The sequence below is a fragment of the Neomonachus schauinslandi genome, chromosome 4 (assembly GCF_002201575.2).
Source record: "Neomonachus schauinslandi chromosome 4, ASM220157v2, whole genome shotgun sequence".
NCBI lineage: Eukaryota > Metazoa > Chordata > Mammalia > Carnivora > Phocidae > Neomonachus > Neomonachus schauinslandi.
This window is the reverse complement of record NC_058406.1, coordinates 159,090,458-159,162,546: the sequence shown is the minus strand read 5'-3', so window position 1 is coordinate 159,162,546 and position 72,089 is coordinate 159,090,458. Positions and strand designations below refer to the sequence as shown.

Here is a 72,089-nt window from a genome sequence, read left to right as displayed (position 1 = left end):
TTAGCCAGTAGAATTGGGATTCAAATTATAATAACATCTCAACTGTAGAAAATAAAATGTCATTCTAAATTGTTTCATGAGCCATCCTGGAACAAGGCTACAGTGCATCTGCTGTGGGTTGAGTGTGCTACTTAGCCTTTTCTAAATGTTCTCTTCCAGGTAAATCACTGGTGAATGACTAAGCATGCGGAAAACCCTGCCTTACCACCTTGCGTGGGTTTTCTTACCTTTGTTCTCTAGGATGTGTTTACTTCTCCTGATCATTTTTCTCTTTGGAACCAGACTTTGGAAATTCTGAATGAGGCATCTTGGCTGGCTGTGAGCTGGGCATCCAGCTGCTGGGTCTAACACTTCTCTGAAGATACTGATCCTTTCTGAGGGAGATATTTCCAGATCTCATCTCTCCCTTGTGCTTCTCCGGCCCTACAGCCTGGTGAGGGTAACACTGTAGACAGTGATCCAGACACACAATCCCTCAGCTCACCCAGCCGGGGATGGGAAATCAATGAGAATATTTTAAAATGTAAAATGTGAATGATGGAGGGGAAGATAGGTAATCTCTAAATAGAAGTAAAGCTCTCAGGGCTGCCAAAGTTTTAGTGAGTATTTAGTGGTCTTGCTCCTAAAGATCTTGGACAAAGTACCTTATCATGGGGGCTAAGAGCACCTGGAAGGCAGCTAGCTCCTTCTCTCTCTGGGCCTATCCCAGGAAAGACTACCTGTACCATGCTTGGGCCTATCTGGACTTACAGAGAGAATTTTCTAGCTGTCCCAAAAGAACTCACAACAACAGCCAAATGGGGAAAGTATGTTTCTTTCCTTCAGCAAGTTATAAACTTAACACTTTTCACTGATTTTTAGCTCTCTGATGGCTAGCCGTGGGACTCAGAATCAGAAGACTTGGTTTGAAATGTCAGCTTTGTCAATCATTACCCCTCAAAGCTTTCTGAGCCTTGATGTCCCAGTTAATATGTGAATATAATATATTTGAGGATTAATTCCAAGGAGGATGTGAAAACACACTGAAGCATATACTATAGCTTTCTAATATGAGGTGCTGTTATATTCCTTATCCTGTCTTGAAATCTGCGTCCTTGGCAAGGGGTGCTAACTTTATCAACCCTTGTTTGCCTAACAGATTGAATGGAGCTACTTTGCATTTATCTGCTTTTAGTGGTTTGACTAAAAAACCTACATGAGTCTATAAGGTGTCTGATGCAAACCACAGCATGCTGGTCATGTGCTGTGCAGTCCAAGCTTTTACCACAGATTATTAAGTCATTAGAGTTTCTTTTCAATGGTATTGTCCAGGTGGTATTAATATAGTGGTTGAGGGAACAGGCTGGATTCTAATGCTAGTTCTGCCTCTCTCTAGCCGTATAAAACTGGGCAAGATATCTCATGCCTGTAAGCCTCAGTATACTCATCTGTGAAATAGGAGTAAGTGTAAAGAATACATGATGTAATTTATGTAAAGCATCTGCATAGAGTATGGGCTTCCATATACAACACACCATTTAAACCATCTCTGGGAAAATGTGGAGGATTTAACTAAATAGCCGAGAAGTGACAACCACCACCACCACAACAATAATAATTCCTTACTATACTCAATATATCTTAAACATAACACCAGGGATTTTATTGAATTATTTAATCGTTGCAGTATTTATGAAGTAGGTATTCGTTTCATTTTATAGATGAAGAGAAAGAGATCCAGAGAAGAGAATATTAACTTTCTAGAGACAGTGGCAGGTACTAGCCTTTTCCTAGGTTACTTTCTCTCTTATCTCCCTGCTTATTTCTTTTTTTAAAAAAAAAGACTTTATTTATTTGACAGAGAGAGACACAGTGAGAGAGGGAACACAAGCAGGGGAAGTGGAAGAGGGAGAAGCAGGCTTCCCGCTGAGCAGGGAGCCCGATGCAGGGCTCGATCCCAGGACCCTGGATCATGACCTGAGCTGAAGGCAGATGCTTAACTGACTGAGCCACCCAGGCGCCCCTCTCCCTGCTTATTTCTGTGTACTAACAATTCCATTCTGAGAGGATCCTGTTGCTTTATTTGTTTATTTGTTTCTTGTCTCTTTTTCATCTCTAGCATGATGGCTTCTACCTACCCTACACGCAAGGAGCAGCATGAAGGTCTGGCACCTAGTAGGTGCCAAAAATATTCAAGAAATGAATGAATGAACAATTCACTAATGCCACTCTAAGTATTGCCTTTTCCATGGAGTTCCATGTGGTTGTTTGGTACTTCCAGTCCTAATCACAAATGTCATTATTATTTGGGGACTGATTTCTTTTCTAATATGTAAGATCTTGATGGCAAGAATACGGTGTACTGCATATTTTTATCTCTTGCCCTTGAATCAAGGTTTGGTATTAAAAAATGCTTAGAGTCTGGGCACCTGGGTGGCTCAGTTGGTTAAGCGACTGCCTTCAGCTCAGGTCATGATCCTGGAGTCCCAGGATTGAGTCCCGCATCGGGCTCCCTGCTCAGAGGGGAGTCTGCTTCTCCCTCTGGCCCTCCCCCTCTCATGTGCTCTCTCTCTCTCTCTCTCTCAAATAAATAAATAAAATCTTTAAAAAATAAAAATAAAAAAAATGCTTAGAGTCAACAATTAAAATCAATGTGTAAAGATTCAGTCTCAAAAAGGGGGCATGATAGATCAGACTGGAATTATGGTGAAGAAAATTTTCAGGGAACAACATATTATTCTGTAGAAATAAACAGTTGTTGGATAAAATGTTACAAAGAACTCAGGAAATGTGAACAACGAAAGAGATGCTAAGTCAATATGATTTATGCTGAGGTCATTTCCCATTATCGATGTTGACTGATACTGTATTAATATATACCAGAGTGGGGTTTGCCTACAAAAGATACAAACCCACTTTGACAGTCATTCTTCTACTGTCTTCTCTGTCTGCTGTCACATCTAATCATCTGTGGTTTCTCTGTCCCTCATGAAGCCGTAGAAAACTATTTCTCTGGATGTCACTTTGCATCTTAAATTTGTACTTTAGAGCCCATTGAAATCAAGGATTCTCCCATATAATGGGCAAAGTATTTTCTTTAGGGGATATAGAGTCAAGATGACGGTAGGGGATACACTAGCTGCTAACTTAGCTGCCTGCGATAAGCTTGAACTTTCTTGTTTGGGGTAATTTTGTGGTAATTCTTGTTTGGATAATATTTGTTTAATATGTATTTATAATTTATTTCTTGAGCACCCTTCACGTACCTGTACCAAGTATATAACATTTTCACAAATAAACTTTTAAATAGGAATTGTTCAAGGGTCAGCAAAACTTTATTATAAGGAGCCAGACAGTAAGTATTTTAGCCTTTTTGGGCCCTACAGTCCCTGCCATAACTATTCAGCTCTGCCCCTGTGAGAGAAGCCATGAACGACACATGGGTGAATGGGCGTGGCTGTGAACATTATTTAGAAAAACAAGCCATAGAGCTGGATTTGGCCCATGACCGTAGTTTGCCAACCAGTGGAATAGTCCAATTCTTCTGGTAAAGCAAGGTAAATGGCACATGACTTATTTCAAACCACTCTTGTGATTTACGGCAAATTTTTTCAAATTATTCATCTAATTATCAACAGCTCCTATGAGAAATACAGACCGAATAATGCTGACTTTCAGCGTGGGGACCAAAATTTTGATTGAAAATTTGACTTCTCTTATGACAGAATCATCATGAGCATTACTACTCTAAACAAATATCACCTAAAAAAATTTCCTGCTGATACAGTACTTTTAATAATCCTGGGAGCTACTTTCCCAGAAGATGTGCACTCCTACGGATGCTGGATTCAGGAGTTCGTGTAGAAACCAGTACCAGAATCGGCCGGAGAGGATGCACTTCCAGACTGATGGCCAGTCCCTTGGTTCTGCTATCAGACTCTCCTCATCTGTGCTGGAATCCTGGCTCCAGCACTTACCAGTTGTTGGACTCGGGGCCCATCTCTAACTTCTGAGTCTCCATTTTCTCTTCAGTAAAAGTGGTGAGAGAAATTTTACCTATCTCCCAGGTTGTGGGGATAAATGAGATGATGTTGATCAAGGGCTTATGTAGTGTTTGGAACATAGCAAATGCTAGAAAAGCAAAGCTAATTTTAAAACTAACAATAGGAATCACTCATTACTTATTGTGCATCAGACGCTGTTCTGAGTGTTTCATTTACATATACAGCTCATCGAATCTCCACAAATAGCATCGTGAGGAAGGTGCTACCATGACCTCCATGTTACCAGCGAGGGAACCCATCTACACTTACAAGTGGCAAAGCTGGGATTTGATCCAAACAGTTTGCCCCCGTCATGCTGGAACCACTCTGGCTGCCACCAAAAAGGCCTCTTGAACTATCTGTCCCTACAAAGGCAACTGTTTCTTATTGCTCAGGTGGAACTAGGTAGACATCGTTTTTCCTGTTACGAGAATGAAGAGAACTAGTGCTGTGTGTGGGTAAAGGAACACTGATCACAAACCTCTGTCAATCTCTGACCTACCTAGAGGTCTCCACCCCCACCAGTGGAAAATGTTTCCGTCTGAATTAGAATGGAGAATGCCTTTTCTTCTAGAATAAGTGTTTTAAAAGCTTATGAAAGACAACTGAAGAGTATCACCGCTATACTTCCTGTGCATAAAAGCTAAATGACTTACGTAGGCCGGTCTGGTGTTTTAGCATTTCATTAATGGGAAAAATCCTGTCATTTCAGGCATTGATTTGTGAGCGACATTTGCTCGTGTCTGCATATAGAGTCAAAATAACACTACACTCTGAAAATGGGCTATTTACTTTATATCTCTGACTACCCTATAGAAAATCATCTCCCTCCTACTTCATCATTTCATATCCTCCTCATCTGCTTCATTTTCTCCAATATCTGATACACTATGTGTATATATTTATATACTGTATATGTGTTCATATACTGTTTCCCCCATCCTCCTTAGAATGTAAGTTCCACAGGACAAGGGTTTTTGTCTTACTTGTTCACTGCTGTGTTCCTAAGGTCTCACACAGGGCCAGGAACACAAGGAGGTGTTCAGCACATTTTGTGGAACACGTGAATCAATGCAATTGTCACCTATATAAGAAGTGCCCTTTTTCTTAGGCAGATAAGGCCTAAGCTACGTACCTCATCTCTGAGATCCTAGTACTGTGGGCAAGTGTGTGAGGAAGGAGAGTATAATGTTACTATCAGAGGCTTTGGATTAGATGCCAGCATTCAATCCCCGGTTCTTCCATCTCTTGATGGGATGATCTTGAGGTTAATGTTGCTGAATCTCAGACTCCTCATCTTTAAAACTGACATGATAAATTATACCTCTGTCCTAGGTGCAAATGTGATGCTGTGCAGACATCCCGGAGCACCATACCTAGCGCACGGTCTGAGCTCAGGAACACTGGCCACCTGAAAGGCGAGCAAACGACTGACCGCCATGTAGGTGGGCCACACTCTTTTCCAGGTTACATTGGTGGGAGGGGGAGCAGACAAGGAACCTGGTGCATGACATTAACGGAAGAATCTAAGCTAGAATGTTTAGGCAGTGACTCAAACCGGGATGCAGAGGTCTTGAGGATCGCTTGGGGGAAATTTTCAAAACTCTCCATGCTCCTGGGGCGTTGGCAACACTGCTTCCCTTTACAATTTGTGTGTGGATGTGTTTCTGGACTGACGGGAACATGTCCTATTCCTCAGGGGTTTGGGAGTAAAATAAAAGTGGATAACAAATTTACAGTACATTACTAAGGTATAATATGTTCAAATCTTTCTGATGACTGCAAAGATAGCATATGTATGAAATATTAGCTAGTTGATACCCAAGGGAATGAATCACTGCTCACCACAGAGGCTTTCGTGCACAGCATTTCCCTAGCATGACTGTGTAACAGCTTCCCGAGATGTTTTCCTTCTGAATGAAGACGTTTCTATTGCTCTTTAGGGGAAAATGGTTTCGCGAATTTTACCACTGCAAATCATCGTGATTCAAGTCATCTTTATGATACATTATTGTTTTTGAAAGAATTCTTTATATTCCTCAAGGTTTCTAAAGAACTTGACTCTATCCTTAAAACTGAGATCGTATTGGGTCAGTTGAGCTGAGGCAGAAAGATAACCTTGAATAAACAGAACTCTAATTACAATAGCTTTACTTTCACTCTTTATAAAAGACAGCAGGATTGTCTGAAAGTGCACTTACGTTTAGGTATCCGTTTGCAAAAATTAGAGTACCTTTCTTCAATGCTACCAAGAACTCCTTAATGACCATTAAAAATTATTTGAGAAGATAATTCACACTGTCACAGCCCAGAATTTTCTGTCTTTTGACTCACTGGGCATCATGGGAACATGAGTTTTCTTTCAGTACCTCAATGTTTGTGATTAAAAAATAAATCCAAGACGGCATTTTCTACCTGTGGTATATGCATGGATAACTGTCTATCAAAACATGTTTAGGATGGTACAATAAGCCTGATGCAACTTAATAACCATTCTTAATTAATTATTCTGAGGAAATGAGCAGAGTTGGGAAGGAGCCAGTAACAGAAACCGTTCATTAGCTTAAAAGCCACAGTACATCGATGGACTCTGAGAAACAAACTGAGGGTTCTAGAGGGGAGGGGGGTGGGAGGATGGGTCAGCCTGGTGATGGGTATTAAAGAGGGCACGTTCTGCATGGAGCACTGGGTGTTATACACAAACAATGAATCATGGAACACTACATCAAAAACTAATGATGTAATGTATAGGGATTAACATAACAATAAAAAAGCCACAGTCCATAACGGCAGTTTTCTACCTGTCTAAATTTGGGTCTGCACTGGACTTTGAGTGGCTGGCACTGACTCCTTGAGTTGGGAGAGCTCCCTCAGGAATAAACAAATATCGTGTGTGATGTGGAGCACTGATACGGAAAGGGTTTATGTGGAACCCCTCTCTGGCTTTTGCTTTTAGTATCTGAGGGTCTTGTGAAGCACAGAGACTCAGTGTGCTCGCATCCACAGGAGAAGGGTCAAGCACCCTCGATTCCGCCCATCCCTGTTTATTAAGAGTATTTGCACTTCATAATGCCCTCCTCCTAGGAGATAAAAGTCACTAGCAAAGTAAAGTCAAGAACTGTCTGCAAAATGGAGTAGTGTTCCTTTTATCAAAAGGCTAATTACTTTTAAGTATGTTCCCGGCGTCCCTCACTGATAAACTGGAAATAGCCGGGATGTTTGAGGGGAAGGCAAAAGACTGTGAACACCAGACAAGTCAGCTGAGGATGCTCATAAAGCAGAGACCTGGCTCAAGATTGTGAGGAAGGAGTTATAGCCCATGAACTGGTCCTATTCACAATATTTTGAGGAACCTGACTTCCATCGATTTGGAGGCAGGGTTTTAGATGGAACTTTGTGGCAAATGTAGAAATCTCTGCCCTTGGTGTTGCATCACATGCTATCTATCGTTATGGTAAGATCCTTGCCCCAGTGAAAGGGAATGAAGTGCTAAGTGTAAATTGTATTGGTCGTGGGGGTGTCATTCTTTGTCACAGAAAAGGAAACAACCTTGAGGACAATGAAATGGCTCATCTAAATATGGCACCACACACCTAAAAACCTTCAGGATTAGTGCCTTTGGTTGCCCAAACAAAGGGATGGGTTTTCCTAATTTGCTTAAGATGTTTATTGGGAATGAGTCCCAGAACAGGCCCACTGCAAAGTGTTTAGACGTCACTAAGAAATTCAGATTGCCTGTCATTTACTATTACACCAGCTCCTTGTTTCTAAATGTGAATGGGACTTCATCCTGCCATCGCTCCCCCGTCATCTCCCTCTCCCACTTCCCACAATGGACTGCCATGCCTCTGCTCAGGGCCCCTCGCTCCACCACTGTCTCTTCATGCTTGTTAGTCCATGAGTTTCCATTCCGTGTCACCAAGAAAAGAGAGACCAGCCTATAGGAATGAGCCACCTCCTACCCCATAACCTAAAAATAATCTGTAACCATGGTCATCCCGATCTCTTTCCCTGTATCATTCATTCTCTTTAAGTCACACATTAATCCATTTGTTCGACACTCATTGATACTTCTATGTACCACACGCTGTGCTGGGCGCTGCCGATGGACCAGTGAGTTAGATGCAATGCTGCTGACAGGCTTACCATTACCTTGCCCTCTCCAAGGTTATGGCTTCGCCTGTGTTCTTGCTGGTACCCCTTTGTGCCTCTGCAGGGACCGAGCCCTAGCAACAGTGAGTCTGGCTCATGTCTCTGCAAGCAGTTCCTCCCACCCCGCTTAGCTCTTTCCCACCAGGATTTAAAGGCTTCAGGTTGGGGCGCAGGGGTGGCTCAGGCGGTTAAGCATCTGCCTTCGGCTCAGGTCATGATCCCAGGGTCCAGAGATCAAGTCCCATGTCAGGCTCCCTGCTCAGCTGGGAGTCTGCTTCTCCCTCTGCCCCTCCCCCCTGCTTGTGCTCTCCCTCGCGCTCTCTCTCTCAAGTAAATAAATAAAATCTTTCAAAATAAATAAAGGCTTTGGGTTTCCCCTGTCTTAGGCAGGAAACAAAACAAAGGAAACAAAAATACTCTGCCTTTTTTCTCCCTGTCATTACTGTGCACTCCCCAGCTGCCCCTCTCTCTCACAAATGTGTTAAAACTTGTCTACTCTTAACTCCCTGTCCAGGTTCCTGCTGCCTGTCCCAATCCATTCATTCACAACTTCATGAGAGCTAATGTAGTCCCCCTAACACTTTGTGGGAATTACTCACAAAGCCTGCCAGTGCCTGTTTGGGGTGCTTTTTTGGTTATCTTTACCTCTTTCTGTTGACCTCCATGGAAAGTCTCCTCCTTTCGTTTTTGTGACTCTATATTCTCCTGGCTGTCTTCCTCCCTCTCTGGCAATTCCTTTTATTTGTTCTATTATTTTATTTATTCCTTTTATTTGTTTATTTCATGGGCTCTTCATCCCATTCTCCCCAGAATTCTGGCTAGTCCAGGGTTTCTTTTCTAGTCCACAAAATTTCCCCCAATAATCGTATTTACCCCAGAGTCCCCAACCAACCATCTGGATGCTGACTGCTCCAAATCTCAATCTCCAGGCCAGGTGTCTCTTCTGAGCTCTAACTCTGTATTTCAAACTGTAACCTTGTAAACTGTATTCTCCAGACACTTCAAATGCAACATGGGTAAAGCTGAACTTAATATGCTCACTGCCCTGAAATATACTCCTCCACCAATTAATTTGCAAGGTGCAGCTCAGGAGTCTCTTCCAGAAAGCCTTTCTGATGCCCATCTGCCCCCGAGCCATCTAGGTGAGGAGAACTGTAAGTACATCACTCTGAGCTTTTTCTGATGATAACACTTATTCCTTTATGGCTGGAATTATCACTTTACTTTCCTGTGTTTCCTATTAGACTGTGAACCTTTTGCGAGCAGGAATTCTAACTTGCTCATGTTTGTATCCTCATACCTAATACAGTGCCTGATACATAGTAGGTTTTCAATTAAATCATAGATGAGTGGGTGCAAATTTGTCCTTACCCGCACTATTTTCCCATTCCATTTAATAACACACTGGAAGGGATTGTAATAATTTAACAAGGATAATACCTCCACTGTGCACTACAGTTGGTTTATACAAAAGAATTGACTTGATTGCTCCTAATTGATTAATAGAGAAATAGGCTGGAGATCCATCCTAGCACGTGATACTCTCTAGTTAAATATTTCTCCTGTAAATTCACCCTGAAGCGGAGCCTATTCCTAGCTTTCCTTGTAGAGCAGAAAATATATCAGTGCACATTTTTTTCTCCTGCTCTTCCCCACCCTCATTTTCTATATGCCTAATCTTTCAAATGTTTGCCAAGTAGAATCAGTCACCAAGCTGAACTCCTGTCAGAGAAGCATGGCAGTGTATCAGTCCCGCACATTGCTGGAGGCTCCCGTTACTCGACTTTACAAATGATCTTTGAAAATTCATGGGGTGCTCTGCGTTTACCCTGCCTCTGTTCCCTCTCACCCTCATGATGGGGCCGCCTCTCGTAGAGTCACGGCCTCCTTCTCTGAGCGAAGAGCTGCTGCCTGCAGAAAATATGCTGAGTTCTCCCAGAGCCATAAATCCCGTGAAAACTCACAACGATGAAGGCACAGGATGGAAAGGCACAGGACGCTTTAGCTACTTGCAAGTACTAGATAATTATGCTCAGGCAAGCTATCCTAGAGGGACAGCCAAAAGTCACCAGGGCTGTTTATGAAAGGTTGGCAGGATTTTCTTTTCCAAAATGACTGTATCTATTTTTATTGCAATGAAATAGGGCCGTCAGGTGTTTTGCATTATTCATTCTATTTCGTGTGCACATTTAGCCTTGCTTAATTTTCAGAGCGAATTTAATTTGTAGTTTAAGTTCTTCTCGTGTACCTTGCATGCATCTACGAAGAGCTTTGTTTAATTCTAGTTCGTGAGGCCATGACTTCCCAGTTTTACATAAATCCACTTATTTACTCTTTTAACTGAAACTTCTCTTTCCTTGAACCTTCTCTCTCTCCTTGGCTCATTCTTCCTTCTTTATTTTCCCTCCCAACTGGAGGGAAAGCATCCACTAAAACTCTCTCTTTGGCCCTCTGGCCGTGTTCCAAGAGGGAAAAATAGGTCTTTCTGTCTCCAGCAAAAACTCCAGTCCTCTTCCAGCCTCCTAATTATAAAGATTTCCTCCAGAGCTCAATTTTTGTCAGCCTCTCCTTCCCTCTCTTTAGATTCAACACTAATTATATCTCCTTTCCATTATTTTAATGATCCCCAAAGGCCCATATTTGATCTTGACCACTCAACTTACAATGTAAATTTTTCCAAATCCTAAAGACTTACAATCTAAAATGTCCAAATCCTCTTCTTAAACTGAAAGTTTCTGACAGTGCCTTTAACTTCTCTCCCTCCACATTTCTCTCAACAATTCCACCACTTGTGGTTGGAAAGAACTGCTAGGGTCATATTTGACCCTTCCACCTTCCTCATTCCTTACACCCAGTCTTTACTAGTTATTTATCAATATGTCCCTAGGCACCATGGCAGGCGCTGTGGACACAGAAACGAACGGGATGATGTTGCCGGCCGCTGTGGGATGAACAATCTGGTGGGAGAGACACTTGAACAAAGTATTACAGCAACAGTGTGCACACAGATACGGGGACAAAGTGCTGCCGAGGGGAGGGGAAGCCCCAGCCACCGCTGCCCGTGGGCTCAGGAAAGCCTGCGCCGAGGGGTGAGCCTGGACGGGCAGGTTGTAAGTGACAGGTCCAAGGAGCAGCTGCAGAATGCTGGCAGCCTGGACGCAGTACACAGTGGGGCCAGTTTAGGAAACTGTTTGTGGAATGGTGGGCCAGGGACAGGGAGAAGATGGGTTTGGGGGAACAAGCAGGGAGCAGATCAGAGACGTCCCAGTATGCCATGATCATGGTGTTGTGTTTATGCCTGGAAGACAGATGGATATTGGTGGTTCCAGACATCTTAACCCTGTTATCAAGTGTGCATTCTAGAGGATCCTAGCAGCACTTTGGGGGGTGAACCGGAGGAGGGTGATTAAGTGCCCCGAAAGGGCTGGGCAATAGGTGGGCAAAGCAGGGGCCGGCCGGTCTGCAGTGCAAAGGGGCGGGCGGGGCCAGGAGACACAGGCGCTGAGGAAGGAGTGCTAGAAAGGAGAGGTCGGACACGGGAGAACTTTCAGTGCAAAACATTCCCGGTATGATGGCTTGAGGAGAGCTGGGAGCTTTGAAATAGGCATTTAAAGCACAAAAAGTGGGAACTGCTTACAGTCCTGAAAGGGACAGACAGAGGTCCCCAAGGCCCGCTGGAATGGGAACGCCAAGGGGGATGGAGCTCACCTGCCTTCCAATGCATGTCCAATATGTGGGACCTCTTGATCCAACTGCAGCCTGACCTGGGAACTTGAGATTCACAGATAGGTATGGAAGCGTTAGGAGTGGGGAGGGCTTTGCAGGTGGGAAATAAATTACATGATCAAGGTTGCAAAATATAAATGAACTTGGTAGGTGTGGGAAAATCTGGTGTGACACGCCTGAATCTATGGGGAAGGAATAAATACAGATAAGTCCTCTCTTCCTCTTTGCTCTGTGCCATGCTTAATAACGCCGCTTCCTGTCCAGTCACCCCAGCTGAGAATCTGGAACTCCACTTAGGAACTTCTCTCTCCTTCATCTACTGAATTTGTTGTTAAATCCTACTGACTTTACCTCCTAAATATTTCTCATATACATCTCTTCCCACCCATCCCTACTGTTACCCCTTAACTGAAGCCTTCTTTTCTTCTTGTCTGGATGGCAAAAGCTTCATCTCTGTCTCCCTGTTCTCGGATGGCTCGGTTGTACAATTTTATGAGCAAAGTTCCCAAAAGTCAAGGCCTTTAGTGGTTCCCCAGTGCCACAGAATCAAGTTCAGACACCTTCAGATGACACACAGGGCCTTCTGTGGTCTCACCCTGGGCTCAGCTTGGTTACATAAATGACTATTTCTGCTGGTCTGAAGGTCTTCTTGTTCTTCATGTTGGCCTGGTGAATACCCCCTCATCATTCTAGAGTGGAAGTGACTCTTATTCTGTTGGGGGCTTTAAGTACAGTGTTTGCCCCTCTCTGTTGCCTCTTATACACACTGTACGGCCCAAACTTCTTTTCAATGGTTTTTTTTTTTTAAGATTTTATTTATTTGAGAGAAAGAGAGAAAGAGCACGCAAGTGGGGGGAGGGGCAGAAGCAGAGGGAGAAGCAGGTTCTCCACCGAGCAGGGAGCCTGATGTGGGGCTCGATACCAGGACCCCGAGATCATGACCTGAGTGAAGGCAGATGCTTAACCAACTGAGCCACCCCGGAGCCCCTCCAATTGTTTTTAATGGCAATCTTTTATATTGCACTGAAAGTTCCTTAAGATAGTGACTATCACTGGTTTTCCAGAGCAATGCCTGGCTTGAAATTGGCACTCAATACATGTTTATTGAATTAAAGAAATAATGGATAAAGCAAAAATAACGATGAAAGGGTCAGATATTAGAGAGTTTTAAAAGCTAGTCAGAGGAGATTGGGGATATTCTTTTTGAAAGAAGATGATGTGTGCAAATTGTTTTAGGAAAATGAGTCACATAGGGGCACTCAGATTTATTCTCATATTTATACCTCTGCTCACATTGTTTTCCTTCTCTGAGTTGCTATCACTCTGCCTCTCTCCCCATCCTGTACAGTGTAGCTCTCTCATTACAGAGAGTATTTTAAAGGCTCACTGGAAAGACAACAGGATTTTGTATAAAAAGTAAATTATTATTTGAGTCTGCCATATTTCTAAGTTAGCCTGTCCTGTCTGGGAGGGGGAAATCTCCATAAAAAGTCTTTTCTACTTGCATAGTCACCATTATACTGGATAGTTGCTAGTTTGGCTACTTCGGAATAAAAAAGGGATTCAATAGGGGCACCTGGCTGGCTCAGTCAGTGGAGCATGTGACTCCTGATCTTGGGACTGTGGGTTCAAACCCTATGCTAGGCGTGGAGATTACTTAAAATAAAATAAAATCTTTTTTTAAAAAAAGGGATTAAAAAAGGGATTCAATAAAAAACAAGAGGATTTTAGCTAGAATCAGAGAAGGATATGTCATAAATCAATAGCAATTCTCCACGGAGCAAAATAGTGTTGGAATTGACTGAGCCCCAAAGTAAGCATGCATGTACTCTCTTATACTTTCATTCATTATATATGTAAAATTATATCATACACACACACACATACACACAGAAGTGTGCTGATAAATATATAACCATTGGCTCTCCACAAAAAAAAAAAAGAAAGGCACTGAATTGTCGTACTTGCTGATTTCTGTAGATTACAAAACTCCACCCATGGCCAGTTTTAAGCAACTAGTGTGACATCACAGAACATGGAATTGGGAAGAGATGCTAACAACCTGCTCTTCCAAAGCCTATGCTTTTGGGTTGCAACGTAACTGTGTATACACACTTTTGGAAGCCTGCTATACGCAAGACAGAGTGCTGAGGTCACTGAGGACACAAGGCCCTACCCTTAAGGATATTAATGGCAGTAGGGAGGTGGACAGACTAACAATTATGATACTTAAGAATTACTAAACTAGCAGTATATGCAAGGTATTATGGAAACATAGGTAGAACACCTAACATACGTAGTTATAGCTAGGCATTTAGTTATATAAGTCGGCCTGAGAAATTCAGGGAAGACTTGGTGGGGTGCGTGGAGCATCATTTGATCTGAGACTCGGAAGATCATGGGCAGTTGGCCAGATGAAGGGCATTCTGGCTGAGAGAACATAACAAGTTCAGAGAACTACAAATAATTCAGGATCACTGCAGCATAAAGTGTAAGTTAGGAGAGCCACAAGAAAATAAGCTGAACACATAGGAAGAAGCCAGGATCTTATTTGTTTGTTTGTTTGTTTTTAAAGATTTTATTTATTCATTTGACAGAGAGAGAGACAGCGAGAGAGGGAACACAAGCAGGCGGAGTGGGAGAGGGAGAAGCAGGCTTTCCGCGGAACAGGGAGCCAGATGCGGGGCTCGATCCCAGGACCCTGGGATCATGACCTCAGCTGAAGGCAGACGCTTAATGACTGAGCCACCCAGGTGCCCCCAGGATCTTATTTGTTAATGCTAAGATGTTTAAACTGTAGGCCTCAGGGAACTATACAAATCACTTGGATAACATATCTGTTAGAGAGATCCCCTAGTGAGCAATGTACAGAATGATTTGGGGGAGATTGGAATTGGAGCCCAAGAGGCTGCTGAGGTATGTGCTGAATGAGAGCACGGGAGAAGCAGGGATCGAGGACAATGGTGGTGTACGTGGGGTACCACAAACAGGAGATTTATGGGCTAGAATCACTCAGACTTGGCTATATAGGGTGGAAGGCACCTTAGAAGGACTCCCGGATTTCTGGCTTGGGACTATCAGATAAGAAAGAGGAAAGTTGGGACTCATGAAGAAAAATAATGGATTTAGTTTTAGACACATTGGATCTGATGCACTTACATGATGTCCAAAAAGCAATGAAGTGTTTGCTAGAGCTCCGTGCTAGAGACTCAAGCAGGTAGGGACGAAAGCAGGTGGAATGACAAAGGGCGAGGCTGCAGAAGCAAGAAGGGAGTCAGATGCCACAGCCGCAGACCTCCTTCACTGGACAGCTGCCTTTTGTGGCCCCACTGCAACGATACTAGACTGTTCTGTCCCTGAGCCTGCCTGGTCATCTCCCGGCCTCCCTTCTGTGGAGCTCTGCTTCTTCCTTCTCTCCCTGTCTTCTCAGTGCTGCTTTGAGATGTTCTGTCGATCTTTACAGGCTCAACTCAACGTCATGGACCCCATAAAGCCTCCTTCCTTTCTCCCCCATTTTGCTCCTCCCCTCCTGATGCCGTGTCCTCTATCCAGAACACAATGGGCTGCTCAGGATTATTTGTGCACGTTGCCAACAGTGAGCTCCTTGGAAGATGAAGAGCTCGTCTCTACATGTCCCTGTGTCCTCCACACTTAGGCCAGTGCTAGGCGCTTTTTTGGATTGTGAGAGGATGTTTCATTAAACTGAAGAGGATATTGAATATAAAGTGCCTACTCCACAATTTTGCTTAATGTTGACCTCACTCTAGCTTTAAATCTCTCACTCTTCCCCCAACTCATAAAGGAGCCTAAAGACAGGGTACCAGCCGAGCCTTCTTCTGTCTGGAACTTGGGATATCTGCTTGCCATTTGAAGAATGCACAAAAGGCTATGTAAAGAAATATAGTTTGTCATTTTCAAGGTTAGCTGATTTTTTTTAAAGCTTTATTTGTTTATTTGAGAGAGAGCTTGAGCGGGGGCGGGAGGGGGCGGAGGGAGAGGGAGAGAATCTCAAGCAGACTCCCCGCTGAGTGCGGAGCCTGACAAAGGGCTCGATCTCACAAACCTGAGATCATGACCAAGAGCCTGAGGCTTAGCTGACTGAGCCACCCAGGTGTACCTCATGGTTAGCTGATTTTAAAAGGCATGTGTGTGTGTGTCCAAATTAAGAATGCTGCAGGACTACAGGTTTCTCCTTTTTTGTAGGCATATAGGAAAATGTATTTTTCTCTCCTGGTGAAATTATGTCTCAAAGCTACAAATGTAAAACTGGGAATAAACAATGTTCATCTAACCAAGGGACACAATGCACATAACTGCAGGGGATTTTCACTGAGGCAGTTTATGGGGTATGTACAAAGTCTTTCCTTATACAGGATGGGAATGTGAAAATGGAAAGGTATTCGTTGATGATAAAAATAAGAGGGCTCACTTAGGTACCTGTGTGCCGAGTGAAAAAAATCACACTTTTTTTTCATATCTTAGTGACCTTTATACTATGAAGGATACAGCTGAACCCAGACAAATGCGACAAATAAAACGATTAGAAATGAAAAATGGATTTGTGAAAACACTCCCTGTAAACTTGAGAAACCTCTGATTTAGGCCTGATGCTGAAGAGTTTAGTATCATTAATTTGCCTGGTAAGATGAACCACTGATGAATCTCCCCACACACCCTAAGGGACTTCAACCTCCCAAATACCAGCCCTACTGCCTGCTATTACACTCTTAGGCCTCCTTTCCCTCCTGTCTTGGAGGGTTTTCCTTGTTCAAGATTTCTTGAAAAAGCAAGTAGCACTGGAGGCAGTTGGAGGGAGGCGGGGGAGAAGAGAAAAGACATATTTAAGCCCCTTATTTATCCCGGTTCTTCATTTTCCAGGAGCCTATTGCACGAGCAGAGCGTGCTGAGGAGGGGCTCAGAGCAGTGAGAAGGACAGGCCAGAGAGGAGGGTAGCGGAGGGGACCGGCGGGAGAAGAGCGAACATGAATTTGGTCACATGCATCTCACTGGATTTGAACAGTCTATGAGTAATTGTTATTCCCCTTTTATTGATGAGAAAATCAAGGCTAAGAAAAACTGACTCAATCTTACCCATGTTCTTTTACCCTGCTATTTTCCTTGAGAATATTAATTTCAACATTTTATGTAAAGGCAGGGTATAAATTATATATTTTTATATACATATACACACATATATATATTACTGTAATTATATTAAAAGGACCAAGTGAAAACATAAGAAAAAGAATATAAGCAAATGCTAATAAACTGTGGTTTGGGGAGGTGGGGTAAAGGATACCTTTTTTCTTATCCCTCGTTTTCTGTGGTTTTCCATAATACGCATGATTGCTTTTATATCGTCATCAGCAATAACAATAGCAACAGCAACAAAAGGATGGATTGCTTTAAAAAGGAAAGCCTCTTTTGTTTCTTGGGTGAGCAACGTTCCTCTGGTAAGGTGGAAGGCTTGTAAGAAATTTATGGAACCAAAGACCGGTATTTTAAAGGCTTCTTTAGTCAAATAAAACCTATAATGAAAAACTTGCCATAAACTCATGGAGTTTGCATTTGGACTCTGTCCCACAGTTCCCCAACCAGAGGCAAAAGGAACGAATTAGGGAGATTCAGTGCAAAAGAAAACTGGTAGTCTGCTCCATATGATATTCTGCGCACCCCTGCATCCCTTGGGAAGCAAATATTTGCATCCGTAGTATAATCCATTACCAAGATTATTTGTGCCTCCCAAATACCAAAGGAACCAATCAATTCCTTTGGAATATACAGTCAGGAATTCAGATATTTTATCTACCCAGTGCTCCACGCCAGAAATGACCAAACTGACAGGCTCTTCTGGCACTGTGTGGATAGAGCTGAAATGTGACAAACAGGATCATTTAAACTGTATCTCTTCAATATCAAAACAACCAATGGTAAAGCCAAAGATTTAGTCAATCAGAAAATCCTTTGTCTAAGTTCCAAGTTCCAAGCCATTATTTTGAGTAATTCCTTTGATTCAATTTACCAAGTATTTAGTCAGTTTCCTAAAATATAATAAAATCTCTAAGTAATAGGGAAAAAAAAATCTCTGATCTGGATTTTCTGCATGGGGGATAAAAGTTAAAAACAAATAAAAATGCACATTTATCCCTTACGTATAAATGCTCTTTTATTTCCTTTTTAAATGGAGTTCTCTTAGGCTATGCACATTTGACTTTAATAACTTGGTTAGAGAGACCTGTCCCAGACAGACTATTTATTAAAATGTAAATTAAACTTGCCTGAAAAAAAGAGAATGCAGAGAAAATACTGAAACAAAAGACTCTTGGTTATAGGAGGTGGAGGCTTGAACCTTTTGAAGATTTGAGAAAAGAACCATTTTAGAAGAGAAAAAAGCCAAAGGAAAGGCCCATTGATTTTGGACAAAACTGGTTCCCTTGCATGGCTCTCACCCCTACTCATCAGTCGGGGCACTCATGTCTCCTAGGCTCCGAGCCCTGGTGTGGGGCTGTCTTCAGCTGGTGCTTCTGTTGTGTTCACACCTCACCCGTTCTTTCTTTGAAACGTGTCTCTGGTTCACACCTTCCTTTAAGTTCTCCTGATGGAGAATCTCACTACTTCATGCCTGAATCACCACCAACAATTTCCAAAGTGGCCTTTCTGTCCCCTGACTCCTGCCCTCCAAATCTGTCTCATCCCCATATTGATCATCCCCTCCAAACCAGTTTGCTTGCTGTTGCTTCCTGCTCACCACCCTCCTTGTTGGTTGCCTCTATGCCAAGTTAAAACTCCTTTCTCTGCCTGATAGCTGGGATCCTTCACAGCCCCTTAGCTGTCTCTTAAACACACACACACACACACACACACACACACACACACACACACTCCTAATTAATGCAATCTTCCTTTTTACTGCTCCCCCAAATATGTCACTCATTTTAGTCAACCAGATCACTCGACACCATAAAAATCCCACCCGTGGGCTCTTCCTTGTCTCCTTTCCAAACCCGTAACATTCTCATCCCAGCCAGGTCCTTCGTGTGTGGCGTGATGTCCCTCTTGACTTTTACTTTCCAAATTAGCTCCATCCTAATGGAGCCTACTCAAATGCCACCTCTTCCAGGGAGCCTTCCCTGATCACTTCAGCCCCACAGTTTTCTTTCTCTTCTCTGAACACCCATCCCATCTCCCATCAAGACTGAATTTCATGACATATTACTTCAGTGCACTTCTGTGGATTCATATGCTATCCCGTGTCTCTCAGCGGGGGTCTTATTGCCATTCGTACCAGGGCACTTCTTCAAAGGGCAGGACTGACTGGCACATTTCGGGACACGTGGTGCGCCTCCCTCTTGAAGGCTCTCTGACAGTGTTGCGATTGTGACAAACCCAAATGCTCCGAATACATTTCCAAATGCCTTAATAATTAAAAAGTTCCTTAGAGAAGTTACTAGAACATATACACATCTGTTCAACAGCTAATCTGTTTGAATGGTGAATGTATATAGTATTTTAAAGAATGAATCCATATTTGTCTTACAGTTGCCAACACAATATAAAACTAGGAAAGAGGCTAATTGTCAGGTGTTCATCACCACTCCATTTCATAAGATGTTCCACTGAACCCTCATTGCAACCCCGGATGCTGCTATTGATCCTCCTTTTCTAGATTAGGAAACTGAGGCTCAGAGGGTTCTGCCTATTCAAGGTCATACTATTCGACTAGAACCCTGGCATGTAAGCCCAGGATTGTTTGGAGCCAAATCTTTGACTTTTTCTTCTATCACCAGCCTCTATAAAGGCTCTATAAAGCCTATCTATAACAGCTTTGAAATAGGAGTGTGAACATGTAATATAATTAGCAATTTAAAGCACATTATTAATGCTGATAGGTACTAATGACTATAATTGAGAAGAAGGACATTAGACCAGACAATTTTTTTTAGAATTTGCAACAAGAATATAAATTGGAGTCTAATGAACAAATTTACTCACTGACCCTTGCTGCAGACGTTAACCCATGTTTGATCTCAAATTGAGATGTACATATTCTTTACCTTCTTACTGTATTTGTTAATGTTTGTCTTGGCAGATGGTCAACAGCTCTAAGTTTCCCTTAATCAAGTTCTGGGTAACGGATGGCCAAACAAGCCTTGTATTAGGTAGCATTGCTAGACCCAAAGCAATAGGAATCTAAGAGCCGGCAATAGTTCTCAGGTCCTTCCTGTCTGGTATCCTTAATAAAAAATGTTCTGTTCAATCAAATCTCAAAGTATCATTTAAAATGGTGTATAGACTCCCTTTAAGTTATAGTTCCTTATTCATTTCATGCATATCTACAACACCCACATTTATTAGCAGCTCATTTCAGTGTGTGCCCATATGTCCAATTAAAATTCTTCATATATCAGCTAATCTAGAGTTTCGGAAGTAATAGCATGTATATAATCCATATGCTTACTTTAAAAAGTATGCTCAGTTTCTATCTAAGCACACAGGAAGAACTGTATTCCCTGCAGGGGGAAAAAGAGAGAGAAAGAGCCAGTATTGCTGATTTCAAGTTTTCTTTCTCAGCTATGAGAATAAATGTTTCCTATGTACTTATTCTGTTCAGCAAAGAAGAAAAAGGAACTGAAAGCCAAGTTCATTAAGTAACTTAGAACAATTGTGTAAATATAGCTGAAAATGTATATGATATACAAGTATATTGCCTTATAAACTGTATCTACTGTAACAAAGTTGCACTTCATCCACTAGGAAAACCACTATTTAGCTGTAACCACATCCACATTTGGTGATCTGAAAGCTAAAGGGATTTTTAGTTACGCTTACCAGGAGAAACACATTTAAAAAAATGTAATCATTCTTTCTAACCAATGAATTGAGGTTGGTGTTAGCCTTTTTACCAGAACATTTCCTAAGGAGAGTGCATTTTCCATTTCTGCATGCTGGGACACTTTGTAGGGAGCTGGGGGAGAAGGTGATAGGCTCTTTCCCCACTAAAACTAGTAAGTCCAGGACCGGGAACCCCTCTCAGTTATTAAATCTCAGTGAGAAGCTGTAGAACGGTAGGAAAGTTTCATTTTTGCTCTGACTCATCTTTTCTCCAACTATCTTATCAAATCTCTGTCATGCCATAGAATTCTAAAAGCTAGCCAGCTGCTCCCCAGAGAAGCCACCAATGGTGCAGGTATTTCGATTACATTTCCCAGAGAATCGCACACATTTTAAAAGTGGATTTCTAGAGTTGCTGTTTATATTTCCTTCTATCCTCCCAGCACCTCCACTGATACCTGCTGGTGTGCTCTCACATTTCCCCCACCTATTTTTAGATCTTCGGTTGCTTTAGAGATGGATTTCACATGTAAAGCAGATGCTTACACTGTGAAACATTGGCATGATTGTATTTTGATTTTGCCGTCAGCTAAGGAGGGCAAAGTTGATGCCATCCTGCAAGGAACTCTATCCCACACTGTTTCCGTGGACTTGCTGGCTCAGGTTTGCTTACCTGCTTCCTCGAAGATACTGTGCTGCTGAAACATCTATTAGAGGTCTTTGAGTTCAAATTCTTGTTCTGATGGGTTGAGTCGTTTTTCCATGTCTTAGAGTTTTCTTTAGGATCTGAAGGAATGGGATTTAAGAAGAGGATCCTAGCTATGAATCCGTAGAGGACGGTGGCCAGTATCATTGGCACAACATAAAAGACGCCAAAGTCCATTAGGTAAATAGGTGAGTAGTAATTCCTGGAGATCTTGTAGCCACAGGACACCACAACAGCATCTTTGTAGGTGCTAATGTTGAGATCCAGCAAGAAGAACCAGAGCATACAATAAATGGATGTGAAGGCCCAGACAAAGATGATGATCTTTTTGGCTCTGGAAAATGTGCAGAGAAACTGGGCTTTGATGGGGTGACAGATCGCTATGTACCTCTCAATGGTAAAGGCTGTGATGGAACAAGAGGATGCATTAATGCCCAAGTACTGGAGGTAAGTGATGCAGAGGCATCCGACGTAGCCGTAGACCCAGGAACCATAGATACTGTCTGTTATGTTGGGGAGGCCTGCAGCCACCAAGACCATGAGATCGGCTACTGCCAGACTCACCAGGTAGCAGTTTGTGGGGGTCCTCATGTGCTTGGTTCTCATGACCACCAACACTACCATGATGTTGCCCACGATGCCCAAACCACAGATTATGAGCACAAGTAAGATGGTGACCACTTGGTACTCGAGGGCCACCACCGCTCTTGGCTGAAGCTGTGTTTGGTTCAGTTCACTTACTGTCTCGTTTTCCATCTTCACAGGTTTGAAGTTTCTCTGAAACACTTCTCAAAACATCCTCTTCCCGATGGCCTTCCTTTATCTCAGTTGTTCTCTCCCCCTGTGAAGAGTTAGAGTCCAAATTCATTCACAGCGTCCCCGTTTCAAATGGAGCCGGTCACGGGCAGGTAGCTCTCTTTTCCTCTGCTTTCACCTCCAGTGTTTCTCCAGTAACAGGGCTCACATGTACTTCTGAAAACTCCCTTTACTGCAACTCTAGTGTAGGATGGAGGAACTGTCTTTAACCAGCTTAATAAGAGGCACCTGTTTCCTCTTAATGGAGAAAAAATGCAGAAGAGAAACAGAGGAAGCTCCCTACTTTGAAAGGGTGCCCAGAAGGAAAAGCTAAATGATATCTGCTAGCTGAAAAAGAAGTACAAAGAAACCTCTCAGATGCTTGGGAAAAGTGTAAAGAGGAGAAAGGGACCAGGCGTGGGGGGAAAGCGGAGAGGCTCAATGATGAAGCTTGGTAGGAATTTAGAGTTTGCCTCCTTTGCTCTCAGAGGGTGGGATCGCTGGGCTACAAAACCCCAAGTCTTTGAGCCTGCGTTTCCCCCTGCCGCCCTGCCCTACCTTCCCCATAGCGACCAATTTCTTCTCTTACCTTTCCCTCAGTAGCGCTGCCTGCTTTTTTTTCCCGGTGGATGAAGCAGTAGAAAGTGCAAGTTTCCAGTCCCGCAGGAGGTCTGGTCTACTTTGCGGACGGGGAGATCGCTTTGCTGCGCTCAGTCCTCAGCATCGCAGTTCCTCTGAACCCTCTGGACCCTTTGCGAGTGTGGCCCGAGCACTGCCGCAGCTGCCGGAGCTGCCTGGGGAGCCGCGGGGCGAGCCTGTCAAATCAGAGAGCGTCCCCTAATGAGCACACACGCTCTCTCCCTCTCTCCCGCCCTCTCTCCCTCGCCCTCTCTCCACACACCGCCACCCCCCCGCCCCCAACTGCCTGTCCTTTCTCACTGATTCATTATCTTCTCCCCTTGAAGGATCTCCTTTTAAATGTGCTGATGACTCCGTCCTCCATCTGGAAGGCTGAAATCCTAAGCAAGGGGTCCGGGAGCGGCGGGGACTGCGCGTGCTTCAGTCTAAGTCCTGCAGGAACTCCAGGACCCGAGCAGCCCTGAAATATATTTACACACCCTGTGTGATAGGACTTTGGGGAGAGCAAATTCTTCTCAGTCCAGACACAGCCCTTAGAGCTTGAAATATCTGTCTGAACTGAAATCAGCTGCTTTCTCTATGATGGAAACCCTTAAACCGTTTCTCCAGTGAGCCAGTGAGGATGGCCCCCTCCTCTTGTGTTATATGAATGGAAGATGAGTTGAAATTGATTTTAAACCATTTCAGCTGCACTCTGCCGAGGCTTATAAAATTATTTTTCTAAAAACTCTTTGAGCTAAGAACACGGACTTAAACCTACGTATTATCTGTTCAGTTTGTTTTTCAACTCTGGCTCTGCATCACTTATTAGAATCTCTCGACCTGTTCCGGGTGCCTCTCCCCTCTTCACCCACCTCTGGTATACCCACCACGGTCCCACCCAGCAACGTTTAGTGTGTATTTATCTCTAGGTGAAAATATCCCGTGGAAATCTAGGCCAGGGCCACTCTGGTACCACAGTTCCGAAAGGAAACTTCATGGATGCTCTTTTAGAAAAGTGTACTTCAGCTTGACTTTTATTGCTCTAAAGTAGCCCATGGGCAAATCCTTACCGTTTTTTATAGAGGCTCAGAAAACGTGTCTCCCTTCCACAGGCACCAGCGGAATATACGGAATGTTAATGTTTGTCCACTTTTATTTTATGAACTGACACGAAAAACCAGCCCTGAACAAAATTCCTTATATGGTGAATAGTTTGATTCTCCGTTTTAAGAAGTTTAGATGTTATTCCTTCTAGATGTCGATGGAAGTGTAGATTTAGAGTATACAGAACCATGGGGATATCAAAACCATGTGCAAGGCTAGGTACCAACAAGATGAAGGTGAAACTCTGGATCGTACTGGGTAATCCCACCCTCTGAACCACCGAGGGCTCCTTGACTATCTACTTCTCTTTTCAAAGCATCATATCACAAATGAATGACCCACGACCCAGATTCAGCTTTGAGACATTTATTGTTTGGTGTGTACAGTGTAGGCTCAAGTGTGATTTAAAATGATTTGACTGTTGTCTCCTTTTCAAAACTGGGAGATTGTAGACTAACTCTGAATTTCTGCCTCTCATAAAAATTAGAAAGATCGGACAATCCTGGGCCTCTATTCCTGAATAGAAATAATCAGCTGAAGTTGAGTTGTGGCAGGGGGCAGCGGTGTATGGGGGTCCTTCATACAGGATGTGCCCTCTTGGATTTTCCTCACCCCTCACTTCCTCCCTATTTGTCTGTCACGCATGCTAGCTTCCCTCAGTCATCACACATTCCCGGCCTCTGTAGCCATCTGAGGCTTGGTTCCTTACCGCATGCAAATTCCTCAGAGACAGTGGAGGGTACCAGCCAAATGCACAGTCTCTCACCCCGAGTAGGATTTCTGCTGGCACTCTACTTTCCTTCCCCAACTGCTTCAGCACACTGGGTAGCAGATGCCCTTCCTGCCTCTCTCTCTGGACTAGAGGACAGAGGTTACTCTGAACACCCCATTTCTTGCTTAGCCCTTTACATTTTGGAATAAAAAATTGCTTCCCGGGAGAAGGCACTGCCTTCCTTCTTCACCCCAACCCACCACTCCAACCCAGAATATCTCTTGAAAAGTCATAGTTCATATAGCCCATCTTCCCACTCCTCCCCAGGATTTGAGCTTTCAGGACTCCTGGGAAGACTTGACTGCAAATCTTACTCTTGGGTAGTAAAGGTGAGGGGAGAGAGCAGCCATAATGCTCTCGGCTCTGGCAACTCCAACTCCATGCCAAATCTTACCATATTCCTCCCTGTTTCTATATGACGTCATCATTCTGAGTCTCTAATTTGTATCTCTATTCATTTTTTTAAAGATTTTATTTATTTATTTATTTATCAGAGAGAGAGCAAGAGAGTGAGAGAGAGAACACGAGTGGGGTGGAGGGGCAGAGGGAGAGGGAGAAGCAGACCCCCTGCTGAGCAGGGAGCCCAGTGCGGGGCTCGATCCTAGGACTCTGAGATCATGACCTGAGCCGAAGGCAGACGCTTAACCAACTGAGCCACCCAGGCACCCCTCATTTTTGAGCACATAATTGTTACGCTCCGACTATGTACCAGGCACCTAGTATGTAAAATTTTGTTTTTATCTTCGCATAGGTCATGGTCTATTGGGAGAAGCAGACTTACAAACAGTTACAGGGAGAAATGCACTAACAGCTTATGTTGAGAGGGTTCAGGTGTGAAGGGAAAGGCATCTGTCGGTGGTGGGGGCCACATTATAACCAACCAAGACTTTTATATCTTTTGAGTACTTCTGACTAGAGAGAAGTTTGAAAACAGTCTAGTAGTATCTGTTTGGAAAAGACTGGTGAGTCCTGAGTACAGCCGTGTAGATCGCAAACCCACACACCACACGCATTGCTCATGGCCATTTCAGTCCCAGCCTGTTTTCTCTGACCTCACGATGTTAGTCAGGCCTTCTCACTCACGTGCCACTCAGCTAGCATCAATAACAACGAGCATGAAACTTCACAGGCTCCTTTGGAAGAATGTCCTTGGACTTCTAGCCGGGACTTTCTTTTTGGTCTGGACTCAGACTTGACCCTTGAGCTTGAGGAGAGATCTAGCACTTCTGCTTCTGACCTCTGGCATTTCCAGTCACAGCTTCCTCTCAGAATCTGGCTTGCCCTTTCCTGGGTACCCCAGGAAACCATTCGCTTGGCAAGTCTCCATTCCTGGGACACATTGGCTGACGTGATATCACACCTGCCGGGCCTGCCTGTCTCTACGCAGGAAGAATTAGGGCAAGCCCCACCCTTATTTCTGGAGGTGATCTTAGCTATCTAGGGAGGAGGTGGCTGTCCATAGGTTGTCATGAATCCATGAGTAGATAGATGATTATTTATACCATCAGCCTTTCTTAAACTTTAGCATGCATCTGAATCTCCTGGAGAGCTTATTAAAATCTAGATTCCTGGTTCCATTCCCGAATTGCTGTTTAAGTAGCTCAAGGATGGGACCTTAAGTAGCTCAAGGATGGGACCTGAGCCTTTCTTACAAACATTTCTTATAAACTTCCAGGTGATGCTGATGCTGTTGGTCTGTGGACCACACTTGGAGCAACACTGACCTAGCTCAATTGTTCTAATGTGGGAGGTGGGGAGCAATGATGGATCAGAGTCGCCTAGACAGAATTTTAAAAATGTACATACTAGCTTAGTCCTCCTATATGTTTTGGGTATAGGTGTATTCCTATAATTGGACTCAGGCTTGAGAAAGAGATTGGAACTTCGGACAAAAGCAATTGACTTGTATATATACATATATATGTGTGTGTGTGTGTATATATATATATAATGTGTATATTATATATATACATATTACATGCAATACATAATGTATATATTACATATATCATATGTAATATATACATTATATATATTACATGCAATATATATGTATATATTATATATGTTTCTCTATCTTATACTGTCATAACTGGAGCTTGGCTTGGCAGGTGGAAAATTTTGGGAAAGAATATCTGTGCTCACTTCAGTCAACTGACACTAGGGTCAGAGGTAATGCAGAGCATGTGACTAGGTCAGTGGTTTGTAGGACCCAGACCAGGGTGAGGAGAAGGCAACATTTCAAGGAGACACCAAAACCTCAGTGATTAATAGAATCAATATCTTCATGGACTATTTTTTAAATTAAGATAAGTGCAAACAAGTCTATGATGAATAACATATCAAAATTTTAAATAAAGACACTATCAATATTATGAAATTTTCCCTTCCACCTCAGGCTCCAAGTACTGAGCCTTTTTTAAAATTTTAATATTTTGCTTATTATGGATTACTTTGCATTCATTTTTTAAAAGATTTTATTTATTTATTTATTTATTTATTTATTTATTTATTTATTTATTTATTTAAGAGACAGAGAGAGTGCAAGCAGGGGGAGGAGCAGAGGGAGAGGGACAAGCAGACTCTGCACGGAGCCCGGAGCCCCGGAGTCGACAGGGGGCTCAATCTCATGACCCCGTGATCCTGACCTGAACCGAAATCAAGAGTAGAATGCTTAAGCGACTGAGCCACCCAGGAGCCCCTCCTTTTAATTTTTAAAAATAGTACATTAAAGTTATATCTTGATTCCTGTTTTATTGGAGCCCCCTTAAATTTTGCACTCTCCCTTGCCTCACCCCATTCTCAGCCTTCTCTTCCCTGTCTGAATTTCAGAACCATCTGGAGGGCTTTTAAAAATGCAGATACTTAGGTCTCTTTCCCAGATATTCTTATTTAATCAGTCAGGAAGCAAAGTCTAAGCTTGGCTAAACAGTGGTCAAGAATCACTGAGCTAGACCAACAGAAATTGGTCTCTGGGGATGAAGGATTGGCGGTCCTTGGTGGTCCAGGCTGTTGGAGGATGAAATAAACTGGATGCAGAGAATGTGCAAAGATTCAGAAAGGTGACAGCATCAGAACATTTTGGCAACAGAACATAGGACTCGAGTTCCTGAGGGAAATTATAGAACTGTGCGGATTTCTAGGTTTAGAGTTGCTGAACCTGGTACAGTCTATCAAGTTAAGAATCAGACACAAAACCAAGGCAAAGACTTACTCACTGGAACTGAGATATAAGGTCTGGGTTCCGGAAGTAAAAAACAAAGTCAAAAGAGGATTTGATGCTGAGTCAACCTAAATACTGAACTAAGAATCCTCTGGTTTCCTCTGTGCAGTATAAGCTTCAGCCTAGAGCCTGGAGTAGGAGAAGGCATTTGGCAAACTCCAGAAAAATGTCAAAATCCATTTTCACTGAAATTTAAATATTAGCTAGAGAAAATTGTTGGCTGTTGATCAACAAACGAAAATACTTTACATAATAGGTTTATGAAGTTGTGTTTGTGCTAATTGGAAAAGGCATGGAATCTTTGTGCCCTAAACGGTAAGGTAGGTTAGATGGTAATGGGTCTTTTGGGCACAAACTGCCCTTCCTTTTTGTTTCTCTATTATATATACTTTATATTACTTAATGTCCACATTTGGGGAGAAAATAGGACCTTAGATTTAAAAAAAAATACAGTAGAACTCAACCTAAAAATACCCAGCCAATTCTGTATTCCCTGAACAATTCTGTGTTCAGGCAAATGTTGCTCAACTTTCTATGTCAAGATTATATTCATCTTTTGAAGAATTTCATGTAAGTGGAATTATACAATATGTACTCTTTTGTGTCTGGCTTCTTTAAATCAGCATAATTTTTTTAAATAAATATCCATTTGTTGCATGAATCAGTAGTTTATTCCCTTTTATTGATGCATCCTATTTCATTGTATGGATATATGGAGCTATCATATTTTGTTTATACATTCACCTATTTGTGGACAATTTGATTGTTTTTAGGTTTTGGTTATTATGAATAAAACTTTTATTAATATCCATGCAAATACAATGTTTGTGGACATATTTTGTCATTTTTCTTGGATAAGAGTAACCAAATTCTCCAAGAGTGAAATTGTTGGGACATAAATTTAGTATATGTTTATGTTTTTTAAGAAACTGCCAAAATATTTTCCAAAACAATTGCACCATTTCACACAAAGCTACATACTGTTTTGTTTTCATACAAATCTACATAATGGCTAGATGTAAAAAATTCAAAGCAGAAAGTAACCATACACGTTAAGGGTGAACTCCGTTTTACGCATTTCTGTGCCCGGCAGCATGCAGCGGACAGAACATACAGAGTCCACAGAGAAGGCAGTTTGTGTACAACACAAATTGGTGTATATATGAGTGAGTTCATTTTCTCAAATTATTGACTTAAAATATAATTCATAGAATAGATGTGATTGAGTAAATGACACGATACCTATCAAACACTCAGTCCAGCCCTTGGCACAGAGTTAAAGTTTAGTGTATTTGCTACACTGAACTTGTAGTAGAATATAAAACAAGTAGAAACTTGTTTGTAGAATATAAAACTAGTATTATTATTGTTTTTTTTTAAGATTTTATTTTATTTTATTTGAGAGAGAGAGAATGAGAGAGAGCACATGAGAGGGGGGAGGGAGGGTGAGAGGGAGAAGCAGACTCCCTGCCAAGCAGGGAGCCCGATGCGGGACTCGATCCCGGGACTCCAGGATCATGACCCGAGCCGAAGGCAGTCGCTCAACCGACTGAGCCATCCAGGCGCCCCTGGTTTTACCAGGTTTTGTTTTTTTTTTTAAGATTTTATTTATTTATCTGAGAGAGAGAATGGGAGACAGAGAGCATGAAAGGGGGGAGGGTCGGAGGGAGAAGCAGACCCCCCGCTGAGCAGGGAGCTCGATGCGGGACTCGATCCCGGGACCCCAGGATCATGACCTGAGCCGAAGGCAGTCGCTTAACCGACTGAGCCACCCAGGCGCCCTAAAACTAGTATTATTAAACTCGATAAAATGCCACATAGCGCCTCTATAATATCTAAGTTATAAAGTGTATCTTGCTGTATCCAGTGGGGTTGTTTTAACGGTTTGACTAAGTTATGTCTCTGTGGAGATCCTAGTGTCATATGATTTTTATTCTTTAAAACTGAGTTAATGTAAAATATAACATTGAATGTTTTTATGCCTCGGTAATTTTATTAACTAATCAACAAAAACGCAAGCATTTGTTCTTTCATCATAATTACGTTCATGGCAAGCTAGGGAATTTGTGGAATTGAAATTCTTACTGATGCCTTTGAAATTAGGATGGTAATATAGAAAACTCTGAAAACGTGACTTGTTTTCATTGTTAGGAATTGTTGGCTTAAAGAGTTTTCTAAGGACAGAAAGAAGAGCACAGATTATTGAAGTTGTATATAATAATTATTATTTAATGATCAGGTCACTTAATTATCAGGTTGTTAGTTGCAGCGGGATATTTGGTGTCACTGACAGGATCATCTTAGCACTGAGGTGCAGAAGGGGTGTTCACGAAGAAAAGATTTGTGACAGTCCCACGGTGGCCCCAAGCTATAGGAAGGTGGGTGGAGTTGAATAGAATAGAATAGACTAGAATAGGAATGCAGGTTTGTTTGAAGGAGTCAAGAAAGATCTGCCACGGGGGGTGGGAGGATGGGTTAGCCTGGTGGTGGGTATTGAGGAGGGCACATTCTGCATGGAGCACTGGGTGTTATGCACAAACAATGAATCATGGAACACTTCATCTAAAACTAATGATGTAATGTATGGGGATTAACATAAGAATAAAAAAAAAAAACGACCACAGGAAAAAAAAAAAAAAGAAAGAAAGATCTGCCAAAATTAGAAGTATAGCATCTTTGAGAATCAAAGGCCATTCTAATATTGGAAATGATTAAAAACCAAAAAAATTAAAAAGAGGCATTAATGTGGACCAAATTTTCATTTTATGAAATCATCATAGTAATCTCTACTAAGGCAAGATATTTCTGAAATATTTTATTATATATTTTTTAAACTTTCCAGTCTGCGGGGAAATCCTTTGCAAAGAAGGATAGCAGGGAAGCAGTGTGTGGATGAGTCAGGACATGACATTACAGAGCCATTTCTCACCTTCAGGAGGAAAGGTTCGTTTGTCTGTCCACCTGTTCTTCCGATTCATACTTGTTAAATGTGTACTTAGTATGTGCCAACTGTTTGACAGGCTCCATGCCAGACACTGTAGATAGAAATATAAATATGAAAAGCACAGAGCAGCTCCCAGCCTGGCAGGAGTGACTTCCATAAACTGCTAATTATATTGCAGTGTGTTAGCTGCTATAATTGAGGTGTGTACACATTTTTAAAGATGTACAGGGTTAGGAGAGACTAATTCCATGTGAAAAGGTATGGAGCAATTTCAAAGACCAGGGAGAAGATCAACAGGACTCAGGGCCAGGAGAAAAAACAACAACAAGCAATAAAGAGTTGGACAAATAGCCCCTGGCCAGCCATCTGGGGAATGGAGAAGGTAGGAAGCATAGAAAATTCTCGGTTGGAGAGCAGCAGGTACCTGGTCTCTGAGGATGTCCCACAGTGAAAAGCTACTCTGTTAACACGCAGTGCCTGACTCCCCCACCCTTGAACGTGGAGGCCTATTGCAAAGGCAAATGCTGAGCCCGGGGTTCTTTACTCAGACCAACTGGTCTTCAGTCTCAGCTCACTTACTCTCTGTGTGACTTTGGCAAATCCTTGAACTTTTCTGTGTCTCAATATTTTCCTTTGTCAAGTAGGAATAACAATAGTAACTCTCTCATAGGGTCTTCTGTTCTTTTTAAGGACCACATGAAATAATAGGAGTTAAAATTATTAGAATTATGCCCACACAAAGAGTGTACTGAGTAAACGTTAACAGATCGTATACTTAAAGTCGAAGAAAAAGATTGTCTTCTAATTCTGCTGATTTGGGGGGCATGGGCTTCTGAAGTTGTACCCCACTAACTGCTTATTGGTTTCAAGAAGTGGCAGGCCCAGCTATGAAGCTGAATGCTTATCTATACTGCAGAGTAATGACAGAAAAATAGGACTCAACTCTACTTAATGATGAACAGAATGGATAGTGTAGGTCCTTTTGTGCGGAATAAAATTTTGAAATAAGTCAGGGAGGCTGGAGTGTCCATTCTTATGACTCCTTCTGACAGATGCTTTATGGTTCTTCTGCCTGTTCTCAAGGGATTTTTATTATTTTTATTTATTTATTTTTTAAAGATTTTATTTATTTATTTGACAGAGAGAGAGAGAGAGAGCACGCACACAAGCAGGGGGATTGGCAGGCAGAGGGAGAGCGAGAAGCAGACTCCCCTCTGAGCAGGGAGCCCAACGTGGGGCTCGATCCCAGGACCCTGGGATCATGACCTGAACTGAAGGCAGCCACTTAACTGACTGAGCCACCCAGGTGCCCTCAAGGGATTTTTAAAAGCAACTGGCATTTACCAAACTCCAGCAAATGGATATCTAAAAAGAAAATGAAATTGCTAAGCATTGTTATTTTCAAACTGCAAGACCCAATATTTGGTTGTGAAATCAATTTAAAGTTTCTTGAAAATTTTTATTTAGGTTACAGATAATATGGTAAGTATTATTTCATAAACTTCTTATTCATATAAGTAATAACATCATGGCTGACACTGACATAGTACACTATATATATGATAGTAAGAACTTGAAGTCTACTCAGTTAACTTTCATAACAATCCTATCAGATAGATCTTACTATCAACTCCATTTTGCAGATGAAGAAACCAAGGGGTTAAACAACTTTATAAGGACAGAGCTGATATATTCCAGAGCTAGGGGGCAGACCTGGAAGTCTGGCTCTAGAAGCTACGAGGTACATGAGTATAATATAAAATGTACATCTTACTGTGGGTCTGGCCCAAAAGAGTCTCGAAGCCAGTATGATGGAGAGATGCGCAGCTTCCACCTCCCAACAGCCCTAGGCAAGTGCCCTGTCTTCTCAGAACTTCCACTGGCTTGAAAGTCATGTTAATGCTCATGTGACTTCTGATGATTTAATCAACTTAAGAATGAAAGAGGAACGGAAGTGTATGCAAACGAGTAAGATGTCCAAGTCTTCAAGGGCATACTTTCAGAGAGAGAAAATGATGAACTAGTAGATTGGGCAGGTCATAAAAAATTCAGTTCGTATCATTCACGAAATAGTATTTCAGAAAATAAACGTTTACTCTGCACCAACCTATTCTAAGTACTGTGGGGAGCAAAGATAAATAAAACAAGGTCCCTTGTTCTCAAGTAGCTTACGGTCCAATGGGAGAGACAAACAAACACAAAATATGAGTTACAATATTACCTTGTAAGTTCAAGAAGAGAATGTGAAGAAATGCAGTGAGCTCTTCAGTTGTGCGGAAGAGTGGCCACCAACCTGGCCTAGAGGATCCAAAAAACTCCAGGAGGAACTAATCCCTGTCCTGATTCTTGAGAGTAGAAAGAGAGGGGTATTTCGGGCTGTGGGGAGAAGGCGTGTAATAAAGCAGAGGAGTGAGGGGTGGAGCATGTCTATAGAACGAGGGATTGTTTCACCTGACTCACTACCACGAGAATGTCTTTGGAGAGAAACATTTTACATTTTTCTACAACATCCTAATAACTGAAGAAATGCCAGACCCTGCCCAGATAGCGGCATTCTCCTGGCTCTATTGAGTATGTGTAATTGAGTACTAGTGCAGCTAGTTTCTACAATATTATGCCTGTCCCTGATAAATTCTGGCTGAATGGGCTTACCTAAGGGGTGAGTGTACTTCAAAGATCAAAACACTTTCTGTTGATTGCTTGTCTGCCTTTCAAGGGAGATGCTGCATGCGGCAACTTTAAACTCTCCTTGCTTATTGTGTCAGATGATGGCAAGTGTTCACCACCTCTCCAGGGCACAACAAGCCATGAGAATATTTTTCTCCTCATTCTAGACACATGCTTTTAACAACATGTTTCAACAAGCGACGTGAGCTTTTGGCAACCCAGAGTTCAGTATACTATGTAGTGATCCAGTGCCATTTTTAAAAAGAATCAGTCCATGCTTGGAAGAACAGGGAGGCAGGGTGGTATGTGCCGTGGAAATGAAAGCCTTGAGTGTCCCTTAAAGGATTTGAGTATCCCATAAATCAGCTGGATGACCTTCAGCAATTTGCTTCACTTCTGTGAGCCTCAATTTCCTGGTCTATAAAATAAAGGTGTTGGAGGGGCGCCTGGGTGGCTCAGTCAGTTACGCCTCTGACTCTTGGTTTTGGCTCAGATCATGATCTCAAGTGGGATCAAGCCCCGCATGCTTCAGAATCTCTCTCCCGCTCCCTCCTGCTCTCTCTCTCTCTCAAATAAATAAATAAATAAATAAATAAATAAATAAATAAATAATAAATAAAATCTTTAAAAAATTAAGGGTGTTGAATAATTGACATATTCTGATTTTAAGTGTCTGATTTTGAGAGTGTTTTAGGCTATTCTTGAGAACCGAGAGATGCTTACGGTTCAGGTAGCTCAGAGTCCGACTATCGCATCTCCCTTACCCCATCAGCTCAAGGGAACCCAAATGGAAGAAGTCTGTTTCCTCTCTGAAGTTGAACAAAGCTGCCTTCTGAACTGAGCCCGGGAAGTTGAACCCTCTGGTCGTGCCTCTGGAATTTCATCCCATCTCTAAAACTGCACGGCCTGCTTTGGCTCTCCTGCATTGGTTTACCTCCAGGGTGGAAACGGCCCAAAGCTCTTCTGCATCATAGACTTAATGCCATTGGCTTCTAGCGTCTGTGGAGACTGAGAGCTGCATAAGGGAACAGAGCAGAAAAACCCACATGATGTCAAAGAATCAGGCTCTTGGGGACTTTTAAACCCACTGTACATATGCAGATAAGGCCCCTGGAGGATACAGGGTACGATCTCATCTTTGGAGATAATACCGTTATTTACCTTCCTGCTTTTTGTTCTTATGGAATGCATATTAATGCAAGAGAAACCCAGAGCTCTACTGGTCTAACGATGCATATTTTATGGTTGTTATGTGGTAAGTTCATCTCTTTTATGGGTTACTCCCTTAATTGTGGTTAAGGAAATGCCAAATCCTGCTCCCGTGCTGTTGCTATAGTGATTCTTGAGAAAGAGAAGCCAGGCATGAAGTATTCAGGTGAAATTTTTATCCAACTACTGTTTAAATTAAACGACGTGGATTTTACTTATTAAAACATTCGAAATCCAGTGATCAGGGAGGCTGAAGCACTACTCCCCCAATTACCTTTGCCACTTCCACTGACTGCTGTCTTTTTTTTTTTTTTTAAGATTTTATTTATTTGACAGAAAAAGAGACAGCCAGAGAGGGAACACAAGCAGAGGGAGTGGGAGAGGGAGAAGCAGTCTCCCTGCACAGCAGGGAGCCCGATGCGGGGCAGGGAGCCCGGTGCGGGGCTCAATTCCAGGACCGCGACCTGAGCTGAAGGCAGACGCTTAACGACGGAGCCACCCAGGCGCCCCTGATTGCTGCCTTATGCGTGGAGGCACCTTCGGCTAGAGCGAGCGCCTCACTGGCGGGCTCCTGTTCTCAAGTGAGAACTGCTGAGCCACCGTGAAGGCAGCCGAGGGACTGGCAACAGGTTGATGGGAGCATTCTAATTTTAAAAAGGCTGTATTTTATTTTTTCATTTGAGTATAGTCGACACACACTGTTATATTACTTTCAGGCGTCCAACACAGTGATTCAGCAACTCGATACGTTATGCTGTGCTCACCACAAGCAAGCTACCATCTGTCACCAAGCATCTACTACGGTACCATGCCGGACCTTTCTTCCCCGGGACCTGCTCACTCCATAACTGGAAGCCTGTGGCTCCCACTGCGCTTCACCCATTTGGCCCATCTTCCCCACACCCCTGTTCTCCTGCCACCATCAGTTTGTACTTTATAGTTCTAGGTCTGATTCTGCTTAAAAAGAGATTTTAAATGTTTCTTTCCCCACCCACTTGAACACTGGCCCCAATATGTTTAAGGTCACGGTAACTGTACTCTGGAAACTTGGTTTTGTGTCTAGTTCCGTTTTGTAGAATGTCCTCATCGGGTTTTGCTGGTGGGCTAGGCTTATATTTCCGTCCATCCACTTTGAGACACAATAAGCTAGCCCATTGGTGGTAGGTCAGAAATTTGGCACTGTGTTGTCACATTCACACACAGGTGCACAGATGTGAGAATGAAGGGATGGGGCTAGGACACCGCTAGGACAGCGGTGGGGCAGATCATCACTTGGGAACAGCATTGCATAGACCAGGCACCGGGAACCTTTTTTAAAAGTTTGTTGTTGTTTGTTTGTTTTTTGAGTGGGAAACTTTCTGTACTAGGCCAGAGGATAAATAGTTTTGGCTTTGCAGTCCACACCACCTCTGCTGTAACTGCTCACTTCTGCTGTGTGGTACGAAGGCAAGCATGGGTGATACAGACCCGAATACCTGTGGCTGTGTTCCAGTCAAGCTTGTTGATGATCAATGACATTTGAATCTCTTGTGATTTTCAACAATACTATTCTTCTTTAGATTTTTTTTTTTTACCGAACCATTTAAAAATGGAAAAACTCCTCTTAGCTCATGGGCCACTGAAATAACAGGCAGGGGGCCTGTTCGGCCAGCAGGCTCTGCTGAACCCCGGCATAGAATGTTAAGAAGATGGAATCTTGGGTGAGATCATCGCTCTTTGAATTCAGCACTCTTCCTTTTTACCTGTTTTACCTTGGACAATTAATTTCTCCATGATTTGGTTTAGTTGTGTGTAGAGCAAAGTTGGTGATGGCACCCACTCATGGTTTTTTTTTTTTTTAAGGGTTACATAAAGGAAAGAAACAAACTAGAGGAGGCCAATCTGCCAACACCTTGATTTCACACTTCCAGCCACCAGAACCATGAGACAATAAATGTCCTTTAAGCTAAATAAATAAATAAATAAACAAACAACAAAAATCCATAAGAGGACAGATAAAGAGTGGTTTTTTTTTAAAAAAGATTTTATTTATTTGACAGAGAGAGACACAGCGAGAGAGGGAACACAAGCAGGGGGAGTGGGGGAGGGAGGAGCAGGCGTCCCGCGGAGCAGAGAGCCTGATGTGGGGCTCGATCCCAGGACGCTGGGATCATGACCTGAGCTGAAGGCAGATGCTTAACGACTGAGCCATCCAGGTGCCCCTAAAGAGTATTTTTAACCTAAGAAGTGCTCACTAATAGCAGTCATTATCATCTCGCAGAGAGGCTCAGGGCACCCTGGGAGTGGCTCTGTCATCATTGGGTCGGGTGGGACTGAAGTAGCCAGATCTGATGTCACCAAAAAGCCAGGTGACTTAGAAAGAGAATGTTACCCTTCCTGCCTTTCTTCAGCAGTCACCAAAGTATTAGAGGCCTCCTTTCGTCCACCTGCCTTGGCCGCTTGCCCCTGGCCACCACCTCCTGGCCACGACCTCCTGGCCACCTCCAGCCCACTTATGAAGACTGTTTCCCTGTGGAAAGGGCTGCTTGTGTGCGGTGAGCCGGCACCTTCTGCCACCCATTATTTATCATTTTTATTTCCCTTCCACTGCACTTTCTAAATGTTGACACGGTGATTTCAGGACTGGTCTCATCATTTTCAAATCTTATGATGGCTGTTTTTTATACTTCATAAATCCAGAGAGGCAAATTTTTGCTGAACATTACACAGCTGTTGGGCAGCCAACAACTGCCCTCCCAGAGCCGTATATGAAAATACAAAGTTTTTTTTATGATGCTTGTTTTCTCTCCTCATTTAACTGTTTCCATTTATTTCTGGTTCCTGGTCCTTTAGGGCAGCTTAGAGCTGAGGAATATTTGTTTTGAGGGAGAGCATAAAGGATAGAGAACAGGCATGTTTATGTGGATGAATTTTGGAGATATCTAAAGGCTATCCTCCTGATGATTTGCCTTCTTTTTCAATAATTGGTTTCAAATCTTTCAAATCTTTCTCTCAAGAGAGGCCAGATCAGAATCTTAATTAATTTTGTTTTAAAAGTACAAGCCACAAGAAGGAATGCTGTACTAAAATATTCTCTCTCACTTAGGGGAGGCCAGGTGTCATTTTGGAGAATTTCATAATGGAGGCCCCTGACAACACTTTTTATTGCTTCTTAAAAACAAAAAATTTTTAGGCATGTGATTCTCTACTGACTTGTGTTGTAATTAGTGCAGTGTTTAAAACTTAATTATTCATTTATAAAACCTTGGTTCTGGAGTCAGTTGTAATCCCAGTCCCATCACTTCCTAGGCTTTGTGGCTTTGAATAAGTTATTTAAGCTCTGTCTGCTCAATTTCCTTCTCTGTATAAAAAAAAAAAAAAAGAGGGTCTAATAATCATCCACCTTGTAAAAGAATTGTGGAATTGTAAGAAATAAAAGTCATAATTCATATAAAACTTTTAGAATGGTGCCAAGCACAGAATAAGCATTCAAAAGATGCTATAGCTTTTTTTTTATTCATTTATTATTCAGCAGGGAGTTCGTTTGTCCCTCCTGTGCTCAGACCTGGGGCCCTTTCGTTTACTAGGTCTGTTTCCTTGGGCACGTTGCTTCCCATCTCTGAGGCTCAGGTTTCTCATCTGTAACACAAAGTTCCTAACAGTGCTTGAGAAAATGAGTTAATACATTCAAAGCTCTAAATCAAGTCCTGACACGAAGTAACTACGTAATCAGTGTTAGCTATTATTATACTTTTGTAATTTGCCAAGGTCCTGTGGTAAATTCTGGGTGTTTTGAGACAAAAGATGCTGTGGCTAGGAGGCAGCATAGCGGGCCCACAGACTGGTAAAGAAGGGAATGAGTAAGCTATTGCTTGTGACACAGTGTGACAGTGGTGGTGGTGGTGGTGTTTAGCTTAAGGCAACAGCCCTCACAGACCTGTACCTCTGAAACATAATACATTATATGTTAAAAAAAAAAAGAAGATAGTAGGAAGGGAAAAATGAAGGGGGGGATATCGGAGGGGGAGATGAACCTTGAGAGACTATGGACTCTGAGAAACAAACTGAGGGTTCTAGAGGGGAGGGGGGTGGGGGGATGGGTTAGCCCGGTGATGGGTATTGAGGAGGGCACCCTCTGCGTGGAGCACTGGGTGTTATACGCAAACAATGAACCATGGAACACTACATCAAAAACTAATGATGTACTGTATGGTGATTAACATAACAATAAAAAAAAAAGGTAACAGCCCTCAGGAAGGCAGGGAAGCTCACAGTGGGGGGGAGGCTATGTGCTCCGGAGGAGAATGATGGAGCCCAAAAGACCTGGGTTTGGGCTTTCTCCTTGCTCTTCCGAGTGAAGTTCCTCAGCATCTGAGAAGCTCCATTTTCTTCTTCGTGAAATGGGGCTGATCTTACCTACCTGTCTGCTTCCTGGGAAGTATTATGTCGCTCCCCAGTGGGCATGTGAGAGGCGTATGGAAACTACTGTAATTATTAGCTGGGAGCGGAAGAGGCCAAGGCCATTGCCAAACTAGTATTCAGGTTAGAAAAGTAATTATCTCTCTTTTTTTTTTTTTAAGATTTTATTTATTTATTTGACAGAGAGAGAGACAGCAGGGAGAGAGAGGGAGGGAACACAAGCAGGGGGAGCGGGAGAGGGAGAAGCAGGCTAGTATTCAGGTTAGAAAAGTAATTATCTCTTTTTTTTTTTTAAGATTTTATTTATTTATTTGACAGAGAGAGAGACAGCAGGGAGAGAGAGAGAGGGAACACAAGCAGGGGAGCAGGAGAGGGAGAAGCAGGCTCCCCGCTGAGCAAGGAGCCCAATGTGGGGCTCGATCCCAGGACCCTGGGATCATGACCTGAGCCGAAGGCAGACGCTTAACGACTGAGCCACCCAGGCGCCCCAGAAAAGTAATTATCTCTTGATTTAAATAAGGCCTCATCTCCTGACTTCTACAGACAAAACTTCAACATTCCAGTGTTCTAAACACATAGAGGTTCAAACAACACAAATGACTGTTGTAGAGATAAAATAATTTAGCTCACTGGAAAAATATGATTAAAATTTTCCAGGACAATTATTTAAAAATGAATGCATTGGCTAATCGTTAATACAGGCCTTAACTAGTGATTATTGAGAGAATGGTTCTCAAAGTGTTTTCCTGAAAACTCAAGTCCTGCTAATCCCAAGTGATAAGGATTCTGTGGTTCAAACATGTAGAGAAATTCTAGGTTAAACAGATTTCTTCTCTACAGAGCATTTCATACCTTTTAAGATAAGAAAGTGTATTGGATGTCTCTATGAAGGGATAGAGTGTGTAGCATTTCCCCAGTGTATTTAACCATGGAATTCCCTCTTCTCCCTTCTCCCCTGCCGTGTGTGTGTGTGTGTGTGTGTGTGTGTATTTCATGCCCAAGTCCAGCAGAACTCATTTTTTATACACCCATATAACACTCATATATGTCTGCTGCCTCCTACTGACATTCTTGCTGGTGTTCTGAAGGTCAAAATATAATATTATGCCAGACACAGCAGTGTTCTTCATGTCTTCTGAAACTTACAGGAGTCCTAGAGATTTTTCCTTTGAAGTGCTTACAGTGAGTTCATAATGAGCATCTTAAAATGTTTTTAAAGGAAACTTTCTCAAAGCATCAGATTAACTCTTTGAAATGAGGGGGAGGGAAGCAAATAATAGGAAAAGAGGAAGAGTGATAGTTGAAATCCATTGCAAATGTGTACTCCGAAAACAGTCTTTCATCTCGATTTGAAAGAATTCTCTTTTGTGCATTAATAAAGGTTTCCCCTCCATCTGATTCAAGCTCACTGTATGAATTACTTTCAGGTACTGCTTGTACAATGCTCACAACCAGAAAGAAAGCCTATACATGTTACATAAATAGGGATACACTGCCTGAAAATAAATGTATCACTTTGAAGATGAATGAAGGAAACAGCTATGGCCAAGAACCAGAATATTCTACCCATGGCCATGAGTTGCAAAATACCTAAACACACGATCAAGGACCCACGTGACTTCTTCAAATCTGGGTCTATCTGGGAAAAAAGAAACAAACTTTTGGCCGAAACTGTTGTTTCCATAGTCATCCACACGTCTGAATTTACATACTCATGCAAAACCCCAAATGCACATGAAGATTTCTAGAGCATGTGAACAGTTTCACGGCAAGACTCACTCAATGCTGGCAGGCATGCTTGATTGTTCTGCTGTCCTGTGCTCTGAGCGAGTCATGGAGCTCATTGGGTCCATCTGCACTAGGGCCTTCTAACTACACAGATGGCAGCCCCCTTTCTGCGTGTGGTTCTAACCACTCAGTTCTAAATGAGGAATAAAAATAGATTTGAAAAATTCAGTAAAGACCGTAATTAAGCAACTTGAAGATCTTTAAAACTAACTAATAACTGATTTTACTTTTCCAATTTGTTCCCTCAAACTAAATTTGACCTGTCAAGCTGACCCAACTCCAGGTACATAGATTACTGAGGGGAGGCGGTAAAATCGTCCCAGAGCTAGAGCTTAGACTCCACATTCTTGAAGGCAAGCTAAATGAGGAAGTAGAGACTGCCCTTTCATTTCTCAGTAACTTCTAATTTGTCTTCAAAACAGGAAAGCTAATTTAGAAACGCCTTGTTCTGCTCTTTGTTTACATTCTTGAGAATCTGTTATTTTTTAAAGATTTAAGACATTAATTATAAAAAGTGCTCCATTTTTTTTTAAACAGCAGGTACTTGGTTGTTCATATTTAACTTAATTGCTTAAGGATATTTTGTTGAGGAAAAAATAGAAATTTAATGTTCATACCACTTTGTTTAGCAAAACCATATTCCTCTTCTGGTTGTTCCCAGGGACCTTATCCTCGCAGCTAAAATAATTTGAACCTGACCTGAAGCCTCAGGTCTGCCCCACCCCCAGACGCTTTGATGTAGAACTAATTTTAGTATCCCCACTTTGCAGGTGAGAAAACGGAGACAAAAAGGTGGTAAGAAACTCACCCAGGGTTGCCCAGCTCGTGTGGAGCAGAGCTAGGATTTGAACTTGGGCGCTCCGTCCCTGGACCCCTTGCTCTTAACCACATGCTCTGGGCCTCTGCAGTGCCTACCATTTGAACAGACCCATTCTTTCAGTCCTTGTTTACCCAAGCAGGATGGAAAACAAGAAGCATACATGAGAGTGCCCCCGCCCCAAAAATGCCACACTGTCTGCTGAATTCTAGAACGGGAGCTCCCAAAATGTTTGCATCTATAGCAGCCACTGTAACTGTGTTTTCTTCCCCCATAACTCTGAAGTCATTGGCATTCACTAGGATGCATAAATGCCACTGCATTTGTAAGATATTAGTCTCATTAGACTGCGGTCGTATTTCATACATAAAATCGACATGGCTAAGTGACAAGCAAATTTTGACAAACTAAATGCTTTTTTTTTTTTTTTTAATGCTAAGGTGGAAGGCAGTACAAACGGACAGTTTGCCTGGCATACCACTCTTAATGATGAAGACAGGAAAGTGTTTCAACAATAGTACAATCAGGTGAATGAATAACCACCTTTAAAGTAACACCTGCAAGGAATGGTAGGTAGTTCAGGCTCACGTGCTCTGATATTAAACAGACACTAATTCTATGTCCAGAATAAATTCTGCATTGCTCCCTCCACTTCTGCAGGTCCTCGGGGATCCTTATCAAGTTTTCCTTCTCAGGGCCGCTTCCTTCCCTCAACTGGTAAACTAATGAACCCCTGTCTGGTTGACCCTTGCAGTCTCCACAAGCTGGTCTAAACCATGATGGTCTCACGGAGATCTCAACATGCAGCCTGGGCCCCGTCCACACTCCTGTCTGCATCAGCCTCCAGTTCCTCTGGCGATCACTGCCTGCTGACGTGCACCCAGCGTCCCACTGAGCTCCCCTAACACTCGGCACACCTTTTACAGTAATTCACATTTCATGTCTTTGACGGCAAAATTTGGGTTTCTGTATTATCTCCACTGCTTCAACTTAAGAGTTTGAAGACTTTCTCTGTAAGACCCATATTCTAAGTGCAGAACTTCAAAAATATTTGTGGACAATGCTGAATGAAGTCTCCAGCCACAAAATTAACTGTTTTAAAGCCCACCTCACATTCAATACTCTTCTTATTCCTAGGGAAGGAAGCAAAATCTCATCCAGGTAAGTATGATTTGTGTAGGGAATATTTCTTCTTAGAAATTGTGACAGATGTTGCTATTTCCTTCCCAATATTCATTTCCCCCTAAGCTATGTACACAGCCCTGGGCTATAATCCTCAGCTCCTCTTGAAGCTCTGAGACACAAGTGGAAGCTGTTCTTCAGGATTTCCAGAAAATCTTCAAGAAATCAGTAAGGTTGCTGGGAGGTAAGCTCTTTGGATTTTTATCTCTTCCTGGAAAGTAGGTGCAATGGTTGGAGATCTAGCAGCCTCCATGGACCATGAAGTAACTTTAAAGATGCTACAACTTATCTTATTGATAGAGAAAGCCTGAGTTTCTGATGTTCATAGACAAACCAGCTCTAGACTTCCTATGTCTTTTATGTGAAAAAGAAATACTTTTTATTTTGTTTAAGGCATTATTTTTATTTGTTTATTTTGGTTTAATGTTATTTGTAGACAAATGCAATTCTAACCAATAGAGAAGTTAATTTAAGTGAGAGTATCCAATTAAATTTAAGTGGCATAGTAGGGGCAAGACATAGGAATTCAGGAATACCTTAAGACCTTTATAAAAGAACAAACAAGTTTTCTCAGTCTTTATTAGGGTGGGTTGTTACTCACTGGCAAAACAGGAAATGCAACTCAAAACTGTCATGAGCAATTAATTGGAAGATATGAGAAGCAGCTTTGTAATGCGTCAACGTTACTAAACTGAACTACATTTCTCAGAATTCCTTTTTCTGTATGTTTCCAGATGGGGTGGGCCACACGGGAGATCCTTGTAAGCTATATGGAGGGCCACTTTGTAGCTTACACAGGTCTGACTCATTCATGTGAGGAGGCTGTCAGGCCTGCGGGCACTCCGACTTCCTCAGGATCCTTCTTCAGCATCTCTGAATCTTGGGCCATGTGTGTGTGTTTAACTCCATGAAGAAAGGCCCTGGTTTCTGCAGATATCTACACGATCAAGGTCAGAGGCAATAGGAAATGACACAGGTTTCAGTCTTTCCTTGTGGATTCCAGATCATATTTATGGATTCCAACTTTTTCTTGCTCTCCCCTACTTTATCTCCATCTTCCCTCCCTGCGATTGGCTGCCTAATGAGTGGACTTTAAGCTCTAACATAAGATGCAAAGACAAAAACCCTGCAGAGGCCACTTAATCAGCTGCCATAATTGCAGAAGCTCTAATGCATTGAATTTGAGGTGCCTGGGTGGCTTAGTCTGGTAAGCATCCGACCCTTGATTTTGGCTCAGGTCATGATCTCAGGGTTGTGAGATCAAGCTCTGCATCAGGCTCTACACTGGACGTGGAGCCTACTTAAGATTCTCTCTTTCCTTTCCCTCTGCCCCTCCCTACTCTCTCTCTCAATAAATAAGTAAGTAAATAACTAAATAAATGCAGAATGGGCCAATTTGTAATGAAAAGTCAAAAATAAGCTATAAGCAGACGGAAGTAGAAAAGGAGTCTTGTATGTCATTCTTGATTTGTTAATTTTGGGGGGATACATAAATGCCAGACACTGTGCTGTGTTCTAAATTAAAATGATGGGTCCTTGCCAACTTGGTTCCGGTTCTAGGCACTGGTGATATAGCAATGAACAAAACAAATATCCTCATGAAACTTACATTCCAGTTGGTTGAGGGAACCAGTAGACATATAAATAAAGCAAGTAAGTATGTATATATTGGATCATAATAAGTGAAATAGAGAAGAGCCAAATAGAGACAATAACCCCTTCACTGCATGGTAGTGGCAAGGACTTAGAGACTATGTCGGCAAAGTGCCCGACCCACACTAGACCTTCTGTAAACTGTGGATTTTGTTGTTTTTATTAGGATTGTGTCAGAGGGATTAAAAAAGGGAGAGAGATGTGATAAAAACCCATGGAAGAGGAATCATTAGAACTCAGTAACTGATCAATTTTGTTACTTAAGGGAGGGTGCAGTAATGGGATGTGAATTCTACCCTCCAGAATACGAGGAACTTAAAATAAAGAAATGGTTCTCCATATTGGTAAGATAGTAAAAGAAAAACTTCATTAAGTAGGAGAATCAAACAAGATAAAACAGTTTGGAAGGTGGCAGAGAAATGTGGAAATGAATATGAGGAAGAACATGAGCCATCCATAAGACAAAGCCTTGGGTACATTGCTGAACTTGAATCTCTGGAGAGCCCCAACGGGAAATTTAAACAGGTGAAAATTGACTGTTGAGTCACTTCTGTTTGGAGGGACTCATCTCCAAGCCTGTATAACTCCATGATCTTCTGATTCCAGGATGATGCTTCTTTGGGTTCCTGGACTGGACTATGAAGGAGATCAGGAAGGTAGCCTGGGTTGTGATGGGACTCAGCTGAATCATGGGCCACTGTGGCTAATGGTATATCTGCTGGGTTCCAAGCCTGGCAAATGCCTTGCCAGCTTCCCTGCAGCCACTGCTCCCTCCTTAGATGCCATCCCCATCTGCCCTTGATGATTAAGTACATAAGGTAGAAGAAAGTGAAAAGATCTCGTTACCTTCTTTAAGACACTTCTGTTTCTCCAATGAAGAACACTGAGGGACAGTGGGACAGGACTTGGGGATAGGGTTGGGGAGGGGGGGAGGCTGTGCCAAATGATCACCGTGACCTCACCTGACGATAGCTGGTTGAGTGAGACATCCTCAATTATACCCACATTTTTACTGAATTACATGGACAACAATTCTTCAGTTTTCTAGTGGAAAAAATATTGATGTTTTGGCAGCATTTCTTTGAAGACAGCCTATGAAAAGGTTAGGATAAAAATAATCTTTTGGTTTAGAGCACCGAGGAAGCACATTATTAACACAAATATTCAAAGTAGAAGGCACTGAGACAGAGACAAAGGCTATTTTTGTTGACCCTGGTATGTGCCTGAAATGTTAAAAGTCCTGATGTCCTATTTGGGAGGAGAAGTTATTGAAGACTAAACATACTGAAACCTGGAAATGATTTGGGATTATCGGTAGATTCTATGAAGCTTATAAGGAAATGAATGCGTAGAAAGGTTAGGCCCCTTTCCTAAATCAAAAGCAGAGAATAAGCCTTGCTTGACCCATGACCCAGGATCTCTTCCCCCAAAGCTTTTATAATGCTCCTTGAGGGCCGTAGCCAAATTTAGTCAATATCTTCTCCTCTCACTGAGGCCAGTGACTTGTCCAAAGTAATAGCATGATAAAATACTTTTTAGAATACTTGGATTGTGCCAGGTATTGTTCTAGACTTTTATCCTATATCCCTCCATGTAGTCCTCATGACCTGAGCTGAAATCAAGAGTTGACGTTCAACTGACTGAGCCACCCAAGTACCCCATGGTTTGGGGTATTTTAAAGACAACTGCAATATATTTGTCCAATATGAATCAAGTGTCCTGGTTTTTCCAGGATCAAAGGAGATCTCTGGACATGGGACTTTCAGTGCTTAAATCTAGAAAGTCCCCAGAAAACTGGGACTAGTGGGTCACCATCTGTAAATCTAATTGCTTATATTATTTAAAAGAAAGCAAAACAACAGTTGTTGGTTTTAATGGCTATGTGTTTATATAGGGGGAAAATACATGAAAATATCAGTATGCCATTGGGTGGATTGTCACCAAGAGTGAATTAAAAAATAAATGAAAATATTTATTACTCACATTAAAAGCTGAAGGAAATAAACACGGCAAAGTGTGAATTCTCCTCTTTCAACTCATTAAAAACATGTAATCATAAAGTGTAGGAACATGGAAAAGCATTGAGTGGAGGGAAGTTAGTGACCAGTGATGTTTGAAATATTTATGGACTGATGGGACATTTTTCTCTGAGTATTTTATGAGAATCTGATGAAGCTGGAAAAAAAACCCTGTTTTTCACAATTAAATTGAAACTGCCAATGGAATTTTTATAATTATAGTTGACTCTTGAACAACATGGGAGTTAGGGGCACCAACTCCTGTGCCCTTCACTGGAAGAATCCATGTATAACTTTTGACTCTCCCCAAACTTAACTACCAATACTGTACTGTTGCCCAGAAGCCTTGCTAATAACATAATCAGGCAGTTAATACCTATTTGGTATGTCATATCTATTAAACACTGTATTCTTACCATAAAGCAAGCTGGAGAAAAGAAAATGCTAATAAGAAATCCATAAGGAAAATCCATTTATAGAACTGTACTGTAAAAAAAAATCTGTGTGTAAGTGGACCCATGCAGTTCAAATCCATGTTGTTTAAGGATCAACTGTATATGGGTATGGAAGTGGAGAATTCAACTTACTGCTTCTTCAAAATATTAACAGTAGCTAACATTTATTGAAAACCTACTCTGTTCCAGGCACTGGTGTTCCACATTTAATCCTTACCACAACTGTGTGAAGGAGACACTGTTATCACCCTATTATATATATGGAGAAGTGAAGCATATTCAACATGCCCAAGTCTATGGCAAAGCTATGATACAAATCCAAGCCGAATGGCTCCGGAGTCCATGTTTCTAACATCTATGCTGCATCTAGTTAAGGGCATGACAGGAAGTGGTACTTCTGTTTACTTATAGCTCTCACTTTGAAATCATTTCTGAATGTATGAGAGGTAAAGTATCTGGGAAGGGCCATAAGGAGGAAGAGGAGCTATTGGAGGATTAGGGTGTAGCTGGGAAGAATTACCGACAGACACATTATGAACAGGAGTCTTGGAGGCCCCATTCTCCCTTTCTCCTCGTGTTCTCATCAAGCAGACTTCCCTTCAGTGGCCGTCTCGGAGCATCCTTATCTCTTATGTTGTTCAACTACCTAACCAAGACTATCAGAAAAGGAAATCCATGAAGCAATCTCATCATTGGTCCTGCCCTTACCCCAGTTTCCCTGAGGAAATCTGTGGTTCATTCTGTACCTTATTTCTTTTTTAAATGGAATTTTGTTGAGGCAGATTTTCCATAATTGGAATCGGGGAGGGGATTATGGTTAATTTGTTATAGCAATAGCAATATTCTTGGAGAATGTTTCTTGTAGAAATATTTCACATTCAAGATGGAGGTGAGAGAAGGTTCTCTGCCTCTGTGATTATATTAACAGATGTCAATTTTTTTGTCAATAGAATAATATTTAAATGTGAACCATAGTAAACAGAATATATTCATTTTGGGTCTCTTCTGTTTAGAGTACTTTACATGAGCTTTTCTACAGGGATAGGTTATTTCATACTTTCCCCCATGACTATGAAGCATCCCCTTTATTCTGAAGGAAAGACAAGTACTGATGTATGAGCACTAGGAGTAAAGTTGCTACATATCCCAAGTCCCTATCTGCATGTTTCAAAAGGCTTATGTAGTTTTGGCACTTTGTGGGTAGTGAAGAAAAAGCAGAGGCTTTGGCGTTAGACTTCGATTCAAATCCTGGTTGCTCCTCTTCTTAGCTGTGTCATTGGTCAAGTTTGTCATCCTCCCTTTCCATATCAGGAAAACAGAGGTGCTAAAACCAACTTCTCTAACTCATAGAAATGTGAGAATTAAACTAAATCATGGAACTATAACCTTAATAGACGATAGATAAATAATAGACATATATTTATTACATAGACCTCCTGTGTAGTTTCCTAAAAGCTTTAGGCTTCCTTATGGGCAAAAATAGAGCAAAAATTGATTATTAGTAGGAGGGACAAGTTTGTCAAAGTTTCCCCCGTCTCTGGTCTTAAATCTATCTGCTTACACAGACATCAATTTGAATGTGCTGTTCCATCCTTAGACAGATGCTGATTTGCAAAAGATAATGTTGTGCTTATCGATTTCATTCAAATAGGCTTTGATTCTAATGCTACATGTTTGACTGCAAGTCTAGCCAGAACCCTTGAATTTTAATCGCTTCTTACGAGCTGGTCAAGAATTATTCCCACATGTGTGCCACATGAACCCAGAGCTGGCAGAATTAATGTCCTAGTAAGTAAGAAATAAGGCTGAGGCATTTAAAAATTTCTTACAGTTAAAATATAAGCTCATAGGTTATAATGAATAGATGTTGGCACTTGACAATTTATTTTCTTCTACCTTTTTCACAAGTGGATCTGAACAAGACAATAGGGATCTAAGAACAATAGGTAAGGATTAACCCTTTATTTCCTAATATACTTTAAAATTAGTATTATTATCCTTTAAGTACTCAGATGGATATGCAGGACCTCACATGCATTTGTTTTCCCATTTATGTGAACTGCCTGGAAAAACTCCCAAAGTACAATTGTTACTAATACATTATATATAATTCAGATCTCCTCCTTTTAAGGGAGATAGTGAGTTCTGAAGGCAGTTAGAAGAAACTGAGTAATGGTTGCCCTTTACAACCTATCTCTTCAGTGTTCCCATTTCTTCACTTTTATTCTTGTCTTTTTACATCTTCATTAGAGGCATTTATTATAATTGGACATTTCTAATTGAAATAAAGTTCTCAGAAGCTATTGCTGCAAGCACAAGAAAGAAAATGTTAATTTTCAGATTGATTAATGTATTTTTAAATTATAGAATGATTTCCCAAATGTCCCAACCATGAAAACGCAGATAAAGTTACTAGGATTGGGGAAAATTATAAATGCATTATGTGTTTTAAATCTTACATGTGCTTATACTCACAATGATAGATTCTTTATTGATACCCCCATAAAAGCAGATGGACACAGAGAAGGTGATTTGATGTTTTATTAACTAGACATTACAATATGCTAGTGAATGTTTACCCAGTCCATAGACAGGGAAACAGTTTATTGAACAAGGTCATGATGCCAAATGATTGAACTGAGCAGTGATTGGACTCAGAATTACATTTCTAGCTTTCATATCTTATAAACCCCTTTATACTCAACTCTTGCTAGTCTGGTCTATTTTCAGTTGCTGGAACTTCTGATACTGTCCCTGGATTTTTTTTTGTGTGTGTGCATATGCTTTTGCATATGCTGTTCACTCTGCTTAGAACATTCTTTCCTACCCACTGAAACGTCCACATTCCCTGGCTAGTACTTTCATGCATCTATCATTCAGTCATCCGTTTTATACATTTGATGGTCAAGTGCAATCCAGCAGTGGATAGTTCACATGCAGGGTCAGGTGGGAGAGGAATTTCATCATGGCAAGACACTCATGGCTTCTCTGCTTGAGGGATTTGTAGCTCTGGCAGAAGGAGGTTTCTCCATCTCCTTCCCTTCCCATGTTTCATCTCAGCTTTGTCACTGATGGGGAGAATCTGTTAGCCTAATAACTTTGACATTAAAAAGAAAGACAATCCATTGTCACAGACATGGGTTTGTTTACTTTATAGATGAACTTACCTAAGAGATCTATAATGAACCAACACCACTAAGAATCCACCTGGCCTAAGCCACCCAGGCGCCCCAATAACTCATTATTTTAAAATGGGAGTCTAGGTACTAAAGAAACTATGAGGGACTGGAAAAAACATTGAGCTTCAGAGGTGTGCAAATTATGGCCCAAGGATCAGTTTTGTGGATCTGCCATCTCTTTTGTGGATACAGTTTTTTTTTCCCCCTTTTTCTTTTTTTTTTCATTATGTTATGTTAATCACCATACATTACCTCATTAGTTTTTGATGTAGTGTTCCATGATTCATTGTTTGCCTATAACACCCAGTGCTCCATGCAGAATGAGCCCTCTTTAATACCCATCACCAGGCTAACCCATCCTCCCACCTAACCTCCCCTCTAGAACCCTCAGTTTGTTTCTCAGAGTCCATCGTCTCTCATGGTTCGTCTCCCCCTCCGATTTCCCCCCCTTCATTCTTCTCCTCCTGCTATCTTCTTCTTTTTTTTTTTAACATATAATGTATTATTTGCTTCAGAGGTACAGATCTGTGATTCAACAGTCTTGCACAATTCACAGCGCTCACCATAGCACATACCCTCCCCAATGTCTATCACCCAGCCGCCCCATCCCTCCCACCCCCCACCACTCCAGCAACCCTCAGTTTGTTTCCTGAGATTAAGAATTTATTGGAGGGCGCCTGGGTGGCTCAGTCGGTTAAGCAACTGCCTTCGGCTCAGGTCATGATCCTGGAGTCCCGGGATCAAGTCCCACATCGGGCTCCCCACTCAGCAGGGAGTCTGCTTCTCCCTCTGACCCTCCTCCCTCTCATGCTCTCTGTCTCTCATTCTCTCTCTCGCAAATAAATAAAATCTAAAAAAAAAAAAAAAAAGAATTTATTGGAACAGAGCCACACCCATTCCTTTAAGTATGGTTTATGCTTTTCCCATGACAGCCACAGAGCTGAGTGATTGTGACAAAGACTTAATGCTCCACAATGTCTAAAATAATTACTCTCTGTCCCTTTATAGAAAAATTTTACTGACCATAGCATTACTGCCCCAGCTTCTTTATCTGTAAAATAGGAATGATAGCCCCCACTTCACAGGGCTGTTGCCAGGACACTTACTTTGGGATATTCGTGTGAGAACCTTTGGTACAGTGCTTAGCATAGCCATTGTGCAAGTAATGCTTGTTCAGTTGGAATCTGAAATTCCCACCCACCACCCAGTGGTTGATTTAAAACTATTTTCTTTTTAACCTTATGTTTATAAGGTGAAACAATTATGTGTCAAAGAGTAAAATTTCACCTTTTCCTTTTTAAAAACACTGTTATTTGCTTGTCCTCATGACTTTGTCAAACAATATAATCTTTATACATCTTTGTGATAAATAATTAAAATAACGAAAGGAGAGTTGAAATAATGTGGTGGATGCAGTGCTGAACTCCACAGACTTTATGCAAATAGAAATGAGAGAGAATATTTCTGAGTTTTTAAATGCTAAAGGTCATAATTTTCTTTATACAGCAGCAAGCAAAAAACCCTATAACAGAAGTGAAGATTATTGGTTGTTTTTTCTTGAATGACATTGTTAAAGATACAGGATTATTTTTTGCTTCAGTGTTTTATTAGAAATATATTGCATGGAAAATAAAATGATAATTTGGAAAGAAACAGGGGTATTCTGCATAAGGGACTGTTCCGGCAACTGCATGCTGTGTATACTGTAATTCTTAGCTAGTCATGCTGATTACAGCAAGTAGGTAAATAAGGAGAGGCAAGTTACCAGGAGCTATTTCCTCCTTGCAGAATTGCTTTTATTAAATTGCTCTCTACTGTTATCATCAGCCTATATTGAGGAAAAATATAAGAACATTAGTAAGCACATCCTGTCTGATCTTAGGACAATAATCATCATGTTCATCCTGATAAATTGCTGTTTCTGTGTTATAAACCCTGTGCGTTGAGGAATTGATCAGGTTTCCCTTTGCCAGTGAACTTGGTAGAATGCTCAGGGCCAAATTTATGACTCAGTTGTAGCAACCATATGGATCTTTATGATGTACATTTTACCATCGTTCCTAGTTATGTTTTATGTCCTTTGTCTCTTTCTTTTGCTCTGCTTTTATTTATGCTATCTAAGTATTTTATGTCATTTTGCAAGCCACATTCAATCTTTTCTGGAATAAGATGGGGATAAATAGGCAATAGGGAAGTGGATAGGTAATTTCCAGTAAAGTGCTACTATGTCTTTTGGTTCTCTCCTTGAAATATCTTATGAATAACACAACAAAATAACTCCCAGCTTACCACTTGATAAATCTTATAATTTAAAGAGAAGTATTTAGACGAGGCAGGAGCCCCAGGCTGGGATCAGGCTCGCTGTGCAGAGGCGGCGCCCGGGTTCCTACCCGGGACTGTGCGGAGGCGGCTGCCAAGTGTGCAGCCCCAGCGCCCCCCGGTGCTCCCGCGGAGCGAAAGGTGAAGAAGGAAATTGATGCTGTTGCCTTCTTTCTCACGAAAGGCGAGTTAGAAAACATGGTAACTTGAAAACAGAGGCCGTTGAGAGATTTGTTGAGAAATTGACTCATACTTCCAGAAAAATCAGTGGTATCCAGAAAAACCATCAGAAGGACAGGCCTACAGATGCATTCCTGTAAGTTTCACAGTTGATCCCGGCGTCCTGGAAGCCTGTGCGAACAGGGGCACCTTGTACATGGACCTAGGTTTGCCAAAGGAGCTCACTCTGTGCGGGGCGCCGTGGGAGGTGGGCTGTCGGGTGTGGGGTGGGGACGGAGAGAAGAACAATGCGTTCACTGGTGTCAGCTTTGAAAATGACGATGAGAGGGGCGCCTGGGTGGCTCAGTCGGTTAAGCATCTGCTTTTGGCTCAGATCATGATTCCAGGATCTTGGGATCGAGCCCCGAGTCAGGCTCCCAGCTCAGTGGGGGAGCCTGCTTCTCCCTCTCCCTCTGCTGCTCCTCCCTCTCCCTCTGCTGCTCCTCCTGCTTGTGCTCTCTCTTTCTCTCTCTCTCTCTCTGTCAGATAAATAAATAAAATCTTTAAAAAAGAAAATGAGGGTGAGAACAAGGAGGAAATCTCCATGAAAGTTAGTTACCTCTGATGTTCTTTCAGGATCCTCTTCTTCAGACTAAGAAACAAGTAAGGAAGTAGAAGTGAAACCCAGTTGGGTGAGGGCAGCCCCAAGCCCTGTGTACCAGATTTCAGAATTGATATTCCTGCCTCCTCCAAGGTGGCACCCTTTGCCCAGAAAGAAGCCAGGAATGTTCCGAGGGAATGCCCACCAGAACCACTACTCTCCTCCTATTCCATCTGGTTATCCAAATCAGGGAAGGAAGAATAAACCGTATCACCCAGATCTGGTTACATGGGTACCTCCTCCTAGAATGCATTGTGTCCAGAGTCACCGGACTGATCCTCACGTGTTAGCACTCCGCTAGCTCCTTTTGCTTCTCTGTTGGTGTCAGTGTTGAGAGAAGGTAGAACAAGACTGACCACATATTAAAAGCTAAATGTTCATACTCATAGTAGTAAAGTTAGATGGACCAAACCATCAAACTTATTTTTATAGAGAAGTTATTGACAATAATCTTTCTTAAAAATATATATATGCACTTTAAATATATCATTATAGTTTGAGAAACTTCATTAAAGTTAGTCAAGTGCTTGAGTTTTTAATATTGGACTTGAATATTTATATATTGTGCATCAACTCTGTGAGAACACTGCAGCAGCGGGAGATCTGTTCTAGCATCTTTGAGCATTTCCTTTATGGAAGGTGTGTAAGTTATTTATACACAAGGAAGTCTCTTTTATGCCATTGTTTAGAAGAATTGCGTGAATTATGTTGCAAATAAAAAGTAGTGTGAGGCAAAAAATAAATAAATAAAGAGAAATATTTAGTTATACTAGTCATTTGGCTCCTTATACCATACAAAGGGATTGAAATAATTTTGGCTGCAACAAACCCACTGTCTTTTCTAAGGTAAGCCTGTGATTTAAATGCCAAATCTTCATTTAAATATCAAAAAGAAGGAATGCTTATGGTCTATACTCAAACTGTCCAGTCACACTAATTTTATTTGCTTGATAAAGATTATTGGAATTGATTGCATTTTAAAAAGGTTATGCGGGGCGCCTGGGTGGCTCAGTTGGTTAAGCAACTGCCTTCGGCTCAGGTCATGATCCTGGAGTCCCGGGATTGAGTCCCGCATCGGGCTCCCCACTCAGCAGGGAGTCTGCTTCTCCCTCTCCCGCTCCCCCGTCTTGTGCTCTCTCTCTCACTCTCTCTCAAATAAATAAATAAAAAATCTTTAAAAAGGCTATGCAAGTGGAACTATAAAAAGTATATATATATTTAATACATGACAAATCGTATATCATTAATTAAACCAAGTAGGTATTTATTGAGCAATGTCTATATGTCAAATACTGTTTGCAGAACTGTGGATATAGCACTGAGCAAGACAAAACTCTTCCCTCGTGATACTTTTTAAGAATAGCTAGATCATAGTAGGGGGTTCTAAGAGGTGAGAAACATGGAACAAATCTATAGTAACATTACCTTATTGATTCTGATCTGTGAGGCTTAATGCTGAAAGTGTATGATATTTTTTAAGGGATGTGTTACCTAACTAGAAATCATAAGATCCTCATCTGAATTTGAAGATCCAGAGGCAGGTGGATCAAATAGAAGACGAATATGACTCAACTGTGGGCTTGGATCCCTGAGATGTCATTGGCCTGGAGGTGGTACCATTAAGTTTTTCCTTAAGTGGGGGGCTCCCACTTCTGTGGAGGGTGACAAGAGAGACAAAGAATGGAAAATTAACACTGGTCAAACAGGTACATCCTGGAGTGTGCCAAGGTTGAGGGAACAGCTATAAAGCAGAGTGAAAACAGAACTTGGGGCAAAAATCTAGATTGTCGGAGGTTACGATAGAACTGTGGCGTCAGAAATTGCCTGATTGTTAAAAACAAAAAAACAAAAACAACCTTGACTTATTCACACTCCATCTACTGTTTCATGCCTTCTTCCCTCTATTCAACCTGCTCGCCTGTCAACAATTCTTCTCTCCCTTATCCTAAACTCAGTGAGGCTTCATATTCTCCAGAACCTTCGCCTGTAGCCCAGGTTGAATGAAATGATCTTTATTGGTTCTCATACTATCCTGGAACTACCTCCATTATTTCTTTCATCATATTACATATGGAATTCTCCTTTGAAGTGTCTGCCACACTCATTAGACTAAGAGGTTCTTTGATGGTGTGAACCGTACCTTACTTCACTCTCCTCAGTGCCAACTACTTTAGGTGCTAAGAAAAGATGTATTGAGTTAACCTGCCAGGCCTGACAGGTAGAATAAATAAGCAAGGGCATGTTCTGTGTAAGGAGAACAGCTACTCTAATCCAGATGGTTGTTACCGAGTGGGATTGCAGCCCCATATTGCCAGAGCTGAGGTTTTGGAGAAGTCAGAAGGGTCAATGTTTTAAGTAAATATTTCTATCTTAGATGTTAGTGGCAATACATTCAGTTTTAAAGATTCTCTTTGGGCCAAGAAAACCTGGCTGTTTCCAGCAGGGGCATGCTGGTTGTGTCTCTGCTGTGATATTTCAACAAGGGATTTTTTTTTGCTACGAACTACAAGAAACAACCCTCGATATCTGAGACAAAACAACAAGACAGCAAACAGAAGAAAAGAAAAAGAAAGAAATATAGTGGAAGGATACAGGACGAGGGATAGTCAGAGAACTGGAGGAATAGCTGAATAACCAGGTTTGAAGCAAGTCAGAGCCTGGGGCGTGACCGTGAATCTTGGAGACTGGAAGTCATGGACAGAGGAATAGCTAGATTCCAGCAGGCTTCCGTCTGTGTCAAGCAGCTATGACTTCCATTGCTGGTATGTTTGCCAGAGGTAGCAAGTAACAATACTGGACACACAGTTAAATTTGAACTTCAGATAAACAACCAATAATTTTTGTATAAGTATGCCCCATGCAACTTTTATTTTAGCAATTCTAATTACTAGGAGTCAGAGTCTGAGTTCCTTAATTTGGGTCACACGTCTATCCTTAGTCCCCTGAACGAACCATCTAGGAACACCACGAGTAATGGAAGAGAGATAGGCTTCTAAAAGAAAATTGGGGTCTTCAACCACAGGAAAAGGTAAGGAATGTGAGGATGTCAAAATGGATCATTCTCTCTCTCTATCTCTCAGTCATCCATATATATGTGTTCATTATTGTCTTTTTACATACACACTTAATAGGGTGATACTAAAAATATTTTTTAAATGTTGGTAAGTCTGGATCCAGGTTCTCTTCTGTGCTGCATGTTATCTGTTCAGTGGCTGGACTGGGGGCAGGAGGTCTGTGGTCCCAGTGGAGGATCCAAGAAAGTGCTGGAGAGGCACTAGGTGCTCTTGTTAGCAGCTGTTTATTGCTCAATATACAAGTATTAGATGGCACAAGAAAGTGATTGTCTTTGTTTAGCAAATACCTTGATGGGGTGTTTTGACAGAGTTTGGGTGCTGCTATGAAATAATGGAGGAAGAGAACCCTACGATGTTCTGTGAGAAGTTAACATGAAGTTGAATCTGTGCCAAGGAAGAAACTGGAGAGTAGATGAAGAAGCAGCAATGTGAGGATGCACACAGCCCCTGGCTGGGTTCTGTGAAGGATGGTCATTGAGGAAGGCCTGGTGGCATGGCAGCTAAAGGACTTTCAAATGATAATGTTTAATATTAAAATTTAAATTGGTCTTTGTGCTAAAGTGGCATACAAATGCCTTATGAGGTAGTTTGGTATGACATCATAGAAAAGGAGGTATGTTCTGCATGTGGGTCAGCGCAGACAGGATGGAAGAGAGCAGTCATGGGAAGTGGGGTGTGAGTGAGTTTGAGAACTAATGGATGCAGAAATACAGAACGTGGGCACCATAGGAAGGGTGAGCTGTGAAGAATCCCTTTGAATTTCGTGTGTATGGTGGGAGGGGGGATCTAGCATTTTATAAATATTTAATTAAATATCAGAGTACAGGGTGACTCCAGCTGACATTTGAGTCGTAAATATGACCTAGATGGATAATTTATATTATGCAGTTGTATCTTTTGTATCAACCACAAGTTCTTTCTAAGGATTGTTAATGTCTCGGTTGTCAGGAGTGGCTGACTCTGTCTCAGTCCTGCTCCTTGTTCCCAGTGTCCTCTCTTGTCATTCTTTTCATCACAAATCTTGTGTTGCTCAAATCTTGTCTCCCTCTTATTTATTTGAGAGAGAGAGAGAAGGAGAGAGAGAGAGAACATGAGCAGTGGGGAGGGGCAAAGGAAGTGGAAGAAGCAGGCTCCCCGCTGAGCAGGGAGCCCGATGCCCCTATGCTGGGCTCCATCCCAGGACCCTGGGATCATGACCTGAGCCGAAGGCAGATGCTTAACCAACTGAGCCACCCAGGTACCCTTAAGCCTCCCTCTTTCTTGTAAGTTGCAGAGATTCTTTGTTGCCCTCTGTGTTTAGCTGGAGTCTAGTAATTATGGTACAAGGGCTTTCTAAGTTAATGGAAAGATAATATATGCTCCCACCTATTACTGCTACTATTCATACTCTCTATTTTATTTCTCTAACTTTCTCTTTTATATCTGCACATTCCACATGGTGCTGATACTACTGTGAACAGGAAGCAATTCCACCCATTTTGGAGCATATGACTAAGATCATGGGCTCTTGGGCTCTTGGGTCAGACCATCTGGATTAAAAATCTTGGCTCCACCACTTGTTATCAAGCTACGAGACCATTCTGTGCCTCAGTGGACCCCTCCTGTAACAAATTTAATGGGGTTATTATTTTAATAGGGTTCTTATTTTAACTGGGTCTCAGAATCATAAAACTGAGTGAATATGGTTGTTGATTTATGACCAACTCTCATTATTGCTCCATTCAAGGTGATTTCTTTAACCATCTCTCTAGGGTGACCCTTATGAAACCATCCCCAGAAATACAAAACTAGGACACTGATAATAGCTGATTCTATCTCCTACCTCTTTCTTTCTCTCTTGTCTATGGCAACTACTATCCCAGATGTGGTGCTTACCATTGTCCCTCATCCTGGCAGCACACTTCTACTATATCTCTTCACCAAAAAGTTTTAGTTATTTTTAAATTTATAAAATGAAAATGCCAGACTGTATATAAACTTCTGTGACTTGTTTTTTTTTTTCACTTAAAATTATATTGCCGAGATTCATCTATATTTTTGTGTCTAGATGTCGTTTGTTTGTTTTGACTGGTGCAGAATACTTTATTATAGGAGCATACCAAAATAACACAATTTATTTTCTGTTCTTTCAATTTCATTATTTCCAAGTTTTTGCTACGATGCAACAGGGCTGCTCTAAACATCTTTGTACAGGTTTCCAGGTGGAGGTATATAGGACATTCTCTTAGGCACGTACCTAGAAGAATTGCTGGATGGTAGTCTATGCATATGTTCCAGTTTACAAGATAAAACCAAACTGATTTCCAAAACACAGAGGCATTTGCAGTCGATTTTTGATATGGTATAAGGAGGTGCTCAGTTTTTCATCTGTTTCCTTATGTACAGCCTTGGTCTAACTCCATTTGTTTAAAAGCCTTTTTCCCCAAATGATTTGGTGTGCTACCTCTTTTATATATCAAAGTTCCACATATGTGTGGGTGTTTCTTGCAATCTGTATTTCACTGATCGATTTTTCTGTCCCTCCACTGAGATATAATTGCTATAGCTTTAAAGCAAGCTTGGATATTTGGTAGTGTCTGAGATATCTTGGACCCTTTGGCCTTCCATAATAATTTTAGAATCTGCTCTTCCTCTCATGAACATGTATATCTCTTTATCTATTTAGTTCTTTAATGCATTTCAGTGATGTCTGTAGATTTCCCAAGATGTCTCTCACATTTTTTGTCAGGTTTAATTCTGTATCTTTGTTTATTTATTTATTTATTTTTATTCTTATGTTAATCCCCATACATTACATCATTAGTTTTAGATGAAGTGTTCCATGATTCATTGTTTGTGCATAATACCCAGTGCTCCATGCAGAATGTGCCCTCCTCAATACCCACCACCAGGCTAACCCATCCTCCCACCCCCCTCCCCACTAGAACCCTGTTTGTTTTTCAGAGTCCATCGTCTCTCATGGTTCGTCTACCCCTCCGATTTCCCCCGCTTCATTCTTCCCCTCCCGCTACCTTCTTCTTCTTCTTTTTTTTTTCTTAACATATATTGCATTATTTGTTTCAGAGGTACAGATCTGAGATTCAACAGTCTTGCACAATTCACAGCGCTTACCAGAGCACATACCCTCCCCAGTGTCTATCACCCAGTCACCCCATCCCTCCCACCCCACCCCCCACTCCAGCAACCCTCAGTTTGTTTCCTGCAATTAAGAATTCCTCATATCAGTGAGATCATATGATACATGTCTTTCTCTGTTTGACTTATTTCACTCAACATAATACCCTCCAGTTCCATCCACGTCGTTGCAAATGGCAAGATCTCATTCCTTTTGATGGCTGCATAATATTCCATTGTATATATATACCACTCTTCTTTGTCCATTCATCTGTCGATGGACATCTTGGCTCTTTCCACAGTTTGGCTATTGTGGACATTGCTGCTATAAACATCGGGGTGCACGTACCCCTTCGGATCCCTACTTTTGTATCTTTGGGGTAAATACCCAGTAGTGCAATTGCTGGATCATATGGTAGCTCTATTTTCAACTTTTTGAGGAACCTCCATACAGTTTTCCAGAGTGGCTGCACCAGCTTGCATTCCCACCAACAGTGTAGGAGGGTTCCCCTTTCTCCGCATCCCCGCCAACATCTGTCGTTTCCTGACTTGTTCATTTTAGCCATTCTGACTGGTGTGAGGTGGTATCTCATTGAGGTTTTGATTTGGATTTCCCTGATGCCGAGCGATATTGAGCACTTTTTCATGTGTCTATTGGCCATTTGGATGTCTTCTTTGGAAAAATGTCTGTTCATGTCTTCTGCCCATTTCTTGATTGGATTCTTTGTTCTTTGGGTGTTGAGTTTGATGAGTTCTTTATAGATTTTGGATACTAGCCCTTTATCTGATATGTCATTTGCAAATATCTTCTCCCATTCTGTCGGTTGTCTTTTGGTTTTGTTGACTGTTTCCTTTGCTTTGCAAAAGCTTTTTATCTTGATGAAGTCCCAATAGTTCATTTTTGCCCTTGCTTCCTTTGCCTTTGGCGATGTTTCTAGGAAGAAGTTGCTGTGGCTGAGGTCGAAGAGGTTGCTGCCTGTGTTCTCCTTTAGGATTTTGATGGACTCCTGTCTCACATTGAGGTCTTTCAACCATTTGGAGTCTATTTTTGTGTGTGGTGTAAGGAAATGGTCCAGTTTCATTCTTCTGCATGTGGCTATCCAATTTTCCCAACACCATTTGTTGAAGAGAATTCTGTATCTTTGATTTTTGTTGTTGTTGCTATTTCAAAGAGAAGCTTCTTTTTCATTAAATTTCCTAAACTGTTCCTGGTGTATAAGAATGAGTATCCTCCTTGGTAACTTCTTTCATTATTTCTAATAAATTGTCTGTAGATTCTTTCGGGCTTTCTATGTTAATGATAATATTGCCTTCAAATAATATTTATTTTTTATTCTCAGGTCTTATAGTATTAGTTTCTATTTCTTGTCTTATTTTGATAGTAGAAGTGGGGATAATGGGCATCTTCATCTGTTTTCTATTTTTCCCAATTTAGTGTGGTGTTCACGGGATGGTATGTTGCTGTTCTTTAGATACACTTTATTATTGTAAATTACTGAGGGTTTCGTTAACTTTTTTTCTGGGTCTATGAAAAAGGTCCTATGGCTTTTCTCCTTTAATCTGTTAACATGGTGAATTACATTGGCAGATTTTATAACCCTGAACCAGCTGAACATTCCTGGGATGTAACCAAGTTATTCATTGAATATTATCACTTTTATGTATTACTGAATCAAAACTATTAGTATTTGGTTTAGGATAGTTTGCGTTGATGATCAGGAGAGAAATGGGCTTGCTTCTCCTCCTTTGTCTGGCTTGGTTCTCTCCGTTGCTGCCTTCACCGAATGAATTTAGGAATACTTCCCCTTTCTATCCTCTAAAATGTTGGAAGGAGATTGAGTTGATCAGTGTCTTAGAAAAAATTAACCGTACTTGCCTGTGAAACTATATGTGCCTAGTGGTACGGGGAGAATGCTGCTAAATGTTTAATATCTGCTTTTGGTTGTTGGTCGGGGTGAGAGGCGGGTGGCTAATCCGTAGCGCCTGACGACTTCCTTGGTGTAAATTCTCCCACCGTGACTGATTTCAGGCTCCTGATGTCACTGTGACATCATTGAACCCGGCCGGAGGTGGCTCTCGCGAGGCTCCAGCATGACCCATAATTTCTGCTTTTGCCCTGCAGTCACTCTAAGCGCAAAGGCGGTCTTGATGCCTCGGAAATTGGAGTCAGGGGCTCCAAAGGTAATCAACCCCTGGATGATGATCTGACATCTAGCCTCCCCTCACGCTGCGCTCCCAGCCTGCCATGTGCGCTGGGAAAATGACCTGTGTGTCTTGGCCTCCCTCCTCAGACCTGCAAGGTCTGCAAGGGTGACTGTGGCAGTGGGATCACTCATCAGGATGAAATGGGAGCACAGGGAGTGGAATTAGTGGATCACATGACACCCGCAAGTGCCTTCATCTACAAGGAGACTTCAGGGTAAATTATACTAAAATACTGGGGTTTTCTCTGCACGAGATATTGAATGGGTATTTTGGAAGGGTCTTGCTGGATCTCCGGCTGGATCTCCTGTGATGTAGCGATGGCTCTCCTTTGGCTGATCACTCCTTCCTCAGTGTTTTCTCACTAGTTAACAATTAACTGATTAACTAGTTAACTAATTAACTACGGTAATAAATATTTGTTTATTAAATATGAACTAAATATTAAATTTTAATTTAATTATACTATTTAATATATTTATATCAAATATTAATGACTTACAAAACAATATTTTCTAATAAATATCTTATAATAACATAATAATAATGTACAAAATATGGCTAAATAGTCACTGAACATCTGTTCTAGCCACTAGACCAAGCACTGCTTTAAGTACTAGGAAAACAGCATGAGTAAAAGAGACACAAATATCTGTATTTTTCCAAATCAATTCTCTTTCCATCCTATTTCACAGGGAAAAAAAAAATCACATATTCTTTGACTTGCCTTAATTGAGAGGGGAGTGTAGTCACTTTGGACAAGCTGTGGAAACCTGCCTCAGCCCAGCATCAAAGCGGGTCCTGCGCTCCTGTCTGCCGCCTTCCAGATTTCCAGGGACAAAAGTCAGACCCCAGTCTGCTGTGTCCCTGATAACGAATGTTCTCTGAGTGGTCTTGTGGAAACCCCCCTCTCCAGCTCTCTCAATAGTTAGACTTGTTTTGAGGGGACTGGAGTCACCTGTCACCCTTTCTCAAAGGAAGAGGGCTTGGGGAGCAAAGGGTAGATTTTGCCAAAGAAACTTCCTCACAAAATCGTCTTCCTCACCTGCGCTCACTTGGTGATGCAAGGTCATTCAGGGCAGTGGTCAAGAGAGAATTCTTGAGATGTTTTATGCTACAAAAAGTTGCTTTTGTTATAGTACAGGGACATGACCCATGGGCAGAAAAAGCTGCACTTGATATTGTGAGGTGCGACTGATGATATATTTGTATGAATCAGTTGTGGCGGGGGGCGGAGCGGAGGGGTAGAGATAACGGAAATCTCTAAGGCGATTTCAGTATGTTAAAGATGACTTACAGGAGCCTGGAGGTCTGCCTATTGTCAAGCGACGGTTGCTTTTGGTCTCTAGCAGAGAGTAACATGAAGAAGGCAGCTGTGAGTTCCTTAAGGAATGTCCCATTCTGCATGTCTCGGGTATTTATCAATGGGCTGCAATTTGTAAGGAAATTTAATTATCTACATTTCTCTTGCCTTCGTTCTCCTCATCTTTGGCACTCTCTCTCATCGCACCTTTGTGGACAAAATCTTGTTCTCAGTGTTATAAAATCACCTCTCAGCTGCAATTTTTCCATTTCTGCATGTGGTCAGTCCTTTGAGCTACCTCTGTCTTGAATGCAGTATTTTCAGCCTGTGCTCTCAATCAGAATGCCTGGGCTGAAATTGGAATCTGAGACCCATGACAATAGCTGTGAGACATTGAACAAGTTACTTAACCTGTCTGTGTGTCAGTGTCCTCATTTATAGAATGAGGTTTACAGAAGGTCCTGCCTCATGTCTTTATCATGAGAGTCAAAGTATGAACAGCTCTTAGAGTAAGGCTTGGACCATTGTAAGCCATTGTTACTTTGTAGCCTTTTTCTGTGCCTCAGTTGAAACTTCTAAATCAGCATCCTGTTGCTTTATTCTGTTTCCTTTTAACCTCTTTTATCTTTCTGTCCTTAGACTGATTGGTATTCAAGTTCCATCCAAGGCACTCACTCATACCTAGGCTTCTCTGGTGATGACATTCTCCCACATAAGAGTTTTTTCCTCTTTCCTGTTCACTATGTACAGTTTACATAATTATGAAAAATGAGCCACTTCATCAAATTTTCCTAAGCTTGTTTTTGAAAAAGCAACTTCTAAGCTATTACCAAGCAAGGAAGAGAGGTATAGTAATCATTTTTCTTTTTTAGTGGCAGCTAGAAATTAGAGCTTTCTGTGGGAGGAATTTAGTAGTAACTTTCAATGCTGGTTTCTTTATTTTGTCTTTCAAGCAGGTAATTCTTCAGTAAGAGTGAGTGACTCTTTTAAAGAAGTTAAGGCAGTAATTTTTTATGATGTTAATGATGGTTGGAAATAATATCCCATTCTCAATTTGTGACATATTCGAGGAAACACACCTCTATTTCATTGCTTTTCTCTGATTTTTCAAGGGTTATAATAGTTGAACTCTAAGTTCACAATAAGATCATTAGAATCATAATTCAAACAATGTGAAACTGGACCACTTGATGCAAGATTTCTTGATTTCTTGATGCAAGACCTCTGGAATTGCAAAGTAAACAAATTCAATATTTTACCTACTTAGTAGAATTTGGGTGCCAGAAAAGTACTTTGCAATTTTTCTCACTGAAGGTCATGGAATTTTTGAATATTCTCCAGTGGAGATCAAGCCAGGTTATAATTCACATAACTTTAGGTCAGTTTCGTGAGCAGAAAAATTCCCATCTATAAAAAAGTAGGAAGTCTCCTCCAAGGAATTAGAACCTCTTACATTTCAGCAAAAAGAGATTAAAAGCTATTTTTGTGGAATGGTTCTGGAACTTCATGTAGTAAAAAAGTTTAGCTCAAGCATTTTTTTCTGGATTGGTTTTATCAACCAAATAATTTTTTTTGTTTTATGTTTTTTTCTTTTCCAGCTTATTTAAATTTAGCTGATTGTTTGAATTAATCAAATCTACCTTTTGTTTTGGTATTTTGAGAATCAATAATTCCTGAATGTATTTCATGGGATGATGCTGGTCCTGTGAGATATTCATTCATTCATTCATTCATTCATTCAGTGCTTATTTATTGAGTACCTGCTATACGTCAGAGATAGTTGCTGGGGATAAAGAGGCAAATAAAACAGACAAGATCTCTGCTCACACAGTTTACATTCTAGTGAAGGAGAGGAGAAATGAGCTAATAAACTGGTAATTCTGTAATATCATGTAGTAAATAGTACTCTGAAGAAAAATAAGGTAAGGTAAAGGGCTAAAGAATAGAGGAGATTACTATTTTAGAAATGATGTGTTACATAAAATGGTAAAAACGTCCTGATAGTGTGATATCTGAACAGAGATCAGAACAGGGTCAGTGAGAAAGGCTGAGAGATACCTGGGGAAAATGGTCCAGGCAAAACAATAGCAGTGGGAAGAGCCCAAAAGGGCAAAAGAGTGCTTGGCATATTCCAGACATGGCAAGGCAGTCGGTGTGGCCCAGGGAGGCAAATGTGACACAGATATTGATAGAAGTGAGAGACCAGATCATGTAGGACTTTATGGACCTTGGCCAGAACTGTGATTTCCATGCTGAGTTGATGTGAAGCCATTGGACATTGCTGAGCAAAAGGAGGGTGACATATTTGATTTGTGCTTTACAAAAGATCATTTTGATTGCCAAGTGGAAAAATGTATGGCAGGTTGGGAGGGGAGGTAGGATATTACAGTATTTTTTTCCTTAGGATCCTATAGTCAAACAAGTTTTGGAAACACTATATTAAACAAAGGTAAGTATTAAGGGATTTTTTTTTTTTTTTTGTAGAGCCTTAATATGTTGATATATCTTGTGTATCTCAAACAGTGTGATGGAATATGGAATTCCCAACTTTCACCACGAAAATATTATTTTTAGGGACCCTCTTCAGAGATTAGTGTTCACAGACCCCATGTAGGGTATTGCTGATGCCGACGCCACCTAAATAAATCATCTGTCTTTTTTTTTTTTTTTTAAGATTTTACTTATTTATTTGACAGAGACAGAGACAGCGAGAGTAGGAACACAAGCAGGGGGAGTGGGAGAGAGGGAAGCAGGCTTCCTGCAGAGCAGGGAGCCCCATGTGGGACTCGATCCCAGGACCCTGGGATCATGACCTGAGCCGAAGGCAGACGCCTAATGACTGAGCCACCCAGCACCCTCATCTGTCTTTTGAGAAACATAAACACTTTCAAACAGAGCTGAGAAGGAAGCTCTCAGAGTGTCTCATAATTTCTTCTGCGACCTTAATTCCTGACCCTAGTGAGATTGTTTCCTGTTTTTTAGCAAGGCATTGTGAGAGTAGATTTTTTCAGAATTCTATGTTGAGAATCAGGGCACTGAGTATAATTCTAAATCCCTACAGTCCTAGTCTATGCCTTTTGGTGTTCAGCTTTTGATCAAATACCCACATTTCTCCACCAGAGGAAATAGTGCATAGAAGATTCTTGTACATCAGTGGAAAGACAAGTCTGCCTTCTTATGCAATGGCTAGTTTTTAATGGGCAGGAGAACCCTGGATTTGTCAAGAGAAATGTTATACCCTTTTGGGTAGGCTGTTAACTCAGAAACAAAGTTATTCATGCTAGGAAGCATGCTCATTATTTTAAAAGTAGTTCTTTAACTAATGGAAACAGCGAGTCATGGAAACCTTAGATTTTTCTTACCTCCGGAACATGATATGTGTGTCTCTTAATTATCTATGGAAACAAATTCAACACATAACTGTGTCATGATTCATCACATTTGAATGTCTCTGAAAAGATACTGAAAAAATTTCTACCAATTTTCCCTATAACTTTGCTAAATTAAAATGTTTTAAAGGTTAACTGTCAAATCTACGGGTGGGAGGAGCTTTCAAAAGGTTGAGTTTCCAAACTAAATAATGGGTCTTTATCCTATCTAAAACCATTTGCTTAAGGTGGTTTTGGGTTTGCTTTGTAGAAGGTTTGGTCACCTGAGAAAAAAAAAGGGGAGAATAGATGTACAACAGGATAGAGTGAAATAACCCACATCCTCGGGCCCAATGAGGCTCCTTTCCTTAGGACAGGAGGTTCCAGTAGGGAGCACATGAAGTGGGCACCGCACTATAGGGCAAGGGCTTTGGAATCAGGCACTCTTTGGCTGGAATCCTAACTTTTTCACTTCCTAGATGTGTGGCTACCAGTTGTTGTTTACATTTTGAGCCTCCATTTTCTCTTTTAATACGGAGATGGTGATACCTCCTTAATGGAGCTGTTGTGAAGATAAAACAAGACAACACATAATGCAACCCATTTGTCGCTATCCCTGAATGGAGCTTTTGTGTTCACCAGGGTGCCAACTTTGAAGCAGAACTTGGCTGCTTACCTTTAGTAGAAAGAAACCACTCCAAAACACTGGTGAACAATGTGTATTTTACTAAATATCTTGGGGGAAAGTTAGAGGCAGTCATTCACACAGCATAGGATATAGCATTTCCTGCCCAAACTTGCAACTAGCTATCTCTTGCCAAGTGGGCAGAGACTGCTCAATGTGTCACTACATCCATTTGGCCTTTCTTCCTTTTAGCAACAGAAGCCTCCAAGTTTTAGCTGAGAACATGGCTGCGCAGCTAGAGATGACGTATTCCAGTTCCCTTGCATCCAGGTGTGACCAAGGAACCAAGTCAGGCCCATGGGGATGAACAGTGATGTGTGCAATTGCCTTGTCATCTTCTCAGAGCTAAAGCTGCTCATCTTGCACTCTTCCATTTCCTGTGGTCTAAAGAATACTGACGAACAACATTAGAAGTTTAGAGTTCCCAACTAGTCATCCTTGAACTGTTAAGTGCTAGCAAAATAAGCGATCTCATTTAAGCCACTACATGGTGAGATGTTTTTGTTAAAGCAGCATGATCTGCTCTCTCATCATGCACAGACCGGTTCTCAGTTTCAGATCTTTTTCCTCCTTGTCCCCAGGGCCTGCGTTTCCAGGCTAGTCTCCCCCTTCCTGCACCTAATGCCTCCATTCACTCCCTCTTGTTCCCTTTCTTGTGCAGCTCAATTTAACTTTTATCCATCCCTTCCAAACGTCATTCCCCACACATCATTCTTTTCAGTTCACAAGAGACCCTCCAGTCACTGAGGTCTATCTTCTTTAGATGGTAGAAGAGAATTTTAAATCACAAATAAACTACTGTGTAACAGGTGCTCGATGCTGGGTTCCTCCATTTCCCATTTAGCCTTGTGCCTTCTCCAGGAGTTGATATTAGAACTGGAAAGATTTAAAGTACTGTGGTACTAGAACTGTGCTGTAGATAAAAACTGAGCCATGGGAAGGATCCAGATCAATCATAACCTGAGCCAAGTTCAGACACCCTAAGAATGTGTTGGGTGAAAGAGAACCTTCTTGGAGAATCCCCAAACCTGATTGCTGATCTGAAGATTAAAAATATGTAGATCCCAGGGTCCCACTACTGGAAAGTCTGATTTTATAGGTTTGCTGTAGGGTCAGGAAATCAGTATTGTTAGCATATATCTCAGGTAATTTTGATGTAGCCATTTAGCTGGTGCATGAACTGACTAAAATCTCAGTCTAGGACTTGGCAAAAATCCAGTTAAGGAGAGGCAAATGACAGGTAATGTTCATTTCCACTACTCCCCACCCCAACTCTCAGCTCCCCTGATAACACTAGACAAGATTAAACTGATAATTCAGCCATGGAATGAGGAGCCTTAAACGTTTCCAACTACTTCAAACTATGGGTCAGATTCCACTCTCAAGTTCAGCCATGTATGGCCAAGGACTATAAGGGGCTTTGAGCACATCCAAGTCAGCATCACAATTTGGCTTGGTACACATATCGTAATTGCCAATGAAAGACAGAGGGAGAATAACAGGAAATGGGAACACATCTGTTTGAAGGCCCAGCTACCTGATGTGTTAGCTTTGGCAACCCTTGTATACTTTGTCCTGCCAGTGAAGCTGCTGTCAGGGAAATTGAAACACTGACCTCATACGGCTGGGATCAGCACCAGTAATGCCTCTATACATATTAGGCCTTCAAAACAGTTTTGGGGGTTGATCTGGGGCTCAACTTGGCAGCCCTAAGCCATACAGATCATTACCTATAATGGGAATTATGCATGTTTATTATTGAGCTGATTTATTTTGAAAATGTTCATGGCCTAGGGCTCTAAAACTTGCATACAGAAAATAAATTCAACATTTAAATGAAAAGCAGCAACTTCCAAACAGAAAAATAGGTGGTAGAATTTCATATTCCAAACCTTATGCCTCAAATGCTGAAGGTCAGAAGAATGTTTTAGAGGGAAAAGTACTGGGGAATCAGAGGTGAGGAAACAGCCTTTGAAAGCTTTCTCTTCCATCCTCTGCAAGGAGAAGGATGACCTACAAGTCATGTGTCATTGCTCACCGTCTCCCTCACACGCAGGATCCAGGAGGAGGCTGCAGAGCCAATGTTTAGAGAACCTTCGCTACAGGACCAGATAGGTGGGATTTTATCCTCTTTGTACACTTTAGTTTTAAGGAACATAAGGAGACACCATTTATAATGTAAAAAGTCTGGGATTTAATTACATTTAACTTAATGAAAGAGCTTGTACAACCTTCTGGCACTACTTTTGGGCATAGTTGTGAATATTGAGCTGGCATGTGAACAAGAGCTATTAATAAAAAGGCTCATCCTCTAGATTAGCACATTGGATTATGTGATTTTCCAAGTTGTCAGACACGAAGAAGAAATTATTTGCTCTTGTTTTGACAGAAATATGCTCAAGCATTTAGGATTATCTTCCAGGCCTCAAATGTTCAGAGAATCTCAACCCCTCTTGACCCAATGGGTCAAGAGATCCATGTCAATTCAAATTACCCTATTATTCCCTTTTTGTGAAAATTTGTTTATATTCTATATGTCTGATGACCATTTCTCTGGACAATTCTATAATAAGAACTTTCTCATCTTTATCTCATTGCTGTTCTTTCTCTGCTCTCCCCCATGTACCTCATCCCCTAGCAAGTTTCTAACAATAATGTTTATTGAACCCCTACTTTGCATCAGGTTTTGTACTTGGTGCTCACACACACATTTATTTAATGCTCCAAACACCCCTAAGTAAGTGATATTATTCCCATTTTACAGATGAAGAAATTATTACTCAGAAAGGATATGGATATAACTTGATCAAAATAATGAAACTAGACTTTGTCCAAGCTAGAATTTGAATCTATGTCTTCTAAGTCCAAACCAGTGATATTTCCATTGTGTTACTCTGCTTTGCTATCTTTGTAAGTAAGCACTTGGAATTTAAGCATATGTACTTTTGAAACAAAGGAATTCCAGAGCATATATTATGCTATCTGAATTCAACTTGGTAGAATGTCATTTGATTAAAGGATTGGGATATACAGACCATAGAGTAGAGTATTTGTTTTATATCAATTAAGGAGTTTCAGGGATAAGAACTCTAGGAGGTCTGAACCTGCAGAGCATGCTCAGTTCCTAGGGGACAAGGACATGAAATAAAGGACATTTTCTTATCTTTATAAACTGGCACCCATGTTAACATGGTCTTGGAAATCCATGTTATGATGGAGTCTCTCAGGTAATATTACTTCCAGTTGTAAATTTAATTTAATGGAAAAAGAAATAAATCTGTATTTATAAATATACTATTGAGTTCTTGCTCTGACTCTTAAAAGTTACATAGATTTGGCAAATCTCAATCTCTCTAAGCTACTGCCCAGTTACCTATAAAATGGGCATTATACTACTAGCCTGGCCAACACTCCTATCCATGTTCAATGCTAGATTATATGCTCTTTGGATTAGGGCCAATTTCTGTGTGTCTTGAAGAGTACTTAGCACAATAGAGGGGTCCATTCTCTATTGAACTGATGAAGTTAAAATATGCTGGTGGATAGGAAAGTAACTTGGAAACTATAAAAGGAACTGAACTAATTTTTTTCCTTAAAAAAATAAACTTTTTATTTTAGGACAGTTTTAGATTTAAAAATTGTGAAGGTAATACATAGAGTTCCCAGCTTCTCCTATTACTAACATTTTACATCAGTATGGTACATTTGTTACAATTAATGAACCAGTATCAAAACATTATTATTAATTTATAAAGTCCATACTTCATTCATATTTTCTTAGTCTTTATATAATGCCCTTTTTCTTGTTCCTTGTTCTAGGATCTCATCCATAGTTCCACATAACATTGAGCCATCAAGAGTCTTTAGGTTCCTTTTGACAGTGACAATTTCTCAGACTTTGCTTGTTTTTGATGACCTTGACAGTTTTAGGCAGTACTGAGTATTTTGTAGACTGTCTCTCCATTGGAATTTGGGCATTTGTTGTGATTAGATTAGGGTTATGTGGTTGGGGGAGGAAGACCACAGAGATAAAGTACCATCTTCATCACATCATATCAAAGGTACACACGATCAATATGACTTATCTTTGTTGGTGTTAACCTTGATCACCTAATGGCTAATGTAGTGTTCATCAGGATTCATCCCTGTAAAGTTACTTTTTTTTTTTTACCCCCTTTCCATATGGTATTCTTTGGAAGGAAGTCACTATGAGCAGCCCATACTTAAGGAGAGGGGGTGTTATGTTCCATCTCCTTGAGGGTGGAGTAACTACATAATTTATTTGGAATTCTTCTTCATGGGATATTTGCCAATTCTCCCCACCTGTTTAGTTATTCAATCATTTATTCATATCCGTATGGACTATGGATATTTATTTTATACTTTGGGCTATGATCCAGTACTATTTTATTTTGTTACTCAAATGTAATTATTAACTTTACTATTAATAACATTACCAGGCAGAATCCATAGTGGACTAGTATTCTAGTATTCTGACTCTTGAAATTCTATTCAAGAGTCAGAAAGGTGACTGTGAGGTTCAGGACTTGTGTCTGTTCTGCTCACCTCTGTACTCTCAGAGCCTGGTTCTTGGCTCATGTTATGTGCCTTGTAAATACTTCCTGAATTAATATCTGAAATATAGTATTGACTTAAAAGTGTCATTGATTATAAAGATCATGGGTAAACAGATTTGTTGCTGCAGGATTTATATCCAGGATCACAAAAGCTTGGTAGCCATGGAAACAACTTGCAAATTTATCACTGGACTCCTGAATGTCCTTTTCCACCCACACCACACACACTATACCATAATCAGAGCCAGAGCAGAAAATGCTACTCTTCGGTGAACTCCCACTATGGGTGTCACAGAGAAACATCATATGTAACATTGAGAAGGCTCGTGTATTCCATGAAATTCCCTGTTAACACAAAATGGCC

The 72,089-nt window shown here is 41.4% G+C and overlaps 1 protein-coding gene and 1 pseudogene across 1 annotated transcript in view; one reads left to right on the top strand and one right to left on the bottom strand.

The window, feature by feature from the left end:
* The window catches only part of TRHR (thyrotropin releasing hormone receptor), a 35,948-nt gene extending 13,677 nt beyond the window's left edge, over positions 1–22,271 (bottom strand). The window contains exon 1 of the mRNA XM_021688594.1: positions 21,406–22,271. Coding sequence (XP_021544269.1) covers positions 21,406–22,194 — 789 coding nt within the window. The 5' untranslated portion in view covers positions 22,195–22,271. The remainder of the gene's footprint in view (positions 1–21,405) is intronic.
* Positions 22,272–42,836: 20,565 nt separating this feature from the next.
* LOC110578901 lies at positions 42,837–53,703 on the top strand (annotated as a pseudogene).
* Positions 53,704–72,089: the final 18,386 nt, after the last annotated feature.